Raw genomic sequence first — 60,948 nt, forward strand, 5'->3', positions numbered from 1 at the left:
TTCGAAACACGATTCGTTTATTATAGTGTTTTGATGAGTTTTACCGATATAAATAAACCTTAAGTAGCATAGGAAAAGTTTAATGACTCCGACTGAGTTGTTATTCAACATGACCGTCCTTACCGAGGTCAGCCAGTCAGTCTGAGAGTGATAGCAGGGCTCAGTTTAGATGCTCGGATTGTGTCTTTGGGTTTCTAATGTTTTATTATGCTACATCTGTGTTTTAACAGGCTGGGCTAGGGCTATGCAAATAAAACGTGATTCCAGCGAGCTCTTATCTGTTTTTAATTTATTTTATTATTATGAAATACAGTGAAAGAGTATTCCTTTCTGAGTGAGATGGACTTCTATCTTGGTCTTATGTTCAGAGCATAATAAAGACATAAAAAGCTTCTTAAAACGCACAGTGAAAGCTTCACACATTAATGACAGGATGTTGAAAAAAACAGGCTGAAATATGAGTTGTGTGTTTTTGTTTTTTTTAAAATTCATTTAAAATGCTTTATTGCTGATTAACACGATAACCACTACAAACGTTATAGTCTTACGGTTGTTGGATTTGGTTATTCACACGGGTGTGGAAGTGGATTTCTAAACGGGTAAGGGGGCCCTACGTACGGGGCCCAGATGTTTGTGCTACGCCCCTGGTTTGTAGCCCACAATAATAAAACTTTGGCTAACAAGTGGGATGTGAGGATTCCTAAAGTGAGCTTAAGCCCCGAAAGTCTACGTATCTGGCAGATAAATTAAAGCGATTCTGTCTTGTATTTCTTTCCTCTCCCTGTGTATATTTCGATGCGATTCACGCTCTGAATTTCTGTAGTTTGAGAGGGACAGATTCGACTCCGTGATTTCCTGTACAGACTGCGAAGGCCGCGTCCGCTCTCCAGGTGAGCCTGGAACGAGCCTAAGGTCTCCAAGCGTCAAGACCACAAGGTGACCTCTTCAGATGTCTTGTTTTGTCCGACTAACAGCCCAATATACATAAATATCCAGTTTACGAAGAAATAAAACAGAGAAAATGAGCAAAGCCTCACACTGGAGAGGCTGGAACCGAAGATTTTTGCTTTAAAAATTACTGAAACTTGACTGAAATTGATTATTAAGTTTGTTGTACTGAATTATTTCTTTGCCGATCAACCAAGTGTTTAATCTACTCACTTGGTACTTTCAGTTTTGACACTTAACGTACATTTTGCTGATAATACTTCTGTACTTTTACTCGGGTAAAATTTTGCACTGAAATTTGAAATTCTGCTCTTACTCAAGTAAAGGATCTGAATACGTCCTCCACAACTGCGGGGACGTGATGTCGTATCGTGTGTCTTAAATGTGCGGCGGGGGGGGGAGTTTTGTTTTGTTGTTGTTTTTTTTTCCAGCTTGTTTCCTCTTATCTTGCCAGAAACTGTTGTGACCATGAAGTGACCCAGTTCCTGCTAGTTTTAATGTAGTCTGACCTATGTCTACGGATTGCTCCTTTAATGTCAGAGGGGCTGTTACAGGATTATAGATTTATATTTTCCTGCAACACCAACATGCACTACACCCCCCCACCCGCACGCACGCACGCACGCACGCACGCAAACACTCAGGCACACGCAGTGTCGTCCCAGAGGAACACGATGAGCGCCCGGGCCATTAACAGATGCAGTAAGCCCTTTAAGTATGAATCCCTGCCCTTCCTCCCCGCGGTTCATCCCTCAGCTCCTCCCGGTTAAAACGTGACACACATCAGTTGCGTGACAGGTCACGTGACGGCCGTAGCGTTGATCCGGAAGGAGGGAAGGAGGGAGGGAGGTAGGAGGAGGAGGAGGAGAAGGAGGAGGAGGATGAGGATGAGGATGAGGAGGAGGGGGCGGCTGATGTTACCGAGAAACTGCGTCAGGTCAAACAGAGACAGCCTGAGTCATACAGGAAGCTCTGCGCGTAGGCTTCAAAATAAAGCTTAGGAAAAAAAGAGAAATTTTTTTTAAAAATCACGGAAAATTTTTTTTTCCAATATCTGAGATTTTTTTTTCATTTGCATGTCTGATTATATTTGAGTCACAGATATAAGCCACTGTTTTCCTACAAACTAAAATAGAAAAAAAATTGAAAAACCCACCAGGAGGTCTTATTACTTTAGACGTCTCTGAAATCCTGCATTAATTAATAGGTTTGTATGAAATGATTTCTAAAAAGAGTTTATTTGACTGTACTGACAGTAAACTATTACCCAGCTCCATACTATTCACGTTCCGCCTTGTTTAGCTCATTGTTTTGGGCTTAAAAAGTTTCAGCACTGTTCCTCGCGCAAGCACCATTCTCAGCACCAAACTGCCTTCCAATAATATAACAAATATTATGCCATTCTATATAATGAGTGGTTTTACTTTAGATGTTTATATTTTTATTTTTTTACTTGTGTCCTTTTGTGTGAGTAAAATTTGGAATGCAGGACTTTTACGCATAACCAGTGGCATTTTGCACAAATATGTGGGCCCCGTACATACGCAGCCTGAGAGGGTCACCTTCTGATTTTAATACCTATATCCATTTTCACGCCTGTACAAATAACTGAATCAACAATTAAACACATACGTCTGTAGTGCTTATTGATGTAATGAGTAATGAAGTGTTTATAAAGCATTTCACTCTGTATATTTCAGCCTCGTCTCTTGACATACTGTGATCACTGATTGAAGATATATATATATATATATACCAAAAAAAAGGAGCTCCAAAACACAGGATTAAAACCTGCTATCGTCTTCAAACTGAGTGACTGGTCTAAATATTAGGAATCAAATTGCAGAATGACTCAGTCGGAGTTAGAGAACTTCCTGGAGGTTTATTTGCATCAGTAATGTTTGTAAACACAATAGTAAAACTGATCAAAACACAACAGAAAACTGTAAAACGTCAAATTTCATAGAGTATTTACTTTACTTGAGAAGCACTGTACAATACAAGCATCTTCAAATTTATATTTATTTATATATAAATAAAACCTCATGTTAGTGTTACAAATCTCTGGTGCTAACACATTTTGAACTGACCTTTGGTAACCTGTCCACTCAATGAGCCCAGATTGTCTGACATCTACGGTAACATGAGAGGTTCTAATATTGTTTATAGTTACATACTATTTATGTCAAGGTCTTTATTCAGCCGACAGTAATAGTTTGCCTATAATACTAATCACGTAAATTTTCAGAATTGCAGATAAAAACACATATTTGATTCCAGGCTTATTTGACGGCCGCTCAACATGTCGGCATGGATGGATCGGTGAACCAGAGCCTCTGTACGAAGTGACAGTCACAGAGTTCACTTAAAAGACACAAAATGACCACGAAGAGATGCAAAGCGATCCCAAAGAGAGACAAAACAGCCACAAAGAGACTGAAAATGACAACAAAGAGATGCAAAATCACGACAGAGAAATGAAAAACGACTGAAAAGGCACGAAATGACCTCAAAAAGGAAAAGCGACCACACAGAGACAACAAACGCCTTGTTTCCTTAGAATGGTCCCATGCATGTTTGGGCGCTGGGTATTTAGTTCTACTAGTCCCCTCACGATGCCAATCCTGCTTGTAACAGAGTATTTTACACTGCGATGTAGATACTTTTACTTAACCGAAAGATCCCAAGCACTTCCTCCACGGCTGCTACCTATCTCCTGACCACAGTTTTTTTTTTGCTCTCAAAGGCGGCATTTTATTTTGACAGCTGCCACCGGACGTCTTGCGTTGTACTGGTTTTCTTGACTCCGGTTCGGAGACCAGTCCAGCTCGCCCGCATTCCTCCTCTCTCCGAAGCCTGACCGATAGAGACAGAGAAAGAAAGCCGGGAGGGGAGGGGGGAGCGAGAGAAAACACAAATTATTATTCACAACCGTGTTGGATTTTTATGAACCACGGAGTCGACTCGCACCGGACGCGCCGACCAGATCAGGCCCAGAAAAAAAAAATAACCACGTCAAGACCGTTGCTTTGGACCTACAACACCGATTTTAAAGAAAAGGGTGTTTTTTTTGTTTTGTTTGTTTGTTTTTTCTGTTTAATAATGCCGGGACTTTGCTCTGATGTTCCTGTGTAGGTTCAGCTATCGAAAACCAGCTTTGGTGAAACAGCCCACAGCCTTTCCACGGCGGATATCTCTCTCTCTCCCTCTCTCTCTGTCTCTCTCTCTCTCTCTCTCTCTCTCTCTCTTTTTTTTAATGAGGATTTACAAGATGGCTGATGACAGCTAGCCCTAACAAGGACGGGAAAGCGACGTCCCCTTTAAGATTAGCAGGGTGTATTTTTGTATATATAGGGTTTTTTTGTTTTTGTTTTTTTGTTTCTATTTTTTAATCAGTTAGATAAATGAAGATGGCTTCTTTTAAAAAATAATGACTCCAGCCTGTAGTAGCGACGACCGTCCTTGTCGGGAAACGGTGCCAGTCTAGTGTTTATCTGTACCTGTGCTATGGGAGAAAATGGTGAGGTGACGTCTGAGGTAATTTACACGATTTAATCGAGATAAGGAAGTGGATAAATATGTTGTCGGCTAAAGGCTGAGGCGTCAATAGGTGAATAAGGTGGAGACCAAAGTGTAAAAAAAGAAGGGGGGGGCCAGAGCTGAGTAAAAATACTAAAGATATTTGATAGATGTGTCGGAGGGGGGGGGGGACCAAAAGGCTCTGCAACAGCAGCCAACATTCCTGCGGATCCTAAAACCCTTTGTTTTGTGCGCAGGAGCTGGACTCGACTATTAAAAACGATTAACTATGCAGTAAACAGCCTGGAAACGATGGCCCGGGTGTGATTTTTTTTTTTCCGGTTTAATGGGATCATAAGGCCTTTGTTGTCGACAGAAAAACTGGTAGAAGAGGAGAGCTGAGGCCTTGTGTACAGATATGCGAGCTGTGCCCACATAGCAGGCGTTATTCATCAAATAGAAATGTCGCTTTTATGTCGGATGGAAGGGCCTGGGGCGCCTCTGTTGTTAATCTGACCCGTGAGACGGCGTTTCTCGTCTAGTATGTGTGATTTAAACTGCTGGTGGAGGCTCCTCGGACACTTATTTATGATTCAGCGGACAAAAGCGCTGCGCTGCGCTGTGATTATTCAGAGAATCAGGCGTCCTTGAGGTCCTGATAAAACAGATTCAGGTCCCCCCCCCCCCCCACGCCTCACCAAAAAAAAAAAAAAAATAGCTCCGTGTGTGTGGATAGTAATCAGGGTGTGGACTCGAACAGTCCTTTCTCATGCTTCGGTTGTTGGTCTGAATTGGTCCACGGTCAGTCATAATCCGACGCTGAAGCGAAGGAAGCTCTCAAGGTAAGGGCCCGAGCGGGCAGCAGAAAGGGATCAAGTGTCTTTTCATGAAGAGATTGATTCGCCTCATGATCACATTAAGTAATTGTATAGATATTTAGTTCTCTGTGCCTTGTTTGCATTTCATGGTTTACCTGTAGCTTCCTGTGTAGGCCTGTAAACACACACACACACACACACACAGCGAAGCTGCAAAGGCAGGCCCGGTCTGTTTGAGTGTGTATGATTTTAGAGGAAATTAAAGCACCATTTACTGTAATCTGTATAACGTCAGCCTCTGCTGTGCGTGTGGAAATCACCAAGGTGTTGTCATCCTCGCCTGAAGCCTTCTCTGGTCAATTTTTCTGGAATTTGCCTTCATGCTGCAGCAATAAGCAATACTCGTCGTCTGTCAGGGAGACTCATCTAGTTTGGTCACAAGGGTTGAAATATACGGTCTGATCTTTCAGGACGGCATCGGGTCTGTTTTTATCTTTTTCTCAAGATTCATTTTGAGAGTGTCAGGTTTCATGTGAGGCCTAGAGGTCTGAAAGCAGTGGAAAACAGTTAGTGTATGCCTGCCTGCACCATGATGGCCTCTGACATGGCTGAGACGTGGAGGAACTGTTTTGAGGAGGAGCTCATCTGCCCCATCTGCCTGCACGTGTTCTCAGATCCCATCCAGCTGCCCTGCAAGCACAACTTCTGCCGGGGCTGCATCAGCGAGGCCTGGGCCAAAGACTCCTCGCTGGCCCGTTGCCCTGAATGCAATCATGCTTACACGCAGAAGCCCAGCCTGGAGAAGAACCACAAACTGTCCAACATAGTCGAGAAGTACAACGCCCTGAGCGTGGAGAAGGCCACCACGCCGGCGCTGCAGTGCATCCTGTGCCGCCGAGGCCCACCGCTCCCCGCAGTGAAAGTCTGCCTGCGCTGCAACGCCCCGTGCTGCCAGTCCCACGTCCAGACACACCTGCAGCAGCCATGCTCAGCCCTGGGGCACCTGTTGGTGGAGGCGGAGGCGGTGAAGGCCTGGACCTGCCCGCAGCATGACGAGTACAGGCTGTACCACTGCGAGGCTGAGCAGACAGCGGTGTGTCAGTACTGCTGCTTCGCCCGCTGCCACCCCAGCCACGGCCATGCAGTCACTGACGTGGAGCTGAGACGCAACGACATCCGAGTAAGAAGAATTAAATATTTTGCACTTAAATTAAACAAACACACACTTGTTCAAGCACTTCTTGTTTCTGCTTAGGGTGTAGTGGTCACACTCTCACAATGTGAGGGAAACAGAAATACAGCTAGTGGATGTCAGAGATCTTGCAGTAGAGCTGAAACAATAGTCGATTAATCAATTAGCTGTGTTTTTTTACCAAGCTAAATTAGCAAAAATTCTCTGGTTGCAGCTTCTCAGATGTGTATTTTTCTGTTTTTCTTCGTCTTCTATGACACTAAACTGAATTTTCTTTGGTTGGTCAAACAAAACAGACACATTTGGAGACTTCTCCTTGGGCTCCGGGAAACTGTCATGGACATATTTTCTATTTACTGACATTTTATAGACTAAACCATAAACTGATGAATAGAGAACATAATCGGCAGATTAACCAATAATCAAAATAATCATTAGTTCAAGCCGTATTTGCAAGGATTTGTCAATTCATGTGTGATCAATAAGTCTTGACTCAGGTACTAAAATGCAGCTTTGTACATTCATAACAGCATTGTGCCAGTGAGGTCATTTTTCATCCACTTTGTAGTCGTCAAGCAATCACCAGAACAAAGGGCATATTTTCTGGTTAGTCTTTGCCACATTAAAGACATAAAGTGGATATTTTTGGGTACAAAGCTTTCAGGATCTGTTCTCAGTTGTTTATGTGTTTACTGAGTCACTTTGCTCAATCAAAAACGGAATATCCCATTTTAAGAAACAATTGCATTTCCAATGTTTTTAGCGCCTGCGTTATAGTGTATCTTGTGCATTTTTCAGTTGTGATCCATTCCAGCCTCCATTCTCATCTGTTGGAATGACAAACAATGCAGTCGAGGGTGGAACAATGAGGGGCCCTCAGAGGGCCTTATCTCCCCAGCACAGGTGCATCCTAGCTCAGGGATCGCCAGTTGTGAAGGGGGGTGGGAGTGGAGTTGAGGGGAAGGGGGATTAAAGTGATTCGTCACTTGATTCTGCGGTCTACTTGGGGCTTTTTTTATTAACCTCTTCTCTTCCTGGGGGTTTGGTGCTCGCTGTTGTGGGTTTGAGCAGAGGCTGGATTTGTCTCCCCTACCGCTGTTTTTGTTATTCTTTTCTTTTTAAAGGTTTTGTGTGACGGTGAAGTTTAGTCAGAAGGAGAACCGTGAAGGCTTCATTGCTGACTAAATCATGAGGTTCACCCAACACCCTGTTTAAGTGTCAACTGTGTCATGGAAGGGTGCGTTTCCTGTTGGTAATGCTATGACTCAGCTTATGTATAGTTAATCGGTCACCTGGGGCACAGGAAGGGCTGTTGGGTGGGACCTGGTCTGATTTTTTAAAAGCTGTATCATCCAAATCCTTCATATCTACAGCTTTTACAGCACTATCTATAATCGGGCTGGGCAATAAGTAGAGCCTGATTAATTCGGGATTTTTGATCCTGATGCGGATATCAGTAATAATATCTTTGAAAAATCTGATGTAATGTCAGCCAATGTAAACACATAGGACAAGGGTCCCTTTAAATTTTGATATAAAAGAGTGTGTGACCAAGATAAGTGTTGAATAGGACATTTTACAGTTGAAACATAAATAAACTATGTTATGACAGCTAAAGCTAGAGCGAAAAATCGGCATGGTCAATATATCAGCTGATATTGGCTCATCACAGATAAACCTCAGCCCGTAAGTAACAAGAAAATGCAGCACAGAAATGCCAAAGATACAGACGGGTGACAAAGGAAAAAGCAACATTAGGTGTCTTAGTAAGGTGTTGGGCCTCCAGGCTCCAGAAAAGCTTTGAAGCTCCTTGGCATTGATTCTCCAAGTCTCTGAAACTACTGGAAGGATTAACACCATTCTCCCAAAAGATATTCTGTGATGATGGTGGTGGAGAGCGCTGTCCAACAAATTGGTCCAAAATCTCCCTTAGGTGTTCAGTTGGGTTGAGACCTGGTGACTGCGATGGCCGCAGCATGTGATTCACTTCATTTTCTTACTCATCAAACCATTCAGTGACCCCTCATGCCCTATGGATGGGGGCATTGTCATCCCATTTCTCCACTAATTTTTCAGGTTTTTCCTTTAAATTTTTCGCCCTTCTGTATGTAACACCGTTACATGGACACAAGTCTTGAAGGAAAATAATGTAAGGCATCCTTTAATTTAAGGATGTAACTAACGAATTTTTTTTTTTTCTTTCATCATCCGTTAATCTGAATATTATTTCCTTGATTAATCGTGCTGTCTATAAAATGTCAGAAAACAGAGGAAAATTCTTATTATAACTTCCCACAGCCCAAGCTGATGTCCTCGGATGTCTCATTTTGCCCAACCAGTCTACAACTAAATAGAAAAGCATAAAATCCTGATGTGAGGAGCTGGAATCAGCAAATGTTGACATTTTTTTATTAAAGCAATGACTAAAATGATTATCAAAATACATGATAATTAATTTTCTGTTGATTGACTTATTGACTAATCATCTAATTGTTGAAGCTCTAATCAAAAGTTTTTGTTTGTATAACATTATTGGGCTTTGTTTAAAAAAAAAAATCTTTCATTATTAGCCTCAAAAATCCGCTATTACAGCAACACTGTTTCTAAATGACCTCAGACAAGCTGTGTCTCTGGTATTTTTCAACTCCAGCTTCTCAACTCCAGTTTATCAGCAGAAGTATATGCAGATACTGATTAATAGGGCAAAAATATCAGCAGTGCTGATGTATCAGTTGGCTTTCATCGACTTTCACTGGAAACTGTTTATTTATGATATGACCATACCATCATATCAATTCACGAAATTCAGCCGTCCAAATGAATGCTTCTGAGGAATTTTTTTTTTCTTGTTTTCTGTAAGTTACTTTTCTTTGATATGATGGGAAGGCCTGCAACTCACAATTAACAGTTCATTGCAATTAACTTTGATTGCTTGCCTTTACAGCGGAGGTCAGCCACCCACCTAGAATAACGACCTCCCTCCACTAGAGCTATACTGACATGTACCGATCATATCCGCCGATACATTGTAGGCAGATTTTTTAAAAATTCCCAAATATCCATTTCGTTATCGGGCTTAAAAAAAATCCTCTTTCAGTTCAGCTATAACATCCACTACAACCGTAAAAGTAGTAACAATTTAATGAATTACAAGAGGTCGGCATAGGAGTTTGGTGAGCGCGGCCATCTTTTGGGCCAAACTGATCACAAGATAAGATGTAGCAGGATGTGTGTGGCATACCACCTCTGATTATAATCTTACTACGCTGTGACATTGATTTTAGTCACATCGGCCATAATCCACTTTTTTTTTAGGTATTTGTCCTCATGGTAGGACTACTAATGCATCCTCCATGTTGAATGTGATCAAGAATTGTACAGTCACCCCCCAGTCCACACACACACACACACACACACACACACCACCCTACAGCCACTGCCCTGCTCTTCACTCCAGTCTGCAACCCCCCCCCCCACCAAATCCACCTTCGTTGCTCACAGATCGACCTTCCCCCTGGCCCTGCTCTCCTGCTCTGGTGGCTCTGATGGAAAAGACACTGTGCTGAAATGACAGCTAAAGAGCACCCTCCCTTCTTTATATAACCCCCCCCCCCAATCCCTTCCCCAAAGGTATCCCATACATTCAACCCCCCTCCTCCCCCGGGAAGCTTTGGGTCCTTCGACCCTGTTTTTCCCTTGGCTTCTGCTCAGAGCCTAACTCAATCAATCCGCACAACCAGGTCACAGTCCTGGATCTAACCATGCCAACTCTGTGTGTGTGTGTGTGTGTGTGTGTGTGTGTGTGTGTGTGTGTGTGTGTGTGTGTGTGTGTGTGTGTGTGTGTGTGTGTGTGTGTGTGTGTGTGTGTGTGTGAGAGAGAGAGAGAGAGAGAAAGATATCTAGGGCAGTGGTTCCCAAACATGTGCCACTGAGGCCCAGGAGTATGGAGATTTTCATTCCTATCAAGCTCGACAGCAGCTGATCACACTGGGGAACTAATGATAAAATCAGCTGCTGTTTGTTTGGAATCATTGGATTGTGATGATGATGATGATGTTATGTGAACAGACCTTCAGCCTGTGAAAAACAACCGATTATTGACTTGTGGGATTAATGACAGATTCAGTTTTTTAAACCATGCTAGCAGCTGTCTAATTGCTCATTCCACCATGTTGGTCCAAACTGAAATATCTCAACAACTAGTAGATGCATTGGCACGAAATGTTGTACAGTCATTCATGGTCACCAGAGAATGAATCCTACCGACTTTGGTCATCCCCTGATCTTTCCTCTAGCGCCACCGTGAGGTTGACATTTTTGTTATTGAGTAAAATGTCTCCACATCTGTAGGATGGATTGCCATGAAATTTTGTTACAGGCGCTCCTGTTAAACCCAGGAAGAAATTTCATTAACTTGGTGCTTCCTTCATTTTTCATCTAGTGCCATCATCAAATCAGAATTTTACTTTGGCCAATACTTTGGTTTAGAGATGCAGTAATCATAACTGATTAATCAATTAATGAATCAAAAAGAAAAACTATCTGCAAATATTGTAATAAAGGTTTCAGGCATTTTACAAAACAAAAACAAAGAATTTTCTGGTTCAGCTTCTCAAATTTGAAGATTTGCTGCTTTTGTTTATCTCGTATGATAATTGATTAAATATATTTGGGTTTCAGACTGTTGGTTGGTCAAAACAGGCATTTTGTATACGTCACCTTGGGCTATGGGAAAATTAGAAGGGGCTTTTTTTTTGTTATTCTTTGACATTAAAACTAGAGAGAAATTAAGTGACAGATTAATTGATAATGAACTAATCATTAGTTGCAGCCCTGCTTTGGTTTACGACTAACTACCTGCACAAGTACTGAAATTGCCATCAGCCCGAGCTTTACTTTGGAGCTAATTTTTAGTGCGAATTAGCAAGTGTTAGCATGCTAACAGACTAAACTACAATACGGCGAACATGGAAAGCATTACACCTGCTAATCATCAGCATGTTAGCATTGTCATTGTGAGCACGTTAGCGTGCGAATGTTAGCATTTAGGTCAAAGCACGTCTGTGCCTAGGTGCAGGATCACAGAGCTGCTAGCACGACTGTAGACTATTAGCCTTGTTTATTAGAATCTGCATCATAATGGTGTTAGCACATTATTTTGCTCTGTACCATCTAATCAGTATGTTTCTCTGTCATTAAATATTTAGCTAGCATTGTTCATATCTTGCATTAAATATTAATAACATGAAGGATTAGCAAATCTGTGTCAATGACATTCCTACCATCAGACTTGTACGATGTAGGGAGCAATATGAAGCATTGTTGAACCATTTATTTTGGTTTTTATTTATTTTGGCCACCAGCTGAGCCGGATGGGCATCTCCATTTGGTCCAAACAGCATCTGCTGTTGTTCACATGCCACCGTCATCCCAGAAATAACAAGTGTTGTTGCCACAACATTGCCATAGCTCACAGAGCAGCTTCAACTCTGTGAATACATGTGCATCTTTTGGAAATGAAGTGAAGGGCAGGGGAGGAGGTGCACTGAGGGGGGAGTAAAGAGAAGAGAGCTGCTGGAGCTTTTTCTGCCTCTGTATGCCCATTTATCTATCTCTGCCCCCCCCCCATTAGTCCTCACTCACCAAAAACACAAAATAGCTTTTGGTTGCTATGGCAGCATTCCCCTCCCTCCTCCCTCCTCTTACCTCCCCCACAGGGATTGTGTGTTGGATGGAGACGAAATTAGCTGGCTCCCAGATCCTAATATCTTGGGCACGGGGGGGGGGGGCTAGTGGCTAACTGAGGTCACACCTTCACAAAGCTGAAGAGTTTCAGTCTTTCTTTTCTGTGTCTGTTTCTCAACTCACAGCAAAGCCTGTTAAGACAGCAGGAGCGCGTGGAGGAACGAGTGCAGGAGATCGAAGAACAGCTTTGCAAACTCGACTCTGACAAGTGTGTGGTGGAGGTATGATTTTGCACCCTGCTCTGTGGGCGTAAACGCAACTACACACATTTTCAGAGATTCTACACAGTGTTACATAATGCAAGATCAATTTTGAATGGACTGATGTTTGCGTTTCCTTGTTTGTTTCCCCACAGGACAGGGTGTGTGAGCTGAAGGAGGAGGTGCGCCTGCAGTACCAGCGGATGCACCAGCTCCTGGAGGAGGATCTCGGTCGGACACTGGAGGCTCTGGACCGGGCTCAGGCTCGGTTCTGCCAGGAGAACGCTGCCCAGGTTTTGGCACTGGGAGAACAGCGCCATGAGGCTCAGAAGCTGCTGAGCTCCATCCACACAGCCTTCAGTAAGGCTGAGGAACTGAGCTTCATGAAAAACACCAAACCTGTTAAAATCCTCACTGACAGGTGAGAGAAAAGTTTTACCTGGATTCTTAAAATAGACGTTTTCCCTTTTTTGTCTGTGGTTCCATGATATGCAGGTGACATTTCCAAGCAGACATCTTATCTTGAATTTTGCATGTCTCTTGGCACTTGCTGCAGGTCTCAGGCATGTGTGGGCAGCAGTCTCCCTCCTTACAAAGTCGGGAATCTAAACTCTAAAATGTTCCTTTCTGAAATCTCAAAAAGAGAGAAGAGCTTGAAGAGAACGCTGGAAGGTAGGATCTAAAACGCACTTCACAGGTTTTATTGCAGGGCGAGACAGTCATGAATGTGTTTTTATTTTAATTACCACTTACCTCCTCCTATTTCACACATTGTTTTTCTCAGCTCCCCTCACCCCTCCCTCGACCTTCCTGCAGTCTGTTCCTGCGTATCCCAGCGGTCAGAGCTCTGGCTCTGGAGCAGAGAAACGGAAACATTCCACTGCCTTCCCAGAGGGAAACGGGAGCGTCGGAAAAACCGCCGCTCCAGGTTTCAAGGACTCCTCCTCCTCTTCATCGTCCTCTTCCGCATCCTTAGCAAAGCAGCCCTACCTGGGCTCCGGATCTGCCTCTGGAGAAGGCCAGTCCACCAATCAGCAGCCACTCGGCACCTGCGGTCCGCCTCACATCAGCGAGAGCGGCGGGACGGGAAGTGGAAGTGGCTCGCTGACTAACCATCATTCAGGCTCCGTGTTCGGCTCCTCACACTTCGCTCCGGGAGGCAGCAGCTCCTCGCACTCCTCCCAGCAGGCCGTGCTGCCGCAGTACGGCGGCCGGAAGATCCTGGTGTGTACGATGGATAACTGCTACTGCTCCGGAGTGCCCTCTGTGTCAGGCCACCGCAGCCATCCCCCGTACCCACGCTCTGGCTCCTTCCCCTGGGTCAGTGCCCAAGACTACCCCCCTCCCCCAGGCCTGGCCTCTGGAGGTCCGTCCATGCAGGGCTTGGCAGTGAGGGACTGGATAGACGCCTCACAGACACACAGACATGCAGATTTCTACGGGCTGTATGGGCAGCCCTCTACAAAGCACTATGTCACCAGCTAACAGAGTACAAACATATGCGCACAAACACACACATACACACACACACACACACACACACACACACACTTGGATTTAGAGACAGGCACCAAAATAGCACACCTTTACTGACGTATTAACTGGAAAAAATGCAATGCAGTTATCCTATACACACATTAAAATAAATGTTTATATCAACACACAGACCTAGAGCATGTACACACATTCGGGGGCAGGGTTGATCTCTTTGTGTTTTTATTTTCTTCCTTTCTTTCTTTTCAGTCAGTGTTTCATGTAGTGTATTATACGTAAAATGCATAAACAGCCAACCGCTCACTCTGGCACAACTCAGCTCAGCATTTTACACTCAAACAAGAAACAAGAGAGGATGAGATGCATCTTTTTAATTATAGGGCAGGAGACGAATCGATAGAAAATGAACTTTTAATAGAAAATCTTCTCATGCCTTCATGGCTTCTCACTGAGGCTAAAGGGAAAACAGATAGTACCGTGCAGTGTTGAGCTTTCCAGTTTAGCGCCTCATGTTTCTCTGATATATTCACCCCTCCAGTTGTACTGAGGTCAGTTGCCTTATGTTATTAGCATCATATTTTTCTCTGCCCAGCTGACTTTATTTTATAGATCCTTTAGAGAGGGGCCGCGGTCCCTTCGTGTCTCTTGATTTTTATCATGGCATTTCTTCCTTTCTTTGCTGAGTTCAGGGATGGATCGTACGGCTTGAACACAAAACGCTCTTCCATGGAACACCCACAATGCACTTGTGGATGCCTTGTTATGCCTGGACTACAGATGCTGAGTCACAGAGGGACACTAGAGCTGCGTCTCACGGGCCAGTTGACCCAGGCCCACAGAGTTTCTGGGAATTAGGCCCTTATTCCTAGCACTCCCTTCCTGCTGCCAGGCTTTCCACAGGACAGAAAATCTTCTGACTAAGACTGTTTCCATTTAGTAATTACTATGACTTTGTGTTATTTGGTACAACCGTAGGTGTCATGCTTGTCTAGAGAGACTTTAGAGAAAAAGGCAAGACTGGACAGACCAAACCAATGAAGCATCTGGAGGATCTGATGATGCTGTAATTGTACTTCCTGCAGGGCAAAGATGTCACTTCCTCTCAATAAGCACACAAGCTCTTGGCTTCCTGTTTGCAGCTGAAAGCATGCAAGGAAGAGGTTTTTTTTTTTTTTTTTTTTTTTTTTTTAAGCACTCAAAAAGAAGAACAATGGTGGAAAAAAAAAACTGTATGCAGTTTTAAAATGAGTGTCTGAAAGAAAAGAAGGGCGGGAGGAATTTTTTTCATGAACTTTTTCTAAAAGTACGAGACTGGACTACAAAATGTAAGCAATGGTTCATCATCCTAAAAAGGAGCTGTTACAACAGTCAACATAAAGAGAAAAAAAAAAACAACATAAAAGTATCTTTTTTTGTAAATATTTTGTGAAATGGAAAAATTACAGACGTGATTTGGAGAAGGGTTCCAAATAAACAAACGAATTTAAACCCGTCTCTGTTGTCAACTCTGTATGTGCAAACTGCAATATCTCATGTTTGTTAAAAGGATAAATGTGGTGATAGTCCATACTTTTGTTACTGTCCCATGAAAAGACCAAAATCCAACAATGCATTAGTACTTTAATACTTTCCCACTTCCTGTCCCTGTCGGGGCACAGTAGTTTTTAGCAAACATTAATCAAACAGGAGTATAATAGTCTTTTTGTTGGAGACTATTTTCAGCTGTGGATTAATATATATTTGGTGTGTTGTGTAGCCGTACAGCAAACAAATTCAAGCAGTTCCGGTGAATTTGCACCTTTGTTCAGCTTTGACAGAGCCCAAGTGCGCATTCAGCCAATATTGAATCATGACCTGCATTAGAAACGTGGTATCGAATCCCTTTGAATTGGACGGAAATGTTGTGGTACCGTACATTGATGCTGCTTCCACATCATATCAGAATTATTGTAATTACAAGTTTTCGATGCGAAATAGCGTCCTTGTCAAAAATCCAAACTCGGCAATTTAACCGGGACACTGACTTTTTGAAAGCTCCGTTAAATCTTACTTGAAAACCAAACAAACGGATACGTCGTGCCAACCAAAGTCCATTGTTTGATGTTAATAGGCTTAATTAAATTGATCTAGTGCCATGTTGTCAGTATAGTCTTGTTGAATAGCAATGGGAACTATGGCTACAGACAAATAAGCTACAGTAAACCAGGATTTGCATATGAAGACTTTGCTTGTTAATTGGATGAATTAATTGTTGGTTTTGGTCTGTTGGTGGCATTTATTTCCAGTAACAAAAACTATAGAATATCACCAAACTTCTCCTTTAATTTTTCCCACATTTGAAACACAAACACAGCATTCATGCTCCGTGTTTGTTTTTCCGTTTCATACAGTCATCTGCTTACTCTTCATATGACTTTAAAAAAAAAAAGAAAAGAAAAAAAATCGACATCCTCCCACTTGTACCCTGACATCACACAATATCTGCGGTTCCTTCTTAAACATGAAAATAATCAGTCAGGTTGCTTTATTCTCTGTTTGACAGTTCATCTAAAAGTGTGTTTATGCATCTTAAAAGACAAATGAATAGTAGGAAAAACCCATTTAAAGAAATTTGAAATAGCTCCATGTCCACCCAGTACAGGGCTCATGAGTATGTGTGGGTGGAGGCCTGCAGAGAGAAAACAGGATGGAGAGAACAAAACCTGAAATGTGTAGTAAGTCAGTGTGTGTGTTCCCCTCAGCCCAATCAAGCTTGTTGCATTGCTCTCCCCTACCCAGCACTTTGAGCCTCAGTCCCATTCAGACTGCAGGGGATGATCCAGTTGAGTGAGTGAACAGGAAATGGGGAAAACTATTTTCGGGAGATAAAAGCTCAGGTTCTTGGGTGACGACTTTAAATCTGGTGACAAAATGAAGCTCTTTTTTTGTTTTGTTTTTTTCCAGGTAGAGCATGTGATATGCTCAAAAGCTCCAGAACAGCTACTTAAAGGAAAGGGTTGGCATTTTGGGAAATACCCTTAATCATTTTATTGCTAAGAATTAGATAGCAAGATTGATACCACACTTGTGTTATGTGAGCGCTATCTGAAGAACATGTGAAATGATCGAAAGCTCCAACACAGCTACTACATGGACTTCAAATGCTGTTTCCAAAGTCAAGAATTAACTTTCAATCTCAAGTTGTTTTTTTTTTAATGGTTTTGTGCAATGCAGTAATTCAGACATGAGTTTGAGTTTCTGAACCCCATTCATTTCCTTCTCACGACAGTCAGCGGTTAATGGACACGTAAAAACAAACATTTTAATCGGGTCGCCTCTTCTCGCCCCACCCTCGTCTTCCACCCCCCTCTTTCCCCTCTCGAGCTGGTGGAAGCAGAGGTCTGGTGTGCTGCCTTTTTTCTCACGTCAGCAAACCCTCGGCAGAGACACAGGCAGCCAAGAACAGTGGGGTCGGAGGTGCAGCATAAATTACAGCGCTGCTTTTCTATCTCTCGCTCTGTGACACACACACACTAACAAACACTCCCCCCTATCTCTCTCCTGACACACACATTTTCTCACACTCGCGCACACAGCTGCTGAACAGCTGTCTGATCCATGAGAAGAGAGAAAGAGGCAGTAATCTGGTCGCCTACGTGTCCGATATGTATCTGTGACACACACAAACACAAACTGTCTGGCTCCTTTAAATTACCCACACACACACACCCACACACACACACACGCACACAGTGAAGGGGAAAAGCTTTTACCAACTGATAAAACAACCCCAGAACTTTTTGTTCACTTGTTTTGAGGTTTCAACAAACACATGTAGATAAAACACTAAAAAGATTACCAGAAAAGAAAACCTACTCTCTAACCTTTTGGTCTATACACTTCTCAAAGCTCTAATCTAATCCATTATATGAATAGTCCTGAATTATGGGAAATAAACTTATTTGCGTTCTGACAGAGTGAGATGAGAAAACCGATACCACTGCCTACAGTGGGGCCCCTCTTACTACATCGTTATAAAACATATGAAGTAACACCTGTGCACATAATTGAATTAACAAGTGACACATGCATCATCAGCGGTTGTTAGGGTGATCAGTTATGTTAGGGCACCTGACCCTAATATTGTTTTAGACACAAATAAAATGTTCTGTCAAACCAGCCAACCGTTTATATTGCTAATAATGTACAGAAGTATTACATTAAAGGTGATATTTGTAAGTTTTTGCTATTGCTACATAGCCAACGTCAGCATTAACAGCTGTTTACTTTCCAGTCTAGAAGAATCGTGCGAAAAGTTCAGCATCAAACTTCATTCCTTTACTCGCTGAGTGCTGTCTCCGGCGGTGGAAAGCAACGCCAATGTTAACTCTTGTTTTGCTTCTATTTCTATCAACTCTTTTCTTCTACCTAAGTTAGCATGCTAACCAGCTAGCCCAGGTCCGCCCAGCCCGTCTCGTCACCTTTCAATAGTGAGTCACTGTTGCTGCCCTGAAGAAGTAACGCTGCTCAGAGGGCGTATTATAACCTATTGTCTTGTAAACACAACGAAGGCCGAAGCTCTTGGTAAGCGACCATCACCGCCACCCACCTACCGGCAAGGAACAACATACGGCAGCAGAGAAAACTTACAAATAGCTCCTTTAAAAATTGCAGATGGGAAAAAAAAAATACATTTTTAATCCCAGGCTTTTTGAGGGGGCCTCCGAATGTTGGGACCCCTGCACGTCTGTCCATTAAATATAAGGCTGAAGCCAGCAGCTGGTTAGCTTAGCTTAGCATGAAGACTGGAAGCAAGGGGAAACAGCTAGCCTGGCTCTGTCTGAAGGAAACAAAATCTGCCTGCTGGTATATCTAACGTTTCTGTAATTATCACATTATAGCTTGTTGATTCTGCACAAAAGTTATGTTTCAGACTGGTCCTCGGCTTGAAAGAAATATTTGGACACAAACTTCCCGTAAAACAGCAAATTTTCAGTTTTAAACATTTTTTTGTATGGATTAAATAAACAAGATGTAACGTGTTCATTTGTTGTTGCTTTGTTGGTGTTGGCAAGCAAATATTGTTATGGCAGGGCCCTGTTGACAGGGCCAGGCTATAGCATTTTACCTGTGTTTCCATGTTGGCTTAGAAGTTCAACGTGAAAGTTAATAATTGGCCTTGGAGGCAACAGACACAACGATCGTACCACTATGCCCATTAAACGACTTGTTCGACGTTTTGAGAAGTACGCTTATTCAGCTTCTTGCCGAGAGCTAGATGAGGAAATTGATACCACTCTCATGTCTGTACGCTAAGTATTGAAATCACAGCTAGTAGCCTGTTAGCTTAGGTTGGCACAAAGACTGGAAGCAGGGGGGACAGATAGCTTGGCTCTGTCTTTAGGTTTAAAAAAAATAAATAAATAAATAAATAAATAAAAAATAAATAAATAAATAAATAAATAAATAAATAAATATATATCGTTATATATGCGTACCAGCACCTCTGAATGTCACTAAGTAATTTTTTTAATTTCCTTCCAAAAAATAGTGAAAAATGTCAGACTGTGGTTTTGTGGGGATTATGGTTAAAAGGTGCTGCTAGGCAGATTTTGATACCTTCAGACGGAGCAAGGCTAGCTGTTTCCCCCTGTTTCCAGTCTTTATGCTAAGCTAAGCTAACCAGCTGCTGGCTGTAGCTATATATTTAGAGTACAGACACGAGAGTGGTATTGATCCTTTCATCTGACTGTCCTCCAGAGAGCAAACAAGTGCATTTCCCAAAATGTCCTAACAACTTTAAATGTCTTTGTGTTTTAAATGTGACTCCCAGGGTGTATCATATTTTCAATAGTGCTTTGTCAGAACTAACACGGAGTTAAGAGCCACAAATGAGCAACAATGTGAGTACATTCTGTCTCTGAGGAGAGGAAGCCTGGACAATAAGAAGCTTTGTGAGAAAAGAAGAGGCTGTCCGCAAGTCTCTGAGGCCTTCTGAATCAGTCACATACAATGTTACGCAAAGTGTAACACACAGCACGGCACTGTTCCTACACCAGGAACAAACTGTTGAGCAGGTAACACCTCCAAATGTTGTCTTCAGGGCAAATATTTATGACCCTGAAAATGGTCTGGAGTTCGGTAATAAGCCTGTAAAGACGACTTTATGATCCCTCCAGAAGCTTTAAAATTATCATTCAGCTGTGACACAAACAAATACAGGACACACAGTGGGGAGTAAATAATTGCATGCAGTCTCATTTAAAGTGAAAGGCTGGTGTTATTTTATCTTTTTCATTATTAATAAAATCCAATTAAAAGGCCAGAACCAAACTGATTCATTCATCCAACAAGCATTGACTTCGTAGTAACAGTCTGTTGCCATAGATTGTCGTTCATCAAGACTAAAACCCCTTTCAGGCATGCACCCCAATACGTTAATCTGATGGCAATTAATGTCAGTTTTATGTCAGAATACTCACCTTTACATAAAAAGTCACCACGGAAATCTTACAAGGTCGGAGGAAAAACAGACTTTGGGAAAAAGCACATTTTGAAATTAAAAACTGCTGAAATAACATAACCGAACTAGCTTGCTATTAGCACTAAACACAATTACAGTTGAAGCTAATGGGAATGCATTTAGTGTTGGAGGTATTTGGTCCTCAACCGGTTATATGGACTAAGTGACTTTTTAACATGATGATGGCTCTAGAGGCACAGACTTCAAAGTTATTTCAAAATATCTTGGAGGCAACACGAATGTCTGCACCAAATTTCATTTCAATCCATCCAACAGTTGAGGCATTTCACTCAAATTCACAATTGTCAACCTCATGGTGGCGCCAGAGGAAAAAATCGGGAGACCGCCAAAGTCGGTATGATTCGTCGTCTGGGAACCATGAATGTTTGCACAAAATTGCATGGCGGTCCATCGAATAGTTGTTGAGATATTTTCGCCGATAGCTAGCATGGCTAAAAACTATTAAAAGCACGTGAAAGAGCCATACTGTTGCATTCAGTCGACATGTTCCTTCCTTACAATGAACGTGGCCGATGTAGTTTATTCTGAAACTAAATTCATCACTTCCAGGCAGTTCTGAAAGAAATCCATCCTGTGAATCAGCTTCCTGAATGAATACAGATCCACCGGGACTGCGGTTCTTTTCCGTATTGTTCGGCTTTATGGTGTCTTTCACGTTGTCTCCAAGAATATTACACCACTGCATGTTTTTCATTTTTAGTTTTCTGCAAATTTTAAACTCATTGAACCATTTTCTCTATAAGAACCTGTGCTTGCAACTATAAAGTGACTGCGGTAGGATGATAATCACATGTATTAGCCTGATTTCATGGCTGTACCTGTGTATTACTCTGACTCAGAAAAAATAGCACAAAGCTCCTGTTCGGCACCTTTCAGGTAGCTTAGATACAAAATACTGGTGATCAAGCTGATCGTGTATTGAAAATAGATGTTATGTGACTGCAGTTGTGTGTGTACAGTTGTATGTCCGCTTCGGCATCCTGACACTGATCAACGCACTCATCGCTTCCCTTAAATTCAGCAAACAGTGAACAGAAACTGGATGAGCTTCTTCATCCAGTTAAGTGTTTATATTTTGTTTTTGCGTTGCCTTCCAACAGACTTTGGTTTGGCTAAAACCAGAAGCGAAGGCCGATAAGGATGTTATGTGCCCACTGCATTGCCTGTATAAGCAATAAATGGATCCAAGCCAGTTCCTGGCTGGGCAGGAAGGTGATGAGGGGGCTCACGAGGCGCTCTCAATGTCCAACCACCAGTGGTGGAAGAAGTACTCAAACCCTTAACTTACTTAATGTATAAACATCAATACCACAGTGTGAAAATAATCGATTAGAAATAGAGGATTCACACTGAATTACGGAGCAGAAAAATACAAAAGTGTTGTGCTTGGGGATGATTTTCCACAATCTGGCAACCCAACCGTTGTGCTTTTCAGTGTCTTATAAATTATAACCATTAGTATATCCATTAATTACAGATTATAAAATTTTTCTAAATGGTGCCTTATCAGAAAGTGCAACCGGTATCTCCAACCTGAGTCTAATCAGCCACATAACTGACAACACCTGTGTGGGTATATATGCAAGGCCCCACAATCTACAATAATGCATCGCATCTAACACGGTGATCGTAAGTTTTCCATGTAAAATCCGAGAAACTAGTAACTATAGCTGTCAGATAAAACGTGGTGGGGTAAAAAGTGCAATATATTCCCTTTGTAATGTAGTGGAATAGAAGTGTAAAGTATCATAAATCAGAAATACTCGTAGACTAGTACTAGTACAGTACAACTGGAGTAAATTGTACTGTAATTGTACCACTTTCACACTCATGTGAACCTGCCCTCTATGCCTCCAAGGTGGATGAGCTTGGTACATTCCAGATATGTGTCGGTTCAGCTGGGGGACAAGATCCAAACCCGCACAGCTACTCCTGCTCCGCCCCAGGCCATGAGGCTCTCACCCAGGCAGGAGGATACAGCACCACCTGGCTGAAACAAACCAAATTTAGATTTCATATTCAGTAAGACGCAGCTCGTATTCTGTTACGGCCTAATCAGGGGGATCTCAAATTTTGGTACAATTTGTGATCCAAATATGAAAAATAACCCTTTAATACACAGAAATGAAAAACTGTTGCGATAACTTCCAAATTGACTGACTATTAATCTAATTTATTAATCTCTTCTGATGCTGTTAAATGTTCACTTGTGTCCATAATGTTTGGTGAGAAACAACACAGGCCTATATTTTCAGTTATAATCAGATGATAAAACACACAAAACCCTGATTTGTCATTTAGAGGTAAAACGTCGGCCGCATAGGTCAGTGGTTCCCAACCTTTTCTGCATGTTTGACCCCTTTGTTACGACGTGGTGTCTGTGTCTAAGAGTTGTGAGCAGCTCAATCAAAGAGTGGTTTTCCCTTCTCAGATTGTCTGATCTGAATCATTAGCAGGTGCCTAAAGAGGGAAAACTGCACAGTTTGTTGAGCTTGTAGGTTCATTACGGACTGTAGAAATAGTACATTTCTTAGCATGAGGTCCACCCACAGGATAGTATGTTAAAAAACAGAAGTAAAAAGTGAGAAAAATAAGCATGTTTTTGGTTTAAGAAATCTCACTTCTACATTCAGGACTGGTATGGGTGAACATACCTTTAATGTATATGGAATAATGGATCTTTAGACGTAGGGTTTGTCAGTGAGACGTTATGGTCTTCGCTTTGGACAGAATTGCTGATTTGGAGTGAAATTAGTTGGTATTTGGTTAGAAAAGAGTATCTACAGGGGTAGAAGGCAATAGAAATTTGTTCCAGACATAAATAAATAGATAAAACAAAGCATAACACCACTTCTATACGAATAGTAGTCACCATTGTACAGCGTATATTCAGCACAGAATATAGCTATGGGTCTATCTCTACTCTCTATTTTTTTCCTTTTATTTTAATACTTTTTTAGTCTCTTTAGTTATTGTACAGAATTAAGCCTTTAATTGCATTGGGATGTTACTTACCTACCTCTATGTTTTTGTGATTTTTCACAAATTCTATCTATCTCCCAGTACATTTTAACACTGAATCCAAACGCTCTGTACTCTCCCTCACGGCTGCCGTCTCCCACAGGGGCCTCTCCACACAGGCTTGGTTGCTGTCATGAACAGCTGACTCCACCTGCTATGGGTGTGGGAGCACTAGAGCCTGGTTAGATTAACCAATAAAAGAATGTCCCTGCGGGATTTGAGTGAACTGAGAAAGTCTGTTATAGCAGGAAGCGGCTTAATTCAATAATGGTAATCGCATGATTCCTGAAACATTTTTCTTATCTTTTTATTCACATACAGTACCTTCAGCTCTGGAAAGAATACATTCAAGAATATGAAAAAGAAATGCCTAAAGAGTGACTTCCCTCACTAGCCAAAATGAACACACAGAAATGAATTGGGACATACAGTACATACAGTATTCCTCTCTTAAAAAACTGCCAGGATATATTAGATATGCAAACATTATAGACTACAAAGTACAACTGGGTAAAATATACTCTATAACACATGCATAGCATAACATATGAACACAGGGCCAAGCTATTTACAGTTGATCCAAAAAATGTAGTTAGTTCCTCTTAAACATTTAATTTCAGATTTTTTTTAATTTTTTTTTATACATATTAACATGTACAGTATTATTCTTTAGTGGGGAGAGTTGGACCGTTTCTCCAACATCCTTGAAATCACACACACCAAACCAGATGTTGTTTTAAAAGCACTCTAAACTCTACTTCACCATAAATAAAACAATTACAAAAATATACCTCACTTCAAACGGAGCCATAGCAGGAAGAGCGCTTACAGCCATCGTGGAATGGTAAGATTAAAAAAAAAAAAAGAGAGAGAAAACAACAACAACACATGTCAACCTGCTATAGGAAGGAGATGGAGAAAAATATCATGGGGGGGGTGTGAGTGGTGGTTTCCAGGACACGTGTAAGAGTTTGGGGCACAAGCTGGAATTTCAATGAAAGACATCAGTTTAATGGGAATGTTTGAGGTTGTGACGGGCTGTGGATGGTGGCTAGGATTGGTTGGGACACTGATGGTGACGTAGGTGGACTGTGGATGAGCTGAGGGGGTTGATTTCCTGGCACGGGTTCCCTTTGAAGGTAAGCCCCCCCCTTCCCCCTCCTCCTCTTTGTACAGGCCAATGTAGGAAGATGTGTAGAGATTAGTAAACATCAACGATACAGGAACGCAGGGGGGTTAAAAACTCCAGGTCCATGTTGGATTAGTAGTGTGTTTACATTCACAGGTATATCCCATCGTACTAAGGCTCAGGAGGGTGGAGTGTGTGTCAGAGTGTGTGTGTGTGTGTGTGTGTGCTGCTGCTGCTGCTGCTGCTGCTGCTGCTGCTGCTCCTCCTGAGTAGTAGAAGACTAGAAGCAAAGCTATTTTTTCTTGGAGTTGACGCTCTTACACACCCAATTCATGCCCTCCTGAAAGTGGATTTAAGAGAAACAACGGCATGGTTTAGAAGAAGAGAATAAAGGCACATGAAAAACTTATGGGAAAAAAAAAGAAAAAAAAAGAAAAAGAAAACAGAAAAGCTTGACTCACCTGAATCCCCTCACCAGTGAGGGCGGAGCAAGACTGGATCTGCCACATGCGATCCCGGATGGTATGCAGATTGAGGCCCTCGGCGATCTCGGAGGCCGGGGCGGCTGTGAGCAGGTCCTGTTTGTTTGCAAAGATCAGAACAGGAACGCCGCTCAACTTCTCTTCATCCAACAACTCAGCCAGCTCCTGCAACACACACACACACACACACACACACACACATCTGTCGGTTATACATAAAGACACACACACAAATGCTCTCAGAGAGAAAGAAGACACACCAAAACAAAAATGAAGACTTGACTCCTGTGACACAAAGACTTCCATAAGACTTGACTGGACTTAAGACTTCAAAGCAAAAACATTCAAATCTCCCGTTTTGACCTGCTAAAATCCCTAAAAGATAAAAAAAAAAAATAACAGCAAAAGGCATAACTACCCACTTTAATTCAAAGGACTTGATCTCAGTTACATAAAAATCACCATTAACATAGTTTTTAAAGGAAAAATATCAAATGCCATTCATTTAATTTAATGTTCAGCAATCAGAGACCTCAAAAGACTTAAAAACAGCTCTGATACACACAAGCAAAACAGTATATTGAAGCTGAAACTATAAGTTGATCAACAGAAAATTAATCTTCAAGAATTCTGATAATCGATCAATGTCATTTTTGAACAAAAGTGCCAAAAATTCTCAGGTTTCAGCTTCTCAAACGTGAAGATTTTCTGGTTTTTTTTGGTCATTAACTGAATGTTTTTGGGGTTTTGGACTGTTGGTTGGAGAAAACAAAAGGGGTTTCAGCAGGGTTCACCAATTTAAACGTGATACTCTTAAGAACTTTTAAATACCAAACTGACTTTAATTTAATACCTGCTGTAGACTGTAGGTTTTACAATCATACCGACCAAAGTGCGAAAGATTTTAATGAAAACCAGTAGGGATGATATGGCCTAGAGTTAAATACGAAGTGCATTAATTCACTGACATTTATATCACAAGTTTATCATTACTTCCCAGCAGTATAGAACAATAATTTCTATCATATCATTGATTCATCATTAAACATGACCCCGATAAGCAGCAGAAACTGGACAGATAAATAGGTGGAAGGATTAACCCATTAAAAAATAACCTATAACATCAGAGGTGTGGAAACATTGGTACTGGAGATTCTCCAGCCAGTTTTTCCTAAAAATCACATACAAACACATTCCTATAGGTTACATTACTGCCTACAACAGACTAGAAAAGCTATTTGTAAATGAGATGTAATATTTTATAATACCTTTAAAGGCCTTTTCATGAGAGAACTGAAATCGTTGCTTTTTGAGACTTTTCAAGACATGCAGATACCCTGAAACGAGTAATGTGAAGACTTCACCTTGCGCAATGGGTAAATGGGATGGACATTTCTACATTTTGTAGACAAATAATTCATTCAGAAAATAATGCGTAGATTAATAGATTAAAAAATAAGCCCCACAGTAAATACTGTAGTACAGGCATAGTGCACACTGACACAAGACCATACCAGTACATACCTGACCTGTTTCCTCAAACCTCTTTCTGTCAGCACTGTCGATGACATAAATCTGAAACAAGATGGAAGTTTTCCCTGTTAGTGTGTTCAGCAGGTCCTCAGTGACCATGTATAAAACAGTGACTTCACTGAGGATGAGCAATTCAAAACTGCAGGGTAAACTTTTAATCAAAACACAGCTTCTTTGCTGTGTTTGGTGCATCAATATCCACTCACCAGCACATCAGTGTTCTCAAAGTAGTTTCTCCAGTACGGCCTTATCTTCCTCTGGCCTCCGATGTCCCAGACATTTAGTTTAAAACCCTGAGACTGGACGCTCTTAATGTTGAATCCCTGGAGAGAACACAAAAGTGGATTAGACAGGGAAAGCGGATGTAATTCCTGGTTTCAAAAAGTCATACATGTGCCAAGGAGCGAAGCCCGTCATCCTTGTTGTATTATGTATTATTGTATCAGTACCGTGCAAAAGTTTTAGGCACTTCAGATTCTTATCCATCATTGCGATACCATCAGGGAGGCATCTGATACGCCCTCAATTCATTCTGCTGCAAAGACTCCAAACATACAGCCAGAGTCATAAAGAACTTTCTTCAGCAACAAGAAGAACAGGGAGTCCTGCAACAGGTGGTCTGGCCCCCACAGAGCCCCGATCTCAACATCACGGAGTCAGTCTGGGACCACATGAAGAGACAGAAGACACTGAGACTGACTAAATCCACAGGAGAACTGTGGCAAGTTCTCCAAGTTGTTTGGAACAAACTACCTGCCAAGTACCTTGAAAAACTGTAGGAGGACTGGTGCTGTTTTAAAAGGTGGTCATACCAAATATTGATTTAATTTGGTTTTTTCTGTGTACTGCACTTTGTATGAAGTTAACTAATAAATTAAAAGTGTGCGTGGCATTATTTTCTAAAGCCTCCTCACTTTGCTATTAGTGCCTAAAGCTTTTGCACAGTGCTGGATGTATGAGCCTTTCCTTCATACCTGTGTCGGGGTGATGTGGCTGATGTCCTCGGATGCCAGCTGTTTGAGCAGGGTGGTCTTCCCACCGTTGTCCAGACCCAGTAGCAGTATCCTAACCTCCTGGTCTGGTGTGCTCTTTAGCTTACGCAGGATGGACAGCAATCCCTGCAACAAGCAGTGAAAGAGAAAGCAGCCATTTGATGTTACTTGAGGGGGGGCTGCAGAAGTCGTACAGGCCGTGTAAATGCTTTTTTTTTTAGTCCCCACTATAGCTATTGATGATGAACGAGCACTCTCCTACCGGTGGCAACACATGAGGGCAACAGCAGGTCCTGTGAGCAGCCTGTCACCTCTTTTTTGTGTTTTTTTTTGTTTTGTTTTGTTTTGTTTGTTTGGTTTGTTTGTTTTGTGTTTTTGTTTCTTTATTTGTTTGCCTTACGGGGTAGTTGTTTCAATACATGGCACGCAAATGGGAGCTAAACACGGCTAGCGTGCTAAGCTAATCTCCCCTGATAACTGAACGAAGCAACAAGGCAGCTTTTGAAGTTGAATGCTTTTCTCGGCAAGTTGCGGACAAAGAGAGTCACTAAATTGGAGATGAATGCAAGTGAGCGACGCTTAATGCCCAGATTTGCACATCTGGAGCTTGGTGTTTACGGTTAAGAGCTAATTATTGGGATAAATTAAACTCACCATCTTGTTGCCTTCTCTCCTGGAGACGCCGCCGAGGGTTACTAAGGGGGGTGACGTCAGACGCACAGTTACGTACAAAACTCGACCTCATGCTGCATTCACGTACGTTTAACAAAATTCAAAGAGCAGAAAAAAAAACCCCCAGCTCAAATCCGATTTAGGGGTCTTCGCGCATTATTCCTAGGTGCTAACCTTGTAGACACAGATAAAAAGCCTAAATTAGCTAACTATTTTGATCATCGTCATTTTAATCGTTTCATTTGTCAAGCAAAACTTGTGGGAAAAAAAAACAAATATTTGAAGATTTCAGCCTCTCAAAAGGGAAACATTTGCTGCATTTGTTTGTCGTTAACATAAACTTGGCAGAGTGGGAAAACCCATTCACCGTTCACTTCGGACTCTGACTTGCAATTCCGATTGAAAGATATTGTGAATTTCTGACACCAAAGATATCCCCTGCTTGGTGAAATGAACTACAGACGTGTCAACAAACGGTTTGCAGAAAGGTTGCAAATGTACCACGGCTGTCAGTTACAGCAAAATAAAGTCTAATATAAACTCCAATACAATCAATTCAGCTAATTTTATAGGCGCTACACTATTTTTTACCTTTTTTCACTTGATAACAAATTGCTACAAATACGTAACACAACAGACGAGGCAAATTCAGTCCGTTTACTAGGTGTCCTTCTTGGAATAATGCCTGAACACTCCCAACGTGGTAATGACGGGTGTTTTCGAAGCTCTTCCCGTTTTGGGCGACATTGCCTACATGCAGCTTGACCTGAACCACTTTTTCCACACTGGGCTGCTCATATTTCCGATTTAAGCGATTAGATGTGAACGCAGCCCCAACACCAAGTATGGAGGGCGAGTACTGTTAGCTGCATGCTAAATGTTTCAAAAATGCAGGCCAAGAAGTGGCTCCACGTTTCATTCCGTGGACGGTTCATGCCCAGTAAGCGTTACAATAAGTACATGTGTTTCAGTTCCAAACGAGACGTGGAGCAAAGCTGTTATATTGTCAAATCGTTCATTAGCTAGCTAGGTAGCTAGCATGAGAGTTAGTAGTAGTAGTAGTAAACCTCGAGCCAACGTGTTAATCGTGTCCCATTTGTGTGTGCGTGCTTTTTAAATTTAGTCCGTGAAGAAAACCGGAATGAGTCTCGGTGTTCGCCGGCAGGGAGCTGCCCCAGCGCCTGATTGGAGGACGGCATGCCACGTGCACATTTCCGTACCATGCCACATTGAGCACATTCGGTGTACCGGACAGGTCGCTGTCCGCGGCGTAGATGCGTCCCACGAAGGTAAGTTTTCAGGTTTGGCCTGTGCAGTTTGCAGCCTGCGCGTCGATGCTTTGGTTCGCGTTGGTGCCCTTTTCGCTTCGTGCAGAGGTCGGCCGGTAATGTTGCATCACTCTGCGCGCTCCGACGACAAGTCTTCACTCTTTTTCTTTTTTTTTAGTTTTTAGTCTTAACTCAACATAAACGCCTCACCCTGTACACATAGCTAGCTGTTGGACTTAATGCACATTTAATTGAACACATTTTTCTGCACGCACAAGCTTTAAAAGCGTTGTTAACTGATCAGTCGGTAGATATCCAGATGGGCTCAGATGTTAGCTGAGCTCTGGCCTGCGGATCGGGCTTGTCAACCCCAAGAAGCTTCTGTTAGCACTGGTGCAAAGTACTGTACTTAATTACAAATCTGAGCTACATGTACTTCACTCTAGAGTATTTTTATTTTCATGCCACTTTATACTTCTACTCCACCACATTTCACAGGGAAATACTGCACTTTTTATTCCGCAAACGTGTACGTGACAGCTGGTGTCACTGGTTACTTTACAAATCTAGATTTTTACATACAAAACATATGAAGAGCTAATCGAATATGATAGATTGTACTACAAGCAGTGTATAGACTTAGGGCTGAAACTATTATTCGATTAGTTGATTGACAGACTATTGATGGCAACTATTTTGACAACTGTTCAATACATTTTTAGGGTAAAAATGCAAAACAATTTCATGGTATCAGCTGCTCAGTTGTGACAATTTCCTGCCTTTTCCTTATCGTTATTTTAATAACTTTAAATCCTATGAAATCATTTTGAAGTATGGGCTGTTGGTTGGATAAAACAAGTATTTTGAAGGTGCCTAGTGGGGCTGAAACTAACGATTATTCTCATGATTTATTAATCTTCCATTTAATTTTCTTGGTTAGTTGATTCATTGTTTTGTCCATAAAATGTCACAAAGCCACAACTTCCCAGAGCCCAAAGAAGCCAAAAAATGCCAAACATTTGCTGGTTTCAGCTTTTCAAATGCATGTCTCTGTTTTTAATATCACTGAATAAATTGAATGTCTTTGGGCTTTGGACTGTTGGTCGGACAAAGCAAAAAAAAATTTTACAATTTTTACACATTTTATAGACTAAATGATGAATCTGTTAATTGAAAAAAAAAAAAAATCAACATGTTAAGTGATAATGAATGTAATCATTAGTTGCAGCCCTAGTATATTAGATCTCCCTGTTGTTGCACACATTGTTTCCTTTACAGCCTAATGACCCAGTTTCTCTACAGGGAATGCAGGGAACTTCACTTTGACTTTTGGCTCATGTTCAGTGTTCCCCACAAGTTTCTGCAGGCCTTTACCCTAATTTCTAAGCAAATAGCTCTAGAAACAATCTGGTTCCAGCCAGGCTGAGCCTTCAGAGGACACTGATGTGACCCTCTCCTGCTCGTGTGCCCTTTTATTTACAAAAGATTAAACCACACAGGGCAGGTTTCTGTTGTTGTGAGATTTATACGGTGGGATGTTTGATTCGTGGGCAGCAGCTTCTGGTTCCTCTGGTTGGATAATAGGAAGCAAAATGTTGCAGCTGCAAAAACCCAATAAGGCAACCTGTGGAACCGTTTACCAGGAGGTGGCCAGTGATTTCTAGTGGAAGTGTGGGCCGTGATACATTTTAGGCTGGAATGGGAGTTTATGTTTGTTTAGGGATACGTTGGGTTTGAACTCAAGGGCAAATGTTAGCAAACAGCTTGGGAGGCTGCTACCGCCAAAAACACTACAACTCGCTGCGGTGAATAATATATAGTACAAGAGCATCTCAAAGACCTCCTTCACAGGGTTGATAGTACTAACATGGGTACATTAGAGCTGCAACTACTGATTTTCTTTATTGTTTAATCTGATCTTAATCTTCAAAATGCTTATTTCGATCAACCAATATTTGCAAATCATTCTACTTGTAACTTGTATATGATATTTCTGATGTACTTTTGCTTTTGATCTTGATTTTATTAAAAATAATTGTATAATTAATAATAATTTCTCCATTAGTGACTTCAACTATTAAATGCCAGAGAATGGATTAGAAAAAAAAACAAAAAAAACAACAAAACATTACCAAGTTGTAGCTGCTCACTTGTGAGGATTTGCTGCTTTTATTTGTCTTATGTGACAGTGAACTCACTATCTTTAGGTTTTAGATTGTTAGTCAGAAAAACAAGCAATTTGAAGACGTTGCTTTGGGCTCTAAGAAATTATATTCATACATTATATTCAACATTGGAAAACAGTTAAAAATAACCATCTCAATTCCCTAAAACCTAACGGGATGTCATGAAATGTCAGGTTTTGTCTGTACAACAGTCTTAAACCCCGAAATGTTCAATTCACTATAACGTTAAAAAGCAATAAGCAAATTTTCATATTTGAGAAGCATTAACGGGACAATGTTTGGATGTTTTAGCTTGAAAAATAGCTTAGGTGATTAATTGATTATCAAAATAGTTGCTGATTAATTTTTTTTCTTTTACTCGACTATCATTGCAGCTCGACACATGCACAAGGACACACACACACACACACACACACACACACACACACACACACACACACACACACACACACAAACAAAATCCTGGTATTGCTACATCAGCTCAGACCAGGCCTGGCTGGTTTGACAGAACGGTCACAAACATGAACCAGGTCATCACATTCATGTAATTTATTCATTAAATATGAATCAGTTCAGGCTTTAATTGCAGCCAGGTCAGTCTCTTATATTTTTTCATTATCATTTCATTATTTTTCAAATTCAGCAAGTTACAGTATATACCTCCCCTTTTTTCTCCAGGTTTCGACTCCAGCTGCCGAGTAACCTTCTGCAGAGTGAACAGAGGCCAACCACAGACTTGTAACCTTTTAATGCTTTAAGTTGGGACCCCCCTTTTTTTATTTTTTTATTTTTTTAACAACCACAATGGCTTTGAGCTCATTCGACATAGATGCGCCACGATGGGACCAGTCTACGTTTATGGGCCGACTGAAACACTTCTTCAACATCACCGACTGTCGAACTGCGCTCTTACCCGACTCGCGCTTGGATGAGGCCAAAGCTTTGGTAGAGAGCTGCAGGTAAGAAAATGGACAGAAAAAAAAAACAATAACTGAAAATGCTGTCATACAAACTGTAACTGTCTCATGTAATTTTTTACAGTATGATGACCCTCAGGCACATGTTCTATCAATATTTCATCAGCATGAAAGACTTAGTTTATCTATGTTTTAACATTTTACAGTAAATTGGAGAGAGAATGGAAAACCTAAAACATAACATGTATGTCATGCTATTACAATAATGTAGGACATTAAAGTATATATCTTTTGCATATATTATGAACTTTATCCCAAGTGTCTCTGGAAATACTTTTGAAACTTGTCTGTAAATGCAAAATTATTGACTGACATAACAAGCTTATAAAAATTTTAAAGATACCATCTTTAAAATTGTAATCCTTAAAATCGTTTTCGCTGCTTTTTTGACAGACACACAACAGAAGAGCAACTGGCATATCTGTTTACAGCGGAGCCAAACAATCTCGGGTTGTTTTTAATCAAAAAAGTTAGTTGGTAGAATTACAGTTGCGAAGTGAGAGGAGCGATTTCTGGTGCTAGAAGTCCTGTTAATTTTTCCCATAGAAAAGATTACATGACTCACAGTTGGAGCTCTTCCACAGCTTGGATCAGCATGAAACTCTGCCGGTACAATCATCAGTCCAAATGATTAACAAGTGCGTTACAAAATATCTGATTCTTTGGTTCAAAAAGTCAAGGGTACAAACTTGTGTACATAAAATTTCCAGGGGAGGAGTTAACTAGACTCCCAAGGTGCGTTTGGGCAACAAACATCCAATCACCAACTTAAAATTCTGTCACATGAGCCGCAAACAGCTGCTGAGAAAACTGAGAACACAATCTGCAGCTTAAATCAGTTCACTTCTAAATTCGGGGCCAGTTTTTGGCTCACTGGTCTCGTAGTATTTAAACTGGGCCGCCATGTTAAAATGACGGTCAAAACGTGATTTCTCTGAAACAAAGTTAAAATAATTAAAGCTGGTAGCCATAACATAAAAAAATATCAATATATGGGAATACAGGATTGGGAAAAACACTTCAGGAACCAGCAACCTCTCCCCCTCTGCAACTCTATTGCAGCTGTGATCTCATTACATGCTGCACATGTCGGCTGCAACTCTTCATCTAACAGCTCAGTGTGGTTGCTCCTTCTTGCTTCGTTACTCCCTGCAACATTTAAAACTGACCTACTGTCAGAATATGCAAAAAATGACAGTCGCCTTGTTTCTGTAGAAGCATTTTTGATGTGCGACTGCGTTCAGTGCTAACTTGGGTGAAAAATATGCCACGTTTCCTATGATTGCTTCACAATAAAAGCAACCCCCGTGTTTTTCCTGGTTGAACGCTTTTGGTGTGAAGCAGCAGTATGATGCTCAATCTGCAATAACAGTAACTTAAAACAGCTCTTATACAGTGTAAAGAGCGTGAACAGTAAACAGTGAGGCGAATGTCAGTGAGCTAAAATTAAAAACCGTAACGCTTGAATTCATGCTGCACTGTTTCCTGTGAAACTTTGGGCATATGGAGGCAATTTTACTCTTGTGTGGGAGTGACACATTCCACCACTAACAACAAAAAAATAATATAAGTAAATACAGACTGTACATATACATTTAATGGCTATTGCTTAAGAAATGATTTGCTGCTTTTTCTCTTTTTATAAGTTACCACATTGAATATTTTGAGGCTTTGGACTGTTGGTCGGAAAAAACAAGTAATTTGATGGTCTCTTGGGCACTTTGCATTTTCCAACCATTTTCTGAACTGTTAGGGATTATTGTTTTCAATTTTATTTTTTGTCTATGTTAATTTGTATGAAAATAATCAGTAGTTGCAGATCTAGATGGAAGCATAAAAATGGCGCACAGTATGTAAAATCTGTCTAGGGGTGGATTTTCCCTGTAACGTTTTGCCTCATAATCTGGGATCAGCATTTGAACTGGGTTATCTGGTGGGTTTAATGTGAAAAATGAGCCAAACTTAAAAAAAAACAAAAAAAAAACAGGTCATGCAAGATCCTTTTTTGCAAGTAGTTGATAGTAAAAAAAAAAAAAAAAAGTCTGACGTCCCGTGGTAGTGTGTTCACTGTATGTGTGTTTTTTTTTCGTTTTTTTTTAATGCTCACCAGGGCAGGGTCCATCCCCCCCGGCACTACAGAGGAGCAGCTCTGCTATGCTAAGAAGCTGTACGACTCGGCCTTCCACCCAGACACGGGAGACCGCATGAACCTCATCGGCCGTATGTCCTTCCAGGTGCCCGGAGGCATGGCCATCACCGGCTTCATGCTGCAGTTCTACAGGTAGCGAGGAGCAAACAGGACGAGCTGCATTTTTATCACGTGCTACAGAGGAAGCGTCAGAGTTTTCATAACTGTGTGCTTCTAGGACAGTTCCTGCTGTGGTGTTCTGGCAGTGGGTGAATCAGTCCTTCAACGCTCTGGTCAACTACACAAACCGTAACGCTGCCTCCCCGATCACTACCAAGTAAGATCTAGTAAGATGCCATTAACACTTCTGATTTCAAGTGTCTCTTATCCAGATAAAAACAACATGATCCACATTTAATACTTTCCTTGACTTCAACAGTATTTCTTTTTGTTTTACACGCTCAACTGTAGGACTGCACGACCGCTCACAGATGAAGCAAATAACATTGATTATCTTGTAACAAAGGTGCATTTCAAGGTCTTTGATATATATTAGATGGTAAGTGAACAGTCAGTTCTTGTAGTCAGCGTGTTGGACGCAGGAGAAGTGGGCAGGTGTGAAGACCTGAGAAACTTTGACAAGGTCCAGATTGTTATGGCCAGACGAATGGCTCAGAGTGTCCCCGGCAAGGCGTGTGGGGTGCAAACGTCAAAAAGGAGACAGGGTGTTGGGGAATTTGCTGGAATAAGTCTGATCCGCGGCAGCTCAACTTCATCATTTACGGGATTTAAAGGATCCGCTGCCAGATACCACGTGGCTCCTTTTTAGAGGTCTTGTAGAGTCCATGCAGCCGTTTTGGTGGCACAGGGAAGGACAAACAGCATATTAGGCAGGGTTGGTCATAATGTTTTGACTCATCAGTGTATCTTATCCCTGATCAGTGCAGCTGCTGAAAAATCTGCGGTTGAGAGTCTGTAAGGATGAGTAAAACTGTTGTCCCAATTATAGTCCATCCATGCGAGTCACCTATGTGTTTGCGTTAGTTTATACATATTTGTCAGCTACGCAGCTAAACTTTTTGTGTTGTATCTAGACGGCTGAAGTACACAAGTTATCCACGTCCCTGTGTTTTTGGCCCGTTTGTACCAAACAGCTTCAGGTGCATTACCACCACCCTCTGGACTGGAGTAGGACTGACCCCGAGTTTGCACATACGCTGGGAAAAAAACCAACACGGATGCACTTGCATTTCTGATTGGTGTCAATCAGAGGCATATATGTGGCCAAATGTAAACAAATGTGTATTAAATCTCATCTGGATGTGACAATTTAAATGGGTCATCACTGACTGTGTTATCGTTAAGCTCAGTGTTTATGTGCAGTGAGTGTGGTGGCTTTGGAAAAAAAAAAAAAAAACACACTGAAAACAGCTTCTGCTCTGTGTCACCGTTGTGTCTCCCAGGCAGATTGGAGTAGCCTACGTTACAGCAACCAGCACAGCGTTGGCAACAGCAGTCGGACTCAACCTCTACACAAAGGTACAAACGCCCACTTACTGTTTACTGAGAGCTTTATGTTTAACGAGTCACTCTTCAGACTTAATTTATCACTAATCTCATCCGGATAATTTGAAACAGTTAATCACGCAGGTGTGTTTCCCGTCTCATGTTAGCACTAAGAGTAGCTTAAAAAACAGGGCAGTACCAAGACCAAATAAACTGATGTTGAGCATCAAAGCTCGCACTTGTCCTTTTTAAAAATAGTAGTTTGAGAAAGAAAGGAAAAAAAAAACTTAACTCAGAATCCACTGACCCGCTTTTTTTCTCTGGAGCTTTCAACTGTATCTTAGGGTCTTCCTTAGCAGATGTAGGTAACAGGAGCAATGGTATACTTGTAAATTTATAGAATATACAATGATATAGTATGCATTTGATAATCTGATGATTCACATCATAATCCCGCTAAACTCTGTCCACTGAAGAAGACCATGAAATGTGGTTTAAGGCTCCAGGAGAAGCTAGTAAGTGTAATTTGGCTTTGGGGGGAAAAAACAATCTTAACTCATTTTAAAGAGCTTCCCGGGACATGACAGGAGCCACAGCCCTGCCATTTCATTTTTGTACACACATACTAACTATTCCCGCAGCTTTCAGCCTCACCTCAGAGGCTTCATCTGCGGATGGAATTCGATCAGTTGTCATGGCGGTGGCTCATCACCTGACCTTGGCGACGGAAGCTACATAATAAAGTTGCGTGATAACGACTGAGCCATTTCTATAACACCTGAGCAAACTAATGAAGATCAGGAGATAAGGTTGAAACCTCCAGAAAAGGCTAGTAGGTGGACATTGAGTGAAGTTGTTTTTTTTTTTTTTTTTTCTGTACAGTGTCTCCTCAAATGTCATATCACTTTACCTCTTTGATTTTTTTTTTCTTTTTCTTTCTCTTTTCTTTACTGTCAAGCCAAACAAAGGTGAGAAAACACCAAGTACAAATCAGCAAGTTAATGAGTCAATCAATAGAAATTCCATCAGGTTCCATGTTATATGTAGGACGGATTTTAGAAATGCAGTAAAACTAAAAAAACGAGTACATAACCAATATTAAAGGACCAGTCAGTACATTTTTGACAATATAAATTACTTGCAGATGAAAAATAATAATTGTTTTCCATCTGATCATCGAATATGTAGTTGTTTTACTGATATAAAAAATCCCTTGTATGTCTAAAAATTGATCTTTTCACGGCAGATATTTTGACTTGTCATGCCAGGAGAAGCACGGGATGTTAATAATAACATTAACATCACGCACAATAACTTGAACTGACCAAACTAAACGGGATGCAACAATAATTATTTATGTTATTTATCCCTGTGCTTTCCCTACTATAACATCAAAATGTCCGGTGCAAAAAAAAAAAAAAAAGTCTACATGGGAGTGATGTTTTCAGTGCTGGGCTATTGTTTTATCCGTTTTTGGAACACCTGTCTTTCATGTTTTTGTTTTCCGTCTCCAACTTCCTCCTGCAGAAAGCTCCTCCTCTTGTGGCTCGCTGGGTCCCCTTTGCAGCGGTGGCAGCAGCCAACTGTGTTAACATTCCTATGATGAGGCAACAGTGAGTCCTGCTATGTTCCTCTTTGAAACTCCTAAAAAAAAAAAAAAACGTGTGTAGACGGGGATTAGTCTGTGCTGTATCGCTAAGATTTCATTGGAAATGAAATGTGGACTTGGTCTTTTTTTCTTTTTTTTAAATCCATGGCAATGGCGTGGCAATGTCAGTCGGTCAATCATGTACATATAAATATACATCTTGACATACGTACAGTCATGCATGTAGCTTTTTTTTAAAAGTACAGGTGTGTGTGTGAGATTGTGTGCTCCAGAGCTGTAGATAGGACACTCGAGTAATACTTAAAGGAGAACTCTGCCAATTTTACACGTCAAAGTCAAGATACGAGACACAGGGAGTCCCATCTTGGGTTTGGAAACAGATTTATAGTTAAAAAGCAGGGGCATCAAGTTTGAAAAGATTTTGGCGTATATGAGGAAGGGAGGGTCTATCGAAAGACGTGTGACGTTGCGTCAGTTTTGCTCATTCTGTCCTAGCCACGCTAACAGTATGGCTCTATGGAGAGCAATGTCGGTCTGTCAGTCCACAACTCTGGTCCAGACTGAGACAACAATCCACAGATGGATCGCCATGAACTTTTGCACAGACGTTAATGATTATGACCACGGTAAACGTATTAACTTCAGCGTGTCACCATGTTGTCATCTTTTCATCCATATCTTAATTTTAATACAGTATATTCTGTTGAAGAGTCCTCTTGTAGTTTTGTTTTGATCCCCGAAGGTTCACCCTGAAACCGCTGTGAGCTTTTAAATCCCCTGCTGCAACGTGGGCCAGCCCATGTTACTCACCGAGTGACAGAGTAACATGGGTGCTAGGGGACAGTACAACATCTTGCATTCAGTTTCCCTTCCATGTTCTGTTCGATAACACGTTCTCCCTGTTTCTCAGGGAAATTCTGAATGGCATCGCTGTCACAGATGAAAATGGGAACAAACTGGGCCACTCTACGGTCAGCACTCTGGACCCACTTTAAAACACTTTGTAATTTATTTATTTAAAAAAAAATGTATGATGGTTTTTATTTTTGCAATTCACAAATCGTCTGCAAATCCTCTTTTATCTCCTCTATAGAAAGCGGCAGTTAAAGGCATCGCACAGGTGGTCATCTCTCGGATCACCATGGCCGCACCAGGAATGAGTATGCAGAGGAGTTTCATTTAATAAATATGTCACTAAGCTCTTCAAGTTATCCTCTTCCCCTCTTGATTTTTCTCTTTTCTCCTGTCAGTTGTCCTCCCCATCATCATGCAGAGGCTGGAAAAGTACAAGTTCATGCAGGTCAGACCTTTGTCTTTGCTGCCGTCATCCTGCTAAAATCTTCAATACGAATGTGTGCATCTGTTATCAAGTATTTTTCTGTCTTTTCTCAGAGAATCACATATCTCCACGGACCAATTCAAGTGATGATGGTGGGCGTGTTGTAAGTACAAAGGGTTGCAGGGTTCACAAGAATTTTAATGTCCTCAGAGCGTTTTCGTGGTAGAAAAAACTAACTTTTGTTCTTTTGTGCTTTCTTTTTAAAGTTTGATCTTCATGGTGCCGGCTGCCTGCTCCCTGTTCCCTCAGAGATGGTAATGAACCCGTTTCTGTACTTTCACCTGCTGACACTTGTAGCTTACGAACTTATTGGTCCATTTAAATCACACTGGTTTTAATCAGCCAGGATTCTTTGTCACATATGAGTTTGAGTGGCACAAGTTCAGATCAAACAAATGACAGAGAAATAGTGAAAAGCCTGCCAAACTGGTTTATTTATTACCTCGACTTAAATAATATTAAACAGATCTGTCTCATCTCAGACCTGTGCCACATATAAGAAAAAAGGAAATATTCATTACCTATTTTTTTTTTTATATTGTGTCAAAGATGAATGACATCAAAAACAAAACAAAATTATACAAGTGTTCCAGTTCTTTTTTTTTTTTTCTTTTTTTCTTTTTTTTTTTCCTTTTTCCTTTTTCCCCTTTAAAATCATGTATAATTTTAACCTTGCTGCAACACAAAGCAACTTCATCTGGCAAAGTACTGCACTTGTGTGTCAAATGTATCCGAGCTCACGCTGCTGGTGGATTGCTTTGTAACGTGGACGGATATTTCTACAGGGTTAAAATGAAATAGTTGCTGCCATGAAAACTTTACAGAGTTGTAAAATCTTGTCTCACATCTGTGTTTAGTAAGTCTTCAAATGTTCATGGTTGTGTTACTCAAACTGGACTTCCTGGGTCGTATTTCATCATCTCACTGGTGACTAAAACAAAACACCCACACCAACGCAGCATTTGCTTATTTTTTTTTTTTTTAAACAGAACTCATTTCAGTCTGAATGCAGTCTCCTTAAAGACAGCGGATCTATTTTAAAACACTGGCTTTGTGTTTTTAGTTTAGATGGAGAACAACAAAGCTTCTGAGCAACAATGACATGAGCCTGGTTGTGGGCTGTGTGGCACAGCAAAAAAAACTTTGTGTTGTTTAACCCACTCTCTAATTTTAAATGTCAGTTCTGTTCACTCAGTCCAGGTTTTGATGTTAAGCAGCATTCATGTTGACTTTGTCAGACGACTTCATCGTCATAAAACTGCGATTTGATTTAACCTCTCAGCGCAGCAGCGAAGTAGTGTCAGTTGCCTGGTTAACAGGTGGCTTTTATGAATTATGAACGCCGCTTTTCTATACGTCACCAGTGTCTGACAACAAACATAAAAATTTGATCTCAGTGAGAAAAGAGTGTAATCCCAGCTGTATTAACTATATTTTTTATTCTACTGTCTTTTCTATTTCATCTTATTTTCATCTCGTATTTTACTTTTGTTTTAATCCTATCATGTGTGTCTTGTTTATTATTATATTGCCTTGTGTTTCTTTTATGTCTTGTCTTAATGCCATTATGTCTTTTATGAAGAGCAGTGCTTTACAAACAAATTTGTGTTGCCTTGACTAAAACACATTATAGGTAATTCCAGGAAGCAGGAGTGGACTGAACAGAGGTTTAACCAGACTAGAGAAACCAGACTTCTGTCACACTGCTGACCAGATGTTTGCTTTCTGATTGTTTGTTGTTTTTTTTTTTGTTTGTTTTTTTTAAACTTTGGATGAAAATCTTTACGGAAATGAGCATTTTGGAATTCAGCTTAGTGTGGACACAGCCGGAGGCCTTTGAGAAGATAAAGACTAGACTATTGTTTGGTTGATTAAGAGGGAATTTGTGATCTAGTTTAAAAATAAGACATCAAATGATGTGGAAGATTTCCTTCTGAATAGTATCCTGTATTCAAAATTACACATTTGGAAAATGGGCTGATGGGTTTTCGAACCTGTATATGAACTATGTTTCCAAATCCTACTAGTGGATTTTGTTTTGAGAAAATCATGTTCTGTCCGACTCGTGCTCTCATTAGTAACGATTAGCACCGTTTGTTTAGTCTGAAGCGTTTTGCATAAGCAAGCGAATCAGCATTAGTTTGTTTAATCAAACAAATTCTGACCATGCTTCTCTTCTCCTTTCCTCCCCTCCATCCTCCACCTTCATCAACATCTTTCTCTAATAGCTCCATTGCCGTGTCGAAGCTGGAGCCGGAGCTGAGGGACTCCATCAGGTCTCAATATGGAGACAGCGTACAACAGGTCTACTTCAACAAAGGCCTCTGAGGCTGAGAGAGCTGACAAATCTTACCTATTCGACACACAAGACCGGATACGTATGTGTTTGTGTAATTTGCCCCCATTTTCTAATAATTAATCACGAGGAAATGCTCGTTAGCTTTGACATCCTCGAATCGGTGCTTATTGGTGGGAACTCACTGTGGGATTTTTGATCAATCATGTCAATTTTTTTTTAATTTTTTTTTTTTTAATCTTACTCAACTTCTCTCTCTTGAGGGTCGAATGATTTCTTTTGTATTACACTACACATGATACATAAAAGGGGCACTGTGTACTCCTGTTGAGAAACCAAATGATTTCTCAGGAACAGCGCTTTACTTTGCCAGGTTAAATCTCCTGTAAGTTCATTTGTCATGGTGTGACTCGTCTGTAGTTGTTAACTTTGCCTGTTTAGTGTCTCAATGTTGGAAAATGCTTCTGTCTGCCAAGCCTCCTTACAATCTGTGCCTTCTACAAAGTGGCAGGAGCAACAAGGCTGCTGGATTTATTTTTTTTAATTTTTTTTTTTTTAAACAATATTGGATTTACTGTGAAACCAGAAAAACACGTATATGCAACGGTGGAGTCTGAAATGGTTACTCAGTCTGGTGTGAGAGAAGCTATCAGATGTAAGAGTTGTGTGATTAAAGGTGGAGGATACTGCCCTCTTCTGCCAGAACAAAGGTAGATGTTTGACTTGTTTGCATGAGTTAACTGAGAGGTTTGCCAGTTGGATCATCTCACTGTGTAAACTCTGACTAAGCTTGAATAAAACCTCACAGATATTTGGAATATGGTACTCTGTGCTGTTGTGGGATTTTTTTTTTTTTTTTTTTTTTTTTAAAGTTCAGTTTGTGATCAAAAGTACTATATAAAATTCTGGCAACATTTACAAGGGTGAAGAGGTTGTCAGGATTCAGTTTTAGTTTGTTTTTGATGAAACTTTGTGGAGAAACTGAGTCATAATCTCAGCAGCTCCCAGACAGAATGTAGAAAAAAAAAAGCAAACTCAGCATCCGCAGCGACCGATTTATGTGAGTCACGTGGATGTCGGACCATAATGGATGTGGCTGCAGCATCAATACTCCCAACAATAAATTGTCCTCCCGTTTCAGGCCAGACCTGTTTTCCTCTGATCTAATACCAGTTATCTTTCATTATTACGAGCGGTGCACATCCAGTCAAATAAACACTGTAGCTACCGACATCAGACTCATAGGGAAGGCGCGCTTAAGTACGGCATGTTCGGGGACGGAGAGCAGGCAGCTGGAACTAGCTTAAGTACATAATCATAAAATTCCATTTCACCTTTTTTAAAAATGTGGACAATGTAAAACATGATTTAGGAAGTCAGACTTCACGACGCAACCTTTACAAAACCTCTGGGGAACATTACGTGACTGTGCAGCGGAGTTAAAGGTGAAATTTTACACTTTTCATTTCATTTCATAGTATAATAGAGTATTATTACAATATTATATTCATAAGTGGTGCTATTATACAACTGTATATGGCACTGTGCAAACCTTTTAGGCAGTTAGACTAAAGTGAGGATGCTTTCAAAAATCATGCCACAAATTGTTTTTATTTCTCTATTAACTTCATGCAAAGTGCGGTGAACAGACAAACTTGGTGTGACCCCCACCTTACGCCTTTAAAACAGCAACCATTCCCCACAGTTTTATTTATTTTTCACCTTTTTATTTGAGGCGCTTTGCGGGTAGGAGAACGTGCCACGGGCCTTTCGTGGACTCAGGCTGTCTCACTGTCTTCTGGCTCTTGGTGACAGTGAAGCTGCCGAGACAGTGACTCCACAGAAAATCAGCGTCGGGTTTACTCTCGTCGTTTGCACCACTGATAAATGCAAAAAAATAAAAAGGTAAAAGTGGTTCAATATCCTCAATATCAAATGTTCAAATGCAAGTAATAGACTACTCTGATTCATCTATTCATCCATCATCATCATCATCATCATCATATCATTATTATTATTATTATTATTATTATAAATATCATCACACATAAAACAAAGTGTTACCAAAAACATTCCAGAAATGAAAAACTAGTACATTTTGAACGGACGTCAGTACCGGGGACCTCTTGGCCTCAGGCCGCGGCGGCGGCGGCGGCGGAGCTCCGGCTGTTCCAGACGGGAGGACGCAGCGCCCTCTGCCGGTCCCGCCGTTACCGCCCGGGGGGGGGAGGAGTCGTACGCGCAGCTTTATAAAACCGCCTCGACCGCAGAAAGGAAAACACTCCTGAAAAGACAGACGAGCGGCTGAACCAGAGCAGGACACCCCCGGAGCCCGCCGAGCTCACCGTGTGACCGCACCTCCGTACCGGAGCCGACCGAGCAGACAAATCCGGTGCAGTCGACGTCGCCAGGTCTCTGTCGGTAAAAAGAAAAAAAAAAAAAAAGAGAAAGGAAAAAAAAAAATAGGGGAGGGGGGACGCTGTTGCCTGCCGCTGGATCTAGACTGCAACGTATCTGCGCAGCACACAGCAACGAAGAGACTGAAAAAACCATCGCATCCGTGTTTACCGAAAATGCCGTTTTCCGTCAACGGCATCCTTTGCACGCTGGCGCTGCTGGTCCTGTGGAGGGCGGAGGAGCTCGCGGAGGCGTGCAGCTGCGCTCCGGTACATCCGCAACAGGCGTTCTGCAACGCCGACGTAGGTGAGTACAGCAGCGGGGACTGTTGTTGTTGTTGTTGTTGTTGTTGTTGTTTACCTGGCCCATGTTGCACCAGGCTCCGGCGCAGATGACCGGAGCTACAGCGGTGGTTCGCAGCCGCTCGGCCCGCCTCCGGTGCGTGCTGAGAGGGCTCACAGAGGCTGCTGGAAACCGCTGGAAAGCCTGAAGGTGGAGGGTGTTGCTCCTCAAGGCCATGGCCCAGACAGATTGCATTGCTTTCAGACTGCACACTTGCAGACACGCATATTTTTTTATTTTTTTATTTTTGTGTCATGTCATGTTGACATGAACAGACCTCCTAAATAACCATTTAGCCATTTGGGAAACAGAGGAACAAAATATATTTGCATGCTTTGAAGGGGCAAAGAACATATACAAACACAAACACATGCTCGTTTTGCTGTAAAGTCACCATAAAATTCATCTGAACATAACAAGGAGTTCAAATTGCACCTATGGTTCTCACTGGAGAGTTAATAATGACATTAATGAACTTAATAGTGATTATCTCCTCTGATTTCACTGCAGTAGCTCAGTTTAGAGCTCTAAAATCCACAGTGAGGGGACTATGTTGTTGTATCTCGGGGGTATAAGTGCACCGTGTTGGTGTAAGCCAGCGTAATAGTCAGGAAGGACTCTGGTACCCCCGCCGTACATAATGTCTCAGCCCTCGAGCAGAGTGTGTGTGTGTGTTTACCAGGCTTCACCCTCGGCGGCTCCGGGACGAAGCAGCAGCGTCTCCTGGCTTTTGCAGGGCAACGTGGCACAAGAGAGGAAAAGAGACAAGGAGGGAAAGAGCAGAGAGGAGGACAAGGGATGGAGAGAGTGGAGAGAAATTTCGGGGGTGGGGTGGGGGGGGATTGAATCTCAACCACAGAATATGTCACACCACGAGCTTTCCTCTTCTTCTTCTCCTTTTTTTTTTTTTTTTTTTTTAATTTCCATTCCTGCCTTGTTTCTTCCTGCGAGGGGTGGTGCTGGGAGGAATTACAGGAATGCTGCTGGGATTTTCCCAACTTTGCTCCGGTGTAACACAGGGACACACAGTCGTGTGCACACACACGGTTTCGCGGCCCACATAGACAACTGCGGGCCTGCTGCCATGCACGGTGGACTGTCTCACACACACTCAGTGACATCTGGCTGTCAGTTCAGGGCGTGTTTTAGGGGGAAAGGCAATAAAAGTCACGCTTGAAGTTAAAATATGCATGGCATCCTCGAGAACGAGAAAGTTCAAGACCACACTACTCTGGCTGCATCTTGTCTTCCTTCTTTTACACACGCACAAGTGTGTGTGCGTGTGTGTGTGGGTGTGTGTGTGTGTGTGTGTGCGCGTGCGGATAAGGTGTATATCTGTGTAATTTCATATTGCAAAATGACAGCTCGCTCTGTTTTCAGCTGTGACTCAATCTCTCGCTTAGTTGGCAACTCTTAAAGACAGGATGTCTCACAGCTGAGGTGTATTTGTGTTCTGTGTGTGCTAATGTTGTTTTTAAAGGGTGCGTGAGTCAATAAGGCTTTTGTCAGCTCTCGGAGAGAGGGGAGGATGATGCGCGTTAAAGGCCACGCAGACCGCTAAACGGTGACAATGGCCGATGTCATCGTCCGGCGATGATTTCAGGGCGGATCCGAGGACGCTTTAGGCGTAGCTGAAAACCACAATCTGACGGGAGAAACACCCCGATAGGACGCTGCAGAGGAAGAGCTGAAGGTGGGACTGTGGAGAGAGGAGAATCAGGGGCTGGAATGGGTTTTTTGCAGGCCTGCAAGGAGCAGACAGTCGGAATAAGAGATGGTTGTCTGGTTGCCCAGAATGTGCATGTAGGCAACAACAAAGTGACACTGTCAACAGTTATGTGGTCGGACAATTGAGATTTTGTTTTGGTGAAATGGGATCCCACGCTTTGCTTGTTCACACACATACTGTACCGGCAAAAAACCCAGTAACATGAGTGTGTGTGTGTGTGTGTGTGTAAGTGTGTGTCACCTTCTGGTTCTCATGCTAAATGATGCTCTAGGTTCAGACCGCAGGCCATAAAAGTTGAGCAGTGTCATGCACCTACCACACAGTCACACACAATCACACATGTACACACACGGAGACAAACATCCTCTTTTCATATAAATCTGTCGCCCACAAAGGGGAACTTCCCCACAGCCCTGCCCAGTCAGACTGTCCTGAGGCTGGGCAGCGTGGAAGACCAGCGTCACCCGGCTGTCTGCAGGAAAACAGCAGAGGACATGCAACAACACATGCACACTGACTCCACACGCCTCCATTTATGGACATTTAGACATGTTTTTCTTCATGAAATGTCCTTAACATGCATCATAAGAAAAACACTGTCTCCAAGACCAAAACCTAAAGGGGCCTGACAGTTGTTTTTGTTTTTTTACACACTGATTCTGATAAAAAATATGTTAAAGTAGCACCAGCAGGATAACTTTTTATCGCCCAACATATGTATTTAAAGTGTGTTTTCATATGCATTTGTGCAGGGATCCCTCTAATGTAGTTCATAAAGAGTTGTCACAAAGACGTAATATATTTTACAGCTGAACAATAAACTGTATTATCGGAGAAAACAGAAAAAAGAAAATTGTAGGTTTTGTACAGTAAACTTCACTTGGAAATTAAAGCTGCACTCACTGATGCTTTTATACAAGCGATGGTTCAGATGCTAAGGAGGTCAGTCGTAGTGACAAACCCACAGAGAATTATCACCTGGCTGCAGTTCTCCTCCGCTTCATGGAGCGTTTTAGGTGTCTTTCAGCTCATTGTTTTTTGCTTTCCAGCCTACAAATTTGCCGTTTTGATCCACTCGTTCTCATCGTTGTCGTGTTCAGCAGCAGCCAGCAGCTCTTAAAAACCCACGCTACGCCACCTGCTCAGCACCAAACAGACGGACGGATAAAGTTAGCGACTAGCTGGTGAACACAGTCGAGCATTTATCCAAAGAGCCAGATATTTCCCCTCAGGGGTTAGCGGAGACCAAAACAGAGCTAAAAAGAGGGTGGATACTGGACTTGCATTCATCAGGTTTCCTGTAAGACAAGTTGCTCTGTAAATGGCGGACGTAAGTAGGCAGCCCACAAGTTCAGCATATCAACTTAAAAGGTCATGATATATCAGTGTTGTGTTTACATTTTGTTCCACTGCCCCAAGTGGCCAAAAAAACCGATTAATGCTGCGTATTACAGTGCTTACAGGGGTTGGCTGAACAGTTGATTAGTTTTTGTACACAAAATTAATTTATAACAATTTTGACATTAGACGAACCAAAATGCCACACTGTCAGTGATTCCAGCATGTCAAATGTGAGGATTTGCTGCTTTTCTCTGTTTTTATAAGATTGCAAATTGAATACTTCTGTGTGTTGGACTGTTAGTGGGACACAACGAGCGATTTGAAGACGTCACCTTTGGCTCTGGGAGATTTTTTTGGGGGCATTTTTCACAATTTGTTGACATTCTATAGGCCAAACAAGTAATCCATAAATAAATTTCAAAAAGTAGTTAATCAGTAATGGAAATAATAGTAGCTGCATCTCTAATAATATTGTAAAAAATATAATCAGAAACACAAATAACAAAATACTACACCTGAATTATGTTAAATTACAAAGAAGTATGCACAATAACACTTAGTGTGCACCATATCTGCCAACATAGTCTATTTGCCAAAACCAGTATATCTGTGAAAAGCTAGTTGGTCGATAATATTATCCTGTTGATCTGCTGATCTGACTCCCATCACCATTGGTATCTACAAAAAATGACCACGAAGACCTCACAACGAGAATTGGACCCTTTCTTTTTCTTTTTTTTTTCTTTTCTCTGCTGCACAGGTCTTCATACAGATGTTGCCAGGGGTCATGAGTGCCGGCTGGGTTGTGTTTGAGGGCGGTTCGTCTCTGTTCAAATGACAGGTTAAACAGAAGGCCCACATGCGTCTGGAGCAGAACAAACCACACCAGAAAAGTCAGGGATGATTTGGTGGTCACTGAAGTATGAAAAAAGAAATGGATAGTCATGCGGTGGATTGAACGGGGGTGTGGGGGGCACTTAGGATGTGGTGTGTGTGTTCATATGGGGTTTGCATGGAAAACATTGCGTAGTGCAACTGATACGCATGTATAAGTCATTAAGTGTCGTCCTGGTAGGGAGGGTAGTGGAGTAGGCGAAATGTGGGTCAGTTGGTGGTTTATGGAGGGGGCTCCTGGTTGCTGATTGACTGCTGGTGATCAGAGGACTGTAGGATCAATCTGCGGTGAAACTCGGCCTGCCTGCGGGCCCCCCGGCAGTCATGCTATTTTAGCATCACGCTGTGTAGTCTGCTGCCTCCGTAACACGCTGTTTAGACTGCGCGGGATCATCCGCTCTGGCTTTATTGCAGGGGGAAGCTGAGAAGTAAACATGTCTACAACACAGAGGTAGACAGATAAGCTCCCATAATAGCAATCCATTGTGAATAACAGGGTAATTTCCCCTCAGTATTGTGTCCTGCTGCTGATTCTTAGCTCATTAGTTTGTGGCTCAGAATGAGGTCAGGAAATGAGAGCGGAAAAACTGAGAGGAATGCAGGAGAGAGCGCCAGCCAGGTATACTGCTGCGTGTGTGTGTGTTTATGTGTGTACTCTGGCTGCTGCTTCATATTTGCATAAGCATCAGAGTGGAACCTAAATGCAGAGGTTTGCTTGTGAGGAAATGGGATCGGTTTCTCTGAAGCACTGATGAATTACTTTTATAAAGCCATTTATCAGTGCTGAGTGGTTCCATTTTGTATCATCCTCCGAGGTTGATTAAAAAACCTGGATGTGTTAAGCTCCAAATGAACAAATGTCTTATCAAACCTTTTACGTGCTCCTTTTTATTAGAAATTAATCAAACTTCAACGTTGTTATTTATCGAAACTGCAAATATTTAATCTGCCTGGCAAAAGCTGTTCTTCTGAGATCAACATTGAGTTATTTAGAACTTTTGTCATTTAAACCTGCATTACTTGATTTTTTTTTTTTTTTTTTTTTTTTTTGGCCACTTGGGAGCAGCACAACAAACTGTAAACACAACATTGACAAAATATCATCTTATAAAGTTGATATGGGTATTTTTGTTAGCAAACACTTTACACAAACAGCACACTTGAGACAATATTAGCATTTGTTCGGACGTGTGTTTGTGGCCACCTGATGAACGTTAGCCCAATAATCGGGGCCAGGTTATGCTAGAAAGAACTGGTTCATACGATCAAGTGTTTATAGTTGTTCCTAATGGCCGAACTCAACGGCAGAGTGAAAAGCCGACCGTGATAGAGAGGATGGGGGGCGCAAAATCGTTTAAATGTGGAGATAACAGCAAACATTATCAGACAGTCTGTTTCACTAAGATGTTCACATGATTGCTGTGTAAGAAACGAAAGAGGAGCTTGAGAGAGAAGGTCAAACCGTGTCTCATTTCTCCCGTCGGATTGTCAGTTCGAGGAAATTGCGTAAATTGTCGGACACATCCCGTCCAATCCAATGTGGAGTAAGGTGCGGGTGGGAAGGGTTTCCGAAGCTATTCCACCATCTGGCAAGCAGTTCTGCTGGAGTATAATGGCGTCTTCATTCTCTCTTTTAGCTCTGTTTTTGGTCTCCACCAACTCCTGATAGAAATATTTGGCTCTTTAGCTGCTAAATGCTTCACTGTGTTGACCAGCTAGTCGCTAACTGTGTCTGTCTGCTGTTTGGTGCTGAGCAGGTGGTGTAGGGTGGGTTTTTAGAGCTTTTTCTCTGAAAAATCTTGGCCCGGCTGCGGGCAAAGATGGAGATGAGACTGAACCAAAACAGCGAAGTTTCAGGCCAGAAAACCAAAACAATGAGCAGAGAGACATTAAAATGCTGAGAGGTAAGATGAACAGCCGAGTCGGGTGATAATTCTCTGTAGGCTTGTCATTTACAAGCGACCCCCTCACATTACACGCAGTCATTTAATCCATTGCTAACATTAAAATACTGATTTAGAGCAGCCTAGAAAATTGTAGAAAGCTACACTTCAATGGATGCAATTAAGAGTTTAGTTTCGAAGCTGGATTCAGATTTGATAAAATTCAGTTTTAAGACCACCTCCACAAACATGCAAAATTAATATATATGTTTATGAAATAAAACCTTAAGCCTCAAGCTAAACATAAATGCTATTTGACATATAAATGTGATGTATTTAATAAGCAAGGATATTATTAAGGCTGTTATCTATAAGCTAAATTATTTATGAGCTGAGATGCGTCAGGAAGTGGATTCATCATCATCATGGCTAAACAATTCGATGGGGGAAGGCCCGATGATGCTACTGAACCCCAACCCTAGCATGGTGCTGTGCCTCTAGAGCAGGAACAAGTCACTGATTAGTGGATTTGTCAATCAACAGATAATCGATCGGCAACTATTTTCATCATCGATTAATCGTTTAAGTAATTTGTTGTTGCAAAAATGCCAAAAACATTCATTTGTTCCAGCTTCACATTTATGAGAATTACTTGCTTCTCCGTGTCTTATTTGAAAGCAAATTAAATATCATTCAATATATTATTCAATAAATATTTGGGTTTTACACTGTTTGTCTGACCTAAAAGAGCATTTGAAGGTGTTTTAGAAAATTGTGATGTGCACTTTTTTCTCCATTTTCTGACATTTCATAGACCAAATGATTTATTGAGAGAAAGTAATCTGCAGATTCACTGAAAATGGAAATAATCGTTAGTTGCAGTCCTACATGCTCAGTAACAATTTTGATGATTGACGAGGAAGTTGATTAATCATTTAAGTCATTTATCAAACACAAATTCCAAACATTTTCTAGTTCCAGCTTCCCAGATCTGAGTATTTGCTGTTTTATGTCATTGTAAAATTAATACTTTTTGGGGTTTTGGTTTGTTTGGTTAACTTTTCTGACATTTTCTAGACTAAATTTTTAACTGATAATGAAAATAATCATTAGTTGCAACCCCAAGTGCTGCCATAGTTACTTGTGCAGAAAAGCATGAATCTTGGACCAGGGGGAAGAATGAAAAAGGGAAAAGGAAGTAACGAGGGAAGGAGCAGAAAAACGAGAGACACTATTAACTCTGGGAGCCACGAACTCCCATATTTGTGTCTGTTCCAAACCATAAACTGAACCCAAGGGTGTAAGAGCAACGGTGGTAGACTGTGTGTGTGTGTGTGTGTGTGTGTGTGTGTGTGTGTGTGTGTGCGTGCGTGCGTGTGTGTGTGTGTTTATCTATGTGTACGTGTCCTCTGTTCCTGCTTTTTTTTTTTTTTCTCTTTCTCTATTGCTCATATTTTCCGTTGTGAATAAATGCCCTAAGCATAGCTGAAGCTTGATGTAGTCATTCAGGCCATTAAGATACACTACACACACACGTGCGCGCGCACACGCGCACACACACACACGGGGTGAGAAACATGCCCATGGCCAAGCATTTCTCTGTATATCAGCTTTCAGGTTGTATTCTTATTCCTTAATTCTGGTCCTTTGACGGTTTCCTGATCGTGTTTGGAGGCAGGAGTGTTTGTGTTGTAGGCCAAGGACCAGTGGAAACCTTTAGTTTGGTTTTCATTGACCTAACTTCTGTCGATGCTGAAGCTCATGTTGTTGTCAGTGCCCTGCCCCGATGTGGTATGTGCACATGAGAGTTCAGGCAACTGTGGAGGTTGTTTTGTTGTCCTTCTGCCCTTTTGTCAGCCTGGGAGGTGGTGGATAGGAATCTGAGTCTTGGGTGATGATTAAGTGTCATCAGCTCTCACTGGAATCGTGTCTTGACTTTATGAGCATATCTTCAGAGCGGAAATGATAAGTGGAGTGAGGCTGCAACTGAACATTATTGTCATTATTGTTTCTTCTGACAACGTTTTCCTTGATTAATTGTAGAACACTTGAAGACTTTGAAAAATTGCATTGTCCTGGAGCACAAGGTGGCATCATCAAATGTCATGTTTTGTCTGAACCAAAACCCCCAAATAATCAATTTATTATGATGTAAGACCAATAAAAATGGCAAATTGTCACATTTGAGAACCCGTCAAATGCTCGGCATTTTTGCTTTAAAAAATGACTTCAAAGAGTAACTGATTATCAGAATAGTTGCAGATTAATTTTCTTTGAGTCGACTAGGTGTTCCAGCTCTAAAGTTGATTAATCAATTAATTAATTGGCCACTTTTTTGATAATCAAAGGTTATTTATAAAGCACTAATGGCAGTCATTTGAGAATGTGCTGCTTTTCTCTGTTTCAAAACATTTTAAACTGAATATCTGTTGGTTTTGAACCGTTTGGTCAAAAAAAACAAAAACATTTAGACACATCAACATGCGATTTGTGAAAATGTGACAGGTATTTGTCCCTTTATTTTTTCTAGACCGAACAATTAATTAAACAGAAAAATAATCCATAAATTAATCAGTATGAAAAATAATAGGTAGTTCCAGCCCTGGATATCTTGTTAGGTTTAGAGCTGTAACAATTACTGGATTAATCGATAATTGATTGATAACCGAATTACCGTTTAAGTCATTCTTCAACCAAAAAAAAAATGCTGTTTAAGCATCTTAAATGTGGAGAGTTCCTGCTTTTCTCTGTTTAATATTATTGTGAATTGAATATTTTGAGTATTTTGACTGTTGGTCAGGCCAAACAAGACATTTGAAAATGTGACCTTGGACACTGAGAAACTTGAGAAACCTGAGAAAATGATTAACTTTTTTCCACTGGAAGATAAACAGCAGAATAATCGATGATGAAAATATTAGCTAGTCGCAGCCCAAGATCTGACACCAAGTTCCTCTTTTTCCCTAACAGTGATTCGAGCAAAGGTGGTGGGAGAGAGAGAGGTGGACTCAGGGAATGATATCTACGGGAACCCCATCAAGAGGATCCAGTATGAGGTCAAACAGATCAAGGTAAGAATAGTTGCGTTTCAGTCAAAAAGTGTTAATCCTCAGACCTTGGCTCCTTCCTCCTGACCTTTGACCCTCTCCCTCTTCATGGTTTTGTTCCAGATGTTCAAGGGGCCTAACCAGGACATCGAGGCTGTCCTCACCGCTCCTGTGTCTGCCGTCTGCGGTGTTACCCTGGATGCCAACGGCAAGAAGGAGTACTTGATCTCAGGTCTGTATTGCTGAGGAGCTTTTATTTAGTCTTGCCTGTAATGAAAGCGATGCAACAAGTCTCTGGATCGACTGTCCCGCCGGTCACCTTACCCTTTTAACTGATGTGTTTGTGTCAAGTCGTCAGAGGCCCATGCTAACGCTTTAAGGAACAGCTCGACGTTTTGGGAAACACGCTTATGTCAGAAGATTGATACCGCTCTCAGATTCATGCATTAAGTGTGAAGCTAGAGCCAGGGGACGGTCAGCTTAGCTTAACATAATTTGCACTAACAGTCAAAAATACAATTTACAAAGATATGAAACAGACAGAAACAGCAAATACTCTCATCAATAAAGTAAATAAATAAATAAATAAATAAATAAAGTAACTGACTTGGTAAGGTTGAGCTTAGCTTTGCATAAAAGACTGAAAACAGAGGGAAACAGCTAGGCTGGCTCTGTCCAGAGGTAACAAAACCCACCCACCAACACCTCTAAAGCTCACTAAGTAACATGTTACATCTTGTTTGTTTAATCCATACAGAAAAAGAAGTATAAATACGACAAGTTGCGGTTTTATGGGGGCTTACTTTTACAAGTTGAACTATTTCTCAACTTGTTGTTCTTACACTTTGGTTTTTGTACAGATTGAACAAACGTGTTAATTAATGAGTTTCACAGTTGCTGGTGGGTGGGTTTTGTTTTCAGTCTTTTATGCAAAGCTAAGCTCAACCTTACCAAGTCAGTTACTTTATTTATTTATTTATTTATTTATTTATTTATTTTATTGATGAGAGTATTTGCTGTTTCTTTGGTAACTTCTGATCGGCAATTATTAATTTTTTGACATTTTATATCATAAAAGAAGAATTGACTCATCTAAAAACACTCAATCGATGAAGCATCCAGTTACTCCAGTGGTCTATAACGCATACCAAGTCAACTGTAACGTACCTGGTTTAATTCTGCTTTACTTTCAACTTTGTTGCATGTCACTTCTTGTCTTACTTTCTCTTTATGAGATGATGTGGACACGTGAGTAAGGAGTGGGGAGAGTGTAAATCTAAAATGCACGTTTTCATGGCAGATTGAGTAAATTACCTTGTCCTAAAACTTGCTGTATTGCTTTAAATACACAGCTGCTGTTTTGCAGAAGTAAGAAAATCATGGTTTCAGTATTTTTGGGGGGGGGGCTAAGATTCAACATACAAACAAAAAGTGAAAAAATACACAGATAGACAGACACACAGACAGAGGGACAGGAAAGCAACAGGGTTTCACAAACAGACAGATAATCAGATACTGACGTGCAGGTGTAAACAGCCAGGCAGACAAACATGAGGTTGGATACAGACTAGCGGTCCATTTCGAGGGTTGGAGGAGTCACTGTTTATGTTATTATGGGTAATGACACGCAGCTGACTAAACTGTGGAGACTGGGAGTGACCTTGTCTGTCATCTTGGGAGATTTAAATGTACGCACTGTTTAGCTTGTTCTCCCTGCTTGAGGTGAGATGACCATGAAATGAAAAGGGAACATTTCTCTGTACAAGATAAAACCCTGAAGGGTGATTTTGTAGTTGGCCAGATGTATTGTGCCTTAGTCACTGTCCATGAACTTGTTTTCACATTTACTTTCACAGATGTAATCTTTAAGGCCAAGGTTGCATTTTTATATCTGCATAGCCCTTCTTCCACTGTAGTGGGATTAGTTGTATGAGCCATTTTTGTCACTTTTATAGAAAAGTAACCCTATAGCAGCTATAATATGTATTATTATTTAAATAATGGCTCACATGACTACTCGTGTCTGAGAGCGGACGCTTGTATTAATGAATCAACAGCAAATTATCACCTGAATCTTCAGCTCCTCTCGGCCTTATGGAGTTTTATAGAAAAATTCCAGCTCATCCTTTGAATGTCCGGCACACAGCTTTACTGTCTTGGTTCACTCTCAACGCTCTCATGGCATCATCTTCACAACAGACAGCTGTTTACAGGGGAAAATTTCCATTAACCCACTGTAGAGACAAAGTTAGCGACTAGCTGGTGAACATAATGGAGCATTTAGAACCTGAAGAGCAAAATATTTCCCCTCAGGAGTTGGTAGAGACCAAAAACTTATGTCAATGCTGTCTTCACATCTTGTTTCCGCTGCTCCCAAACGGCAAAAAAATGTTATTGCAGGTCTAAAGCGAAAGTTCAGCTTCTTCACTTTCTTGCCGAGAGTTGGATGGTGATACCACATATTTGTCTATTAAATATGAAGCTACAGCCAGGAGATGGTTAGCTTAGCTTAGCATAAAGACTGGAAACTGTGTCGTTTTTGTATGGATTACACAAACGAGATATAATTCGTTAATTAATAAACTTTAGAGGTGCTGGCAGGCAGATTTTGTGTCCTCCAGAGAGAGCCAGGCTAGCTGCCCCCCCCCCGTCTCCAGTCTCTATGCTAAGCTAACCAGCTGCTCTCTGTAGCCTTATATTTATATTTATCTCCTTATCTCACCAGAGAGTGAACAGGCGTATTTTCCCAAAACGTCGAACTATTCCTTCGGTGCTTGTAGGCCTAAATCTGGCCGGTATTGTGACTGCAGGCAGCAGCACAATGAGACATAGTACAGCGAGTAGAGGAGACACAGAGGATCATGATGTCATGCATGCTCTGGTTTCCCCATCGCAGACAGAGATGCACCCGCAAACACTCGCCCCTAATTACATAGAGTTGTAAGGAGAGGAACTGCTGAAGCCAGCATTTCCTCTCTCTCGCTCAGACTCCTTTTTTCTTTTTCTTGAGCAGAGGGAAAGAGAGTTAACTTTCTGCCGCCCGGGGCATCTTAAGCTTACAGATTCTCATCTCAAAAATGATTCATCCTCGCTCCAGTTTGAAGGGTTAACAGTTGGAAGAGGTACAGTGAAATGTGAGCCGGTCCCGTCTACGGGAGGACAAGCTGTGAAGACTTCAACATGTTGAGAGTTGCTCTGCAGACAGACAGTGGTGACAGTGGTGGAGGACGGAGCCTCAGCAGATCTGTAAACCCAACTTGAAATATCTTCTTGTTTTGACTGGTGTCACTCACGTGTGAAACATAAACTCCGGCTTTTCACGAGGTCAGGTGATCCGTGTTGCTGCTTGCAGGCACCAGTCTGAGAAGTAACAGATTTTATCTGAATCTGATGTTTATAGTTGGTGACCTTTTGTCCAAAAAGAACATTTCTATTGATGCATCAGGAGCTGGGTGTCGGTGTTCTCCTGTATGTATGATCTTGTTATGTCTGAGTTTTCTGTCACGTGTCTTTCATTGTGGCGCTTTTATCGCTGTTTTGTTCCTTTACAGGCAAGGCCGAGGCCGGTGGGAGCATGCATGTGACCCTGTGTGATTACATAATGCCCTGGGACTCCTTGAGCACCACCCAGAAGAAGAGCCTCAGCCAGCGCTACCAGATGGGCTGTGACTGCAAGGTAAGGGAGGGGAAGGTCGTCTGTGTCTATGGTTTATCTTCCAGAGGTACAAAAAAAAAAAAAAAAGGAAGAAAAAAGGCTGAGGTTATTTCCCTCCTGGAGTACAAAACCACAAAACCAGACATAACAGACAAAACAAGACGAGACAAGAGCCAGAACAACAGCACCAACAATAAACAACCGTCTTTTATTCAGTAAGCATACACCCCCGGGGACTATTTCTTGACCTGGCGCAGTGAGCGGAGGTCTGTCCAATAAACATCCAAGAAACAGCCAACAGCCAACTTGTTGTTTTTAGACTTCTGTTGGCACAAACAAGATATAACACGTTAATTAATGAGCTCTGTAGTTGCTGATAGGAGGTTTTTGTTACCTTTGGACAGGGCCAGGCTAGTTGTTTCCCTCTGTTTTCTGTCTTTATGCTAAGCTCCACTGATTTCTCCTGGTTGTGGCTTCTTATTTACTTTACAGACATGAGAGTGGTATCAGTCTTCTCATCTAACTCTGGGCAAGGAAGTGAATAAGCACATTTCTCAACATGTGAAACGATTCCTTTAAATCATAATCTTGCCAGTTATTGACTGTATTTTACGTAGACAGAGACTTCGGTAAAGTGACAGAAAGGGTTTTGTAGAATAACATTCTTATTTCTTGAAGCTATAATCCTTAAGTTTTCACTCCTGGTTGATTTTGGTGGCGCTAACAGCAAGTGCAGTTTAATTCAACAGCAATCACCTGGAGCTGCTTCTTTGTCAGAAATAAAAATGTGGAGCACCTGGTGTATCTGTTTACAGTGCAGCCAAACAAATGAATGTCGCTTTTAACGGGGAAGTTTTACGGGATTTGCCTTTTTCCGACATACTCTGAACAACCGCAATGTGGTTTCATGTTGCAACACAGTACAGTAGTTTTCCACACATTACCTTGTTTTACCTGCAGCTGCTTGTTCTTTTCCTATTACTCCCTCGCAAAAGACAAAAGTGATCCAATTACATCAAAAAATTTAAATTGATCCAATGTTCTGTAGACACGTTTTGATGTGAAGCGGCGGCAGTAGAATAAACCATTAGCAGTAACTTAATACAGCTCTGATACAGTGCGAATGAACAGTAAACAGAAAGGATGTTCTATCTTTGAGATAAAATTAGGCTGGATTACATGCATGCTTCAGGTTGCTGTGAAATCCTTGCGCTTAGGAACGCAATATGGATCCAGCACAGGAATAGCAGACTGCACCTCAACCAAAGCTGACCATAAATAGTAACGAAAATGGTGTTTGATTCAACGAAGGTTTTGAGGGTTATAATTTAAAAGTAAGATCAAGGGCGTCCAGCAGCCTGATGGTGAAGGCACATACCAGTGTCCTCGGATCGACTTCCGGCAGTGAGACCTTTGTTACCTTTGTTTTCCTGTCTCTCTTAAAAAAAAGTATTACTTTCTGGTATCTGCACCAAATACTCCTTTTGTACCGGCACTAGTGTTGAAAAATTTCAAACAATACCCAGCCCTGACAATAAAAATAAAACAGTGATAACATAACTTGACTTATACTCTATCCCTGAGCAGATTGTACGTGTTGTATAGGGAGATTGTTTTGTGTGTTTTTCTGCAGATTGTGCGCTGTCCTTCTCTGCCCTGTGAGATCTCGGCTCCCGAGGAATGTCTGTGGACGGACCTGATGATCGAGAAGCAGGTGCACGGGCGCCAGGCCAACCACTACGCCTGCGTGAAGAGGGCAGACGGCTCCTGCTCCTGGTACCGCGGCGTCGCACCTCCCAAGAAGGAGTTCCTGGACGCCGAGGACCCTTAGTCGCTTGGCGTGCCTGACTGCCCACTGCACAGCCTGACGAAAATAAATGTAAACAATTCCATTTGAAATGAAATATAACAACATCAGGCAAAGTGATTTTTGATTTAAAAAAAAAAAAAAAAAAAAAAAAAAAAAGAAGAAGAAAAAAAACACAGCTAATGTGACTGAAATTACCTGCTGGTCTGAAAACAATCTTTAGCCTCTCTTTGTATTTGTTGTCCGTAAGCATTTCGGTCAGAGTAAGCAACTGAAGCCACTTTCAACCTCAACCTTGCCCAACATTAACTGACTCTGAAGAGACTCAGAGGTTGTTCTCAGACACAGCGTCTCTGTAAAAACAAGTAAAATAGCATCATGAGACATAGACTGGTCAAGTGATGATGTAACTTCCTCCTGAGGCTGGCGTCAGGAGGATATAAATTCACGTTGAGACAGAGCACTTCCTGCCCGGCAAAGCTCTTTAACAGCTCTGCTCTCCGACTCCACAATCAATCCCCGATCTACAGACGATCATTTGTTACCCATTGTGTTTCTACTTTTATTACCTCATTCTCCATTTTATTCCAAAGCCAAATTCCAAGTTGCCTTTTTTTAAACGATTGTCTCCCTCTCTCCGAACACCATTAGTTACTGCTTCTCTCATCTTCTCCGCTGGGAACTGTTCGGCCACCGGTGACATCGGACGCCCATGGCACGTCCTCGCTGTGTCTTTAAAAAGAACATGATTCATCTTGCATGACTGATATTTTCTGGTTTCGTTTGGTGAAAATCTTTTCCTGTAGTGATTTTTAACAGCAGCCTGTGACCGTCGCAGGCCTCACTGGACCAGTCTATGCTGTGTGAAGATGAGCGCTCTAAATTTGAACCTGCTTGTGAGGTATAAAACCAACACCTCTTCACTGCCCCACAGTCCAATCAGAAATATCCCAAATGTCTCACTCTTCCTCCTCCTGTCTTCTTCAGATCTTCACCTCTCTCCCTTCTTATCCCCACTATGTAGCTGTACAGTACCTATGCATATACTTTTGTTGTTAATTGATAATTATTATTTACTGCATTAGAACTAGATTTGCACTTTTTGAGGATGAGTTCCAGTAAAGACAAGAGCCTGAACACTCTGATGTGACAGTTATTATCTTTCGCCCAGACCGACAGATCCACCTCAGGTGCAGATTTCGCCTATTTTGAGTGCTTCTGGTGATCCATATTCACAAATGCAAGCTTATTCTTGCTACCTTTGTCATAACAGATAAAATAGTACTTGCAGTGAAAGAAAAACGTAAAAGTGGTGTGTGAGAGGTTCGGATATAAGGGATCTTTTTGCAGAACTTATGTGTGAAAGAGAAACAAAAAGAGCTTGTGGGATGTTATTTCAGTGTCTTTTGTATTACCTGTTGATTGTAAATGCAAACAGCAGTTTCAATTTGCTAATTTGCCAATATATTCCCGCAGACATTTCATCTCATGAGTAATAAGGTCTTTACACGCTTAATGTTAGCTTTGACTCGTCTTTCCTGCTCCTACCAGTTATTAATGAAAGCTTTATCGCTGTCCTAGAAAGCAAGTTACTCAATCGAAGTTTACAGTGCTGTTTTATACACCTCAAGCTACATTAACAAAAAAATATATATATGATGGAGTATTAGAGGCATAATTTAAAAGTAAACTCTTTCCATTTTCCATTACTTTGTATTTTTCCAGTGTTATTATTATACCTGTCATGATTTTTGTGTGTTTTCGCTGTCTATGTCTACGATGTCTTTAGCTGTAGTGTTGAGTTGAGAAGGTCCTCTTGCGCTGGAATCACGTGAGAGTGGGAGAGATTAATCCTTTGTGGAGAGAAATGAGAAATGGGTACCTTGTGTGAATACAGGACTGTGCATGTGTTTGATGCTTTGTGTAAGTCCGGGCGAAGGACAAAAATATTCAGTATTATCAAATAAAAACCACACGTTTGAAAGAATAAACGCCGCCTGTGTGAGTCATTGGACCGTTGGTGTTCTCCCCAAACGTGGGATCACATCCACTGAACCCGGCGAAATGAGTGTCCTGAGGCTGTTCGTCGTAGCCAGTAGCATGGAGACCCGAAGTGTTCAAAAATAAGTAAATCAATACAATAACACATTATGAAACAAATAATATTACTACAGACAGGATACATAATGTGAAATAATCCAATAAACATTCCAAACTTTTTTTTTTTATTATGAAATGTTAGTTCAGGCTGCTTCTTTATGGCAATAACAGAGATT

At 41.4% G+C, this 60,948-nt stretch overlaps 4 protein-coding genes across 5 annotated transcripts; 3 read left to right on the top strand and 1 right to left on the bottom strand.

The window, feature by feature from the left end:
- The first annotated feature begins 3,741 nt into the window (after positions 1-3,741).
- Positions 3,742-15,390, top strand: trim8b (tripartite motif containing 8b). Its single transcript, XM_040135271.1, has 5 exons — positions 3,742-6,465; positions 12,348-12,443; positions 12,578-12,843; positions 12,979-13,094; positions 13,207-15,390. Exons 1-5 carry the CDS (start codon positions 5,860-5,862, stop codon positions 13,905-13,907), a joined length of 1,785 nt encoding a protein of 594 aa, XP_039991205.1. The 5' UTR covers positions 3,742-5,859; the 3' UTR covers positions 13,908-15,390.
- An 8,370-nt stretch (positions 15,391-23,760) lies between these two features.
- arl3b (ADP ribosylation factor like GTPase 3b) lies at positions 23,761-29,435 on the bottom strand. Of its 2 annotated transcripts, XM_040134991.1 has the most exons (7): positions 29,336-29,435; positions 28,251-28,291; positions 27,579-27,722; positions 26,811-26,927; positions 26,596-26,646; positions 25,051-25,236; positions 23,761-24,929 (listed from the first exon to the last, which is right to left on the bottom strand). In XM_040134991.1, the coding sequence occupies exons 2-7, from the start codon at positions 28,251-28,253 to the stop codon at positions 24,882-24,884; spliced, it is 549 nt and encodes a 182-aa protein (XP_039990925.1). In that variant the 5' UTR covers positions 28,254-28,291; positions 29,336-29,435; the 3' UTR covers positions 23,761-24,881. The 2 variants fall into 2 exon arrangements, with proteins under 2 accessions (XP_039990925.1, XP_039990924.1); XM_040134990.1 differs by lacking the exon at positions 29,336-29,435 and having other exon boundaries at positions 28,251-28,347.
- A 3,061-nt stretch (positions 29,436-32,496) lies between these two features.
- Positions 32,497-42,394, top strand: sfxn2 (sideroflexin 2). Its single transcript, XM_040134989.1, has 11 exons — positions 32,497-32,681; positions 34,810-34,980; positions 35,066-35,164; positions 36,291-36,366; positions 37,861-37,946; positions 38,853-38,913; positions 39,036-39,102; positions 39,193-39,242; positions 39,335-39,384; positions 39,488-39,535; positions 41,510-42,394. Exons 1-11 carry the CDS (start codon positions 32,527-32,529, stop codon positions 41,607-41,609), a joined length of 963 nt encoding a protein of 320 aa, XP_039990923.1. The 5' UTR covers positions 32,497-32,526; the 3' UTR covers positions 41,610-42,394.
- Positions 42,395-44,150: 1,756 nt separating this feature from the next.
- timp2a (TIMP metallopeptidase inhibitor 2a) lies at positions 44,151-60,663 on the top strand. The gene is made up of 6 exons (XM_040135131.1): positions 44,151-44,280; positions 53,134-53,234; positions 53,334-53,442; positions 56,762-56,886; positions 58,499-58,744; positions 59,324-60,663. Exons 1-5 carry the CDS (start codon positions 44,151-44,153, stop codon positions 58,694-58,696), a joined length of 663 nt encoding a protein of 220 aa, XP_039991065.1. The 3' UTR covers positions 58,697-58,744; positions 59,324-60,663.
- The last annotated feature ends 285 nt before the right edge of the window (positions 60,664-60,948 follow it).

This window comes from Xiphias gladius, chromosome 9 (genome assembly GCF_016859285.1).
Source record: "Xiphias gladius isolate SHS-SW01 ecotype Sanya breed wild chromosome 9, ASM1685928v1, whole genome shotgun sequence".
Classification (NCBI taxonomy): domain Eukaryota; kingdom Metazoa; phylum Chordata; class Actinopteri; order Istiophoriformes; family Xiphiidae; genus Xiphias; species Xiphias gladius.

Coding starts and splice junctions, on each gene's coding strand:
- trim8b (XM_040135271.1), top strand. CDS start 5,860: ATGCCTGCCTGCACCATGATGGCCTCTGACATGGCTGAGACGTGGAGG. Junction 6,466..12,347: donor TGAGACGCAACGACATCCGA/GTAAGAAGAATT, acceptor CTCAACTCACAG/CAAAGCCTGTTAAGACAGCA. Junction 12,444..12,577: donor CTGACAAGTGTGTGGTGGAG/GTATGATTTTGC, acceptor GTTTCCCCACAG/GACAGGGTGTGTGAGCTGAA.
- arl3b (XM_040134991.1), bottom strand. Junction 25,237..26,595: donor GGTTTGAGGAAACAGGTCAG/GTATGTACTGGT, acceptor TGTGTGTTGCAG/GAGCTGGCTGAGTTGTTGGA. Junction 24,930..25,050: donor TCACTGGTGAGGGGATTCAG/GTGAGTCAAGCT, acceptor ATCCACTTTCAG/GAGGGCATGAATTGGGTGTG.
- sfxn2 (XM_040134989.1), top strand. CDS start 32,527: ATGGCTTTGAGCTCATTCGACATAGATGCGCCACGATGGGACCAGTCT. Junction 36,367..37,860: donor GACTCAACCTCTACACAAAG/GTACAAACGCCC, acceptor TTCCTCCTGCAG/AAAGCTCCTCCTCTTGTGGC. Junction 39,536..41,509: donor TCCCTGTTCCCTCAGAGATG/GTAATGAACCCG, acceptor TTTCTCTAATAG/CTCCATTGCCGTGTCGAAGC.
- timp2a (XM_040135131.1), top strand. CDS start 44,151: ATGCCGTTTTCCGTCAACGGCATCCTTTGCACGCTGGCGCTGCTGGTC. Junction 44,281..53,133: donor GTTCTGCAACGCCGACGTAG/GTGAGTACAGCA, acceptor TTTCCCTAACAG/TGATTCGAGCAAAGGTGGTG. Junction 56,887..58,498: donor AGATGGGCTGTGACTGCAAG/GTAAGGGAGGGG, acceptor GTTTTTCTGCAG/ATTGTGCGCTGTCCTTCTCT.